Source organism: Orcinus orca, chromosome 11 (assembly GCF_937001465.1).
Source record: "Orcinus orca chromosome 11, mOrcOrc1.1, whole genome shotgun sequence".
NCBI lineage: Eukaryota > Metazoa > Chordata > Mammalia > Artiodactyla > Delphinidae > Orcinus > Orcinus orca.
The window spans coordinates 41,095,429-41,155,878 of NC_064569.1; the positions used below are offsets into that span (position 1 = coordinate 41,095,429).

The 60,450-nt window shown below is 43.1% G+C and overlaps 2 protein-coding genes across 14 annotated transcripts; one reads left to right on the forward strand and one right to left on the reverse strand.

Moving 5' to 3' along the window:
- Positions 1–771: 771 nt before the first annotated feature.
- On the reverse strand, positions 772–52,303 carry SLC11A2 (solute carrier family 11 member 2). Of its 5 annotated transcripts, none has more exons than XM_049694119.1 (18): positions 51,959–52,303; positions 21,086–21,157; positions 19,468–19,619; positions 18,785–18,910; positions 18,231–18,350; positions 16,648–16,754; positions 16,054–16,124; positions 15,879–15,946; positions 14,338–14,493; positions 13,319–13,477; positions 12,400–12,486; positions 11,391–11,510; positions 11,087–11,236; positions 10,450–10,523; positions 9,457–9,610; positions 7,578–7,631; positions 4,056–4,088; positions 772–1,452 (listed from the first exon to the last, which is right to left on the reverse strand). In XM_049694119.1, the coding sequence occupies exons 2-18, from the start codon at positions 21,117–21,119 to the stop codon at positions 1,372–1,374; spliced, it is 1,746 nt and encodes a 581-aa protein (XP_049550076.1). In that variant the 5' UTR covers positions 21,120–21,157; positions 51,959–52,303; the 3' UTR covers positions 772–1,371. The 5 variants fall into 5 exon arrangements, with proteins under 5 accessions (XP_049550076.1, XP_049550074.1, XP_049550075.1 ...); XM_049694117.1 differs by lacking the exon at positions 51,959–52,303 and adding an exon at positions 32,266–32,402; XM_049694118.1 differs by lacking the exon at positions 51,959–52,303 and adding an exon at positions 31,648–32,008.
- A 211-nt stretch (positions 52,304–52,514) lies between these two features.
- Positions 52,515–59,678, forward strand: LETMD1 (LETM1 domain containing 1). 9 transcript variants are annotated; one of them, XR_004485565.2, is made up of 9 exons: positions 52,515–52,674; positions 53,221–53,372; positions 55,235–55,350; positions 55,948–56,030; positions 57,381–57,567; positions 57,691–57,792; positions 57,892–58,044; positions 58,481–58,585; positions 59,472–59,610. XR_004485565.2 is itself a non-coding variant. In XM_004274322.4 (9 exons), the coding sequence occupies exons 1-9, from the start codon at positions 52,553–52,555 to the stop codon at positions 59,540–59,542; spliced, it is 1,131 nt and encodes a 376-aa protein (XP_004274370.1). In that variant the 5' UTR covers positions 52,515–52,552; the 3' UTR covers positions 59,543–59,678. The 9 variants fall into 9 exon arrangements, 7 of the variants coding, with proteins under 7 accessions (XP_004274370.1, XP_033292179.1, XP_033292186.1 ...); XM_004274322.4 differs by having other exon boundaries at positions 55,235–55,398; positions 58,489–58,585; positions 59,472–59,678; XM_004274323.4 differs by having other exon boundaries at positions 52,516–52,674; positions 58,489–58,585; positions 59,472–59,678.
- Positions 59,679–60,450: the final 772 nt, after the last annotated feature.

The window sequence follows — 60,450 nt, forward strand, 5'->3', positions numbered from 1 at the left end:
TAGCTGATTCACTTTGTTATACAGTAAAAACTAACACACCATTGTAAAGCAATTATACTCCAATAAAGATGTAAAAAAAATGGATAGCTGCCACTCAGTTTAAGCCAACTGCACTTCCATGAAGGAACGTGGGCCCAATGTTGAAAATCTTCTGACTTTTCAATCAGATCGTTATGTAGAAACTTTCAAGTTTTAAATACTAAATGTTTTATTATAAAAATTTTATGGAAAAAAAAATCCTGGTTAGGAACAGGGGGATCAAAAAATATCTATAAGCCACATGTAGGCAGGCAGCTTGTGACATGTGGACAAATCTTCCAAGTCCCAGTCTAGTTCTCATCTCATACTATTATACTTGGTATATATAACTTAAAACGCTTAGCATTCCCTAGGAGAGTCAGCGTTAGAAATATTAGCCACTCCGGGAAATAGACTTTGGACCTAGAAATGGTGTTTGGAGTGTTAATGGGAAAAGTGGGAAGAAAAGACATGGTGGGACTATACACACATCAGAAAGAAAACTAATACCTCCATTATCTTCTGTTGGGACTTACAAAGTTAAATGTTAGAATTCTTTTTATACCTACAACTTAAATGCTAGAATGGGCTGAGTTACAATGCAGCAGGGAAAACTGATCATTGGTTTCAGTGTGATTTCTGGCTCCTGTTCGTAGGCGTTAAGCTCTTTGGAAAATACCATCATATCTCTGGAAAAAACTCAAGAAAAGCAACAAAGAAAATAACAATCACAAAGCACACCGACAACCAGGATTAAACATGCCAAATAGAAGAAGTGTTTTCTTTGGAAATGATGTGCTAGAATCAGTAGTCACCAAGGTTCGGTCAATAAAAATCAAAGTGAAATTTAACTGGCTATAGTCAAGTATCACTTTAAAAGTAAGTCAGCTTGACCAGTTCACTCTGAAAAAGAACAATGCTCCTTTTCCTTTGTCACTTGCGATCCAGACAAAATAAATACCTGATTTATCTGAGCAACATTTGTTAAAAAAATACAAAAGATCTATCATTTTTATATAACCTTAAAACTCTACCCAAACTGATATGTTCAGGTTTACCTAAACATACACACATATATATATTTTAAATTCCAGAAGTCGAGACACAAGCCCATAGGGGTGTGTGACCATCACGGGCTAAAAATTTAACTCTGGCAGTTGCAGGACTCTCCGGGTCTCTGACCTACACTTAAAGCTGTCAGCTTTTAACACCCGTCCCATGAGGAAATCTTTGCCTTCTGCTCAAAATGGTTGAACAAAACTCACCACTGAACTAACAGAGATACGTTAACAGGACACTTGGCACAAAAGGACTAAGAGAAAGTGGGTCTTATAGAGTCTCTCAGGCTGTCAGTCATCTAGACACAAGTGAGTCAGCATCCACGGTGTTCAGAAGGTAGAGTTCAGGCTGAACTGTCAATCCCAGACGTAGGTACTGAGGACAAAAAGATGGAAAAGGGTTAGACTGATTTGCAAGTATTTAAATATTGAATTTGGCATTTAAGTACCTATAATCAGCATGTCAATGTAGGTCTTTTTTCAGTTCTATATAGACTTTCATTTCAGAAAAGAAATGGCTTACAGATACATGAATGGTTTATTGTATATAAAATAATTGCTAGGAGCCGAAATAGTTAAAGATTGAGATGGTACCGAATGCCCTCAGGAAAATTTGCACTTTGACTATCCTTGCGACACACTCTGCCTCAGGATGATTGTTTCTGATCAGGATATTAAGAGCAAACGCACTGCGAGCTTTTGTACTTTAATACCAAGTGTGTTAGAAATAAAATTCAGGGAATTTTCTGGCTGCCCAATGGTTAGGACTCCAGGCTTTTACTGCTGAGAGCGCAGGTTCAACCCCTGGTCGGGGAACTAAGATCCCACAAGCTGCCCAGCACGGCCAAAAAAAAAAGAAATAAAATTGCAAATAATCTAAATCCTGACCCTATTATCTGGGCCCTATTATCCTTTGGCACATGAGCAAAGCAAAGCCTTTCATTAAAAAAACAAAATGGCATGTACCAAGAGAAGAGATGAGCTACGGGTCCCAAACGTTTATCAGGCTGAATTAGAATCACTTCAGCTGCTTTTAAAACACATTGTCAGACCCACCCCTGGAGACCTGAATCCAGATGGTTTGTGTTGGCATCTGTGAAGTTGTATCTTACTTTTTCTCTCCTCCGAATTCACCATGGGACAATCACTGAGTCTCCTTTTAGCGCTACTGTTATTACTTGGGGTGTTAGGAATGTTGTTGCCCCTTGTCAACAACAAACTCTTTTTGGGCTATCAGTTGCCTCACCTGCATAGAGGCTGATCCTTTTGTTATAAGAATTAAATGAAATCATGAGTGCCCAGGATGCCGAATGCACACTATAAATTCATAGAAAGAAAATGTTTCTATTATATAGTGGAAAAGGAACTGGAGTTGGGGTCAAGCTCCAACTCTGCCCCTTCCTATGACCTTGAGCAAGTCATGTATCTTTCTGGAGCCTTATCCTACTTATTTGTAAAATGGGAATAAACGCTACATTTGAAAATGTCAAGTACGTTAATAAGCTATCTCATGTTAGTCTTCAGTAATTGCTGTGCCACACAGCATGCGGGATCTTAGTTCCCCAACCAGGGATAGAACCTGCGCCCCCTGCAATGGAAGTGCGGAGTCTTAACCACTGGACCACCAGGGAAGTTCCAGTCTTCAATAATTTTTTAACACATTACAAATTGCCCTGTATACCTCACAAGCTTGTGATGACTGTGTGAAGATGAAACCAAATGGAGCCCAAGATAAAACTATTCTCAACTAGTGGGCTAGGAAATTACTGAGTCACACTGGCCTTAGGGCAGAACAACGGGACTTCAGACTTCAGCTTGCTTACTCACTTTAAGGTTTATGACTCAAGCTTTAGTAACCAAGAGCGATTGTCAGATACACTGACAATTCACTGCAGTCTTTTCTCAAGTGAGCTAAGGTGGTGGGCTTCTTCATTATGTAGAAAGCAAGGGTTGCATTTTTAGTCCCATGACCTCCAGGTTGTATCACTTAGATGACTTAGCAGAGAGCACTCCTTCACTGGAGAAGTTTGTCATATTGCTTGGAGGCACGAAGAAATGGGGTAAATTGCACAGGAATTGGCTAAACCTTTCAAGGGCAGAGAGGTATGCAAATGAATAAACTATTAGTCCTTAGTTATGGCTGGGGTAGGATCATAGAGGGCCCTGCCCATTTTCCACATCTACCTGAAAAAGCATTCAGGTACTTTTTAAAATTTAGCACAGGCCAAACAAAATTAGCCTACCAGCTGGCAGCTCTTGATCTAAACCATATTCTAGCACTCATCAGAGTATCAAGCAAAGTATCTTTGATATGTTGCTGTTCTTGGAGCTGCTAAACACCAAAGCTTGGGGTCTTAACTGCGCATGAAGTGTATACTATATATTATATAGCATGACTGGTAATGATGATGTGGGCTCTGGAATTAAGCTACTCAAGTTCAAATGCCAATTGCCCACTTTTTAGTGATGTATTATTTTACTTTTTGGTCTTTCAGTTGCCTTATCTATATAGAGGCTGATCCTCTTGTTATAAGAATTACATGAGATAGTATGAGTGCAAAGACCCCGGCTAGCACATAGCAGTGTGTTAGTCATTTTTAACATTCAAAAGCCAAGGTGCCAAGAGAAGGTGACACATTTGGATGCACTGGTCCTATCCAAGGAAGGAACAGAAAGCACTCCAGAGGGCAGAGCTAAAGGAAATAACTCAGATCAGGATCTTCAAATTGTTATGCATCCGATTTTAGTTCTGAAATTAAATCCAAAGTAAAGAGTTCCCTGGTGGCCTAGTGGTTAGGATTCAGGGCTTTCACTGCCATGGGCCCGAGTGGAGCCACGCAGTGAGACCCCGTAAGCCACGCAGCAAGGCAAAAAAAAAAAAGTAAGATTTAAACAGAAACAAAGTTAGAAGGGAGAGCTAAATGAGGAAGGACAACATGGAGAACAAAATTGCCAGATAACTTCTATGGTGTTACTTACAGTATTCAGCTCCTGTAAGACAGACAGGGAAAGCTTGCAACAGAGAAAGGGAAAATGAAGTTCTAGTGACACCCTTGAGACAAATTAAGTGCTGACTTAGATTTTCCTGCCATGTGTTTGGTGACAAGGCTAGTAGTTTACTGTGTCTGGGCTCTGTCTTTGTTTCTATTAAACGGTGCCAATATTTCCATTTATATCAGGTCTGCCAAAATGCTTTCATTTTTAACCTAAACAATTTTGGTTTCTCTTTTCAAATACTCATACTTTTCAAATACTCATACTGTTTTTTTGGTAGCATATACAGAATATAAAAGACCTCAATGGTGAAACAAGACTACAGATAGAAAAATGTTCAGCTTAGAGCAGAAAAAGGCCAGATGACAATGTTTTTTCAACTTTAAATATGGTAATGATGTAACCTTTAGCAATGGCAAAACTATCTGACTAAATGGGTAATAGAAATTAGTGTTTGGTGTCTGCAATTCATCAAGTCTTCTGGGAACTAAACCTATGTTGAGCCTTGAACGACATAAATTTGAACTGCGTGAGTCCACTCATACATGGATTTTTTCCCCAGTGGTAAATACTACAGTACTACATGACCCCAGGCAGGTTGAATCTGAGAACGCGGAACCGCAGATTCGGAGGAACACTGGACATGAAGGGCCAACTATAAACATGAAAGCCCAACTATAAATTTTACACAGATTTTTTATTCCATGGAGGGTCAGTGCCCCAACCCCGGGTTGTCCAGAGATCAACTGTATTTCTCTCTCTCTTCTAAAGAGAAAAATCACTAACAGTGTGAGTTTAGTATGTCATTCCAGGTGGTAGTTGATGTTTCAGTATTTCAAAGTGGTTGACGCCCCATTAATAAAGTATTTTCAAAGTTAAAAAAATACCCAGGAAACCAAATTGGAAAAAGGAAAAAAAACTTTTTAATTACAAACCAAGTTTACATATTGTTGAATGATCACTAAAAACTTGCTGCAATCACTCCTAAAACCACTAGCAGGACCTCACAGGAGCCAAACTGCAGCTCTTTCCCATCCCTGTTAATTCCCAGTATGCTGTAGCAGCACAATTATTTCATGCCACATTTATGTAGAACAAGGACCAGTTTACATAAAATACAATTGTATACCCTTAAACATTCCACACAAACATACTGCACATGCTGGCACTGGAAGACTTCAGTCCTAAACATTGTTTATTGTACCCAAAGTACTGGCTGACTGGAAAGTACACTTTCTATCTGAAAGGATCAAATGGAATACAGTATGGGAGTGTTTTTAACACTGAATACTACTACACACACACAGATATAAACTGTCATTTAACTGGGAAGAAATTTTCCATCATTGCAAGTCATATATATAACTTTTCAAAGAAAACTAGCAGCTTTTACCTGGGCTTCTAAATATTTGTGAATCTGAGACTGACTGGACTCACCCAGACTGGGGGCAAAGGTAAATGTTACTGTAGTGTCTTTACAAAGAATTTTGTCAATGTGGCCCTCACCTACAGCAGCCAGATGAGAGCTTAAGATGTCAGTCCCCGATATCTTCAGTATGGTCTTATGTCAGTTTGGGGAATGATGGTAGGGGAGAGGGAGGGATATGAGGAGGGACAGTTAGGGAAATTTGTCTCTCATGATCCTGCGCTCTATCACTGGAGGGGCTGAGATAAAGGTAAGGTCAGTGAAACATAGTAGTTTACCCTTAATGCCATATAAAAGACAGTCCATTCAGTCTATGCTTTTAACTGTGTACAAAGTATCGGCAATAATGCCTTTAGGGGCTCAGGTGAACAGAGAACATCAATCAACAAGGACTCCAGAAGAAAAATACCAAAAATGAGAAGTCCTTCAATGCCATTCCCATTACTGTTCTCTCCAAGTCAGTGGCTATAAAAGACTTGATTATTTATCTCCATCAGACAAATGTGATTTTGTTTGAGATAATCACATAGTCTCAGGCTCCACATGTGAAAATGTCAGAAGTGGCTGAAGAGCAGCAGCTGCATGCTGAAGGGACCCATCTCCTCTGATTCCAGAGCTCCACCATCTGGTCTCAAAGTTTTTCCCTCAGAGGGAATGGCTGAAGAGAGGTAGCCCAGCACAACCCTGCTGAGAGAACTTTGTAACCATAGTGATACCTAAGGACTTGCTGAGAGCGAGCGAGCTTTGCAACCGTTAGATCCAGAGCTCCCGAGATTGCCTTGCAAGTCGTCTTGGGCATGCTTCAGAAAAAGGTGACGATTCTGGTAGAAGGTGGCTTTTAGGAATAAAACAGATGGCTCTTCTTCTTTCAAGTTTTTCTCCTCACCCCAAAGTCTCATGAGAACATCAGTGCATAAGCGCTACCATCTCTTTCTATCACTACCCTCCTGAAGGAGGAAGGTGAAGGTTTCATGACTCTAAGTGCTCAAGAAGAAATACCGTCAGGAAAGCTTGGTACTAACATGAAAGTTATTAAAATTAGGACTCCCAAGAAAATTTCGATAAGCTTTCAGTCTCTGAGGAAAATCATCAAAGTGATTTTCAAATGAGATGAGTAACCACCACCTACAGGTGAGTTTTGCTATCTGTCCATTTACCATCTTCTTTATGCTTTCTCACCCCTCTTAACATCCAGAGAAATTTAAAGTGAAAACAAGTTAAGAGAATCCTGAACCTGATAGAGGTAGATATCTCGTAATTTTATATTTCAAATGGATCAAACCACTCTAGTTGAGATTTTATTTTTTTATAATTAAAATAATTCAAAGGGTATGCATAAGGAAAGTATTTCTCAGCCTTTTAAAATCCATTATCTTTTGATAAACAAAACTTGCATACCCATTCTGTAATTTGTATCATGAAAAATTTACTGCATTTTCCAAATATGTTTTTTTAACATATAGTCAGTCTTGTTAAGAATCATGCATAGGGCTTCCCTGGTGGCGCAGAGGTTGAGAGTCCGCCTGCCGATGCGGGGGACACAGGTTCATGCCCCGGTCCGGAAAGATACCACATGCCGCGGAGCGGCTAGGCCCGTGAGCCACGGCTGCTGAGCCTGCGCGTCCGGAGCCTGTGCTCCGCAATGGGAGAGGCTACAATAGTGATAGGCCCGCGTACCGCAAAAAAAAAAAAAAAAAAAAAAAAAAAATCATGCATAGATGATAATCTCTCAAAACGATACAACAAGCTGGCCCTTGGGCAGTTAAAGAGTTTAGTGTTGTTTGAGAGCAGCAGATGTCAGCTTTTCAAGGACCCTACCTAATCCAGTTCCCAGGTTAGGAGGTCAGGAAGAAAAATAATGGCTTCTTTCAAACACATATGCAAAAGCCTTTCCCAACAAACAGTTGAGTCCTAAATGCAGTCTGTGCAACAGCACATACTTTTGGCTATGTTCACACAGTAAACCATAGCAACGCACTGGCTCTGATGGCTACCTGCGGAAGACAGACAGACTGACCCAGTGTTTACTTAGTACAGCCACCGGTGGCTCCTTCGGTCAGCAGGACTTTAGAGGTGCTTACCGTGTGCCCACAGTCCAGGAAGGACATGCCCAGTGCAATCAAACATTGCCAACCCTGAAAGAGAAAATACAGTCATCATTCACCGACCTCTCCGAAGAGCCCTCTTACCCATGACTGCCCACATTGCACTGCTCAGATACACACCTCTTTTGCCATACTATTTTCAATACTGGGTTCCCTCTGTTCCTACTGCTTTGTGTTTGGTTTGTTTCTTTTAGCTGACTGGGAGAGTTCCCTGAAGACCACTTTTCTTCAGTCCTACCCCATTCCTCACGATAGGGGGAATGACTGATTGGCTAATACAACTGCTATAGTCTCCTGAGCTGCTCTATAAGTATACGTTTTTGAGCTAAACAGTAGTAATTCACTCTAGAATCAGCCCTAAGCCTTAAAAATGGGTCTTCAGGGACTTCCCTGGTGGTACAGTGGTTGAGAATCCGCCTGCAAATACAGGGGACATGGGTTTGATCCCTGGTCCGGGAAGGTCCCACATGTCGTGGAGCAACTAAGCCCGTGCACCACAACTACTGAGTCTGCGCTCTAGAGCCCAGGAGCCACAAATACTGAGCCCTCATACCACAGCTACTGAAGCCTGCACACCTAGAGCCCGTGCTCCACAACAAGAGAAGCCACCACAATGAGAAGCCCGCGCACCACGACGGAGAGTAGCCACCGCTCGCCACAACTAGAGAAAGCCCGCGCATAGCAACGAAGACCCAATGCAGCCATAAACAAACAAACAAATAAATAAATTTATTTTTAAAAATGGGTCTTCAACAATCTCAATAGTCTCAGGCTGACTGAGAACTCGGCACCTTCATAACCAATTTGCACGAAGGAAGGATTCCCTTAAGTTCTATAGCAAATTTTTAAAACAGTTTCTGTCAAGGACATACTCAGTTACTTGGGTTTCCTTGGAATAAGTCCCTATATTATGGTCAGCATAATCTTAGAGTGCCCATGGTTTACTGGGGAGGAAAAAAGAAGGGATATATCCAACCAGGGCATAATTTTTCAATATTCACTAAAATGATTTTCTCAATCAAGTACATAACCTGTAGCAGACATTGGCATGGGGACTAGGTAAGTGTTATAAAGATGAGCAGTGGGTTTCCACCCTCCATCCCTGCCATTCTCTGTAGCAGACATGGTATGAAGTCTGCTGTCCCTAATCCTTAACTCCTGTGTTTTTCAGAGAAACCTGTGTAGAATAGGGAGGTGGATTTGTTGTTGCTATAGCTGCTTTTCATTAATATAAGTAATGTTACAGAAGATGTGGAAAATAGAGAAAAGAATATTTCCATAATCCCACCAGCCTAAGACAACAACTATTACGATTTTTACATAATTTACTCTGGACTTTTGAAATTTTTTTTGATTACCTAGGTATACACAATTTTGCATTCCTTTTCTATGTAGCTATATTTTATAACCATCACTTTAAAATAACTCTAGAATAACTCAATGAGAGAATATCACTATTTAATTATGTCCTTATTGGATAGCTATTAAGTAGTAGAGCTGGGCAGGGCTGTGAACCCACATGTGCTGCTCTCCAAAGATTTGAAATCACACTCCACAGCTCCCTTCTCCAATTCCATCTCGTACCACTCTCTACTTTCTATACTGCTGATCTTCTTTTAGTTCTTCAAACATACTACACTCTCTTGTTAGGAATTATTAAGAATGGAAACCAGACAGAAGTGACAGAAATAGAAAAATGATAGCTCTTAGGAACCAAGGTAGATTTTATGGTTAAAAATATTGTTTAATCACAGCTGGTTTAACGACTCTTTCAGGTCCTTTCATTTCTGAGTGCTAGCCACACCTCGACCACCCTGATACCTATATGCCCCTGCCCCCTCCCAAATGGACTTACCAAGTAAAACACAAAGCTCAGATAAGCTATGCTGACCACAGCAGCCACCACATACAATGTCACATGCCCTAGGTCCTGGACATAAACCACGACAAAGTACATGTTGATGGAACAGACGATAAGGACCAAGATACCGCCTGCGATCCTCCAGCCTCTGTAAAAAGAAACAGCACAATTATTGGTGGAATAGCCCAACCTGTCCACAAACATAAAAAGACACTGTGTCTTTTGGGGTACACAGGACAGGAGTTAAGAGGCATTTCAAAATGAACTGAAAAGTGGTTCTTAGGTTAAATGAGCCTAATCTGTTACATAATGATAGTTACATAATGATAGGGAGAAAGAGGGGAAAAAAACACTATCAGGGCTTCCCTGGTGGTGCAATGGTTGAGAGTCCACCTGCCGATGCAGGAGACACGGGTTCGTGCCCCGGTCCAGGAGGATCCCACGTGCCGCAGAGCGGCTAGGCCCGTGAGCCATGGCCACTGAGCCTGCGCATCCGGAGCCTGTGCTCCGCAACGGGAGAGGCCACAACAGTGAGAGGCCCGCGTACCAAAAAAAAAAAAAAAAAACACTATCAAATAATCCCTATTATTAAAGTCCCTGAAAATGCAAAAAGTCATGAGTCCCTAGAGATGTAACAAGTCATTTCAAATAAACCATGTCCTTTAAAGATGTATATAAAAGGTATTAGCTTATGCCCTTCTCATCAAGATCATTTAACACGGAATTAAGGGGCTTTAAACTTAAGTGGCTGAAGCTAAAGAGTTAAAGCCCTAAAAGCCGAAAAATTTCCCCCAGAAATGAAAACTGTGCTTGCCCTCCTTTGTTACATTCACAGTCTCCATTTTCTAAGTCAAAGACCGAGGGGGCAGCTTTAGCAATCACCTCTCAAAGCATATAGTTCCCCTATGACTTATTTTCTGACTGGCCTGTTTGATGAAGATACCCTTCCCCCATATATATTTGGGGAACTAAAAGAAGTACACTCACAGTCCATTGGCAAATTCACTCATTACCGGCCGCAAGCTCGTAAACGTGAGGATGGGTATGAGAGCAAAGGGAAGCTGGAAAAGAAAAAACTAAGATCAGATAGGGCCACTGGGGGTCCTTGTATCACCCCAGAGAGTAGCACTGTTAGCAAAAGGGAAACACAGACCCTGTCTCATCTACTCCATGAGAAATTATTCCTATCATTCCAACATGCTGGAGCATTATGTGGAAATCTGTAGAGGTGTCATTAACCTAGCATCAATTATGATCATAGTGTCTTGTACACAGTGTCAGATACAAAATTTGTATCTGCCTTGTCTTCTTAATCTCCACAAAATCTAGCAGTGTCCTATACGTTATTTAATGTTTGCTTGGATTAACGAACAATAGTTTTGTGTTCTATGTGTGATTATAGCTTATAATTCCCATTCAAAAAAAAAACCAAGCTGAAAAACCCAGCCCTTTCTAAAAGCCTTTTAGATGCCAGGGATTTCATATGCATTTGCTATAGACCAAGACTGTGCCTCTTTCTTCCTCTGAATTTTCCCCAGCACGCAGCACTAGGCTTGGTAACTAAGGGCAATATAAAATGCTGCCTGACTCAATGGGATGTGAGTTTCCCCAGCTCCCTCCTCACTTGTAAGCTCTGAAGAACATTCAGGAAGTCATTCATCCCTGTCAGATGCTCTACATCTTGGAAGACGGCAACAAGCAGAGTGGGGATGATGGCAATGGAGCGGGTCAGAATCACTCGGGCAAAGCGTGACCACTTTAGGTTCAGGAATCCCTAGAAGGAAACACAGAAGCAGGATGAATGTATGGAATAGGACACAGGAAAAGGTCTGGGGAGGTTCAGGAAGACCTTAGATACATGGGATTAAGAAGTAACAAAAGGGCAATGTCCTCCTCCTCTAGTCTATCCCAGTCCAAACAGCAGGTACCTCCATGACAAACTGGCCAGAGTAGGTTCCTGTCATGGTGGAGCTCTGTCCTGCAGCCAGGATCCCCACTGCCCAGATGTAGAGTGCAGCAGGCCCGAAGTAACACCCCAGCACAACACCCTGGGGGAGGCAAGGGAGAAAGATATGTTTGTGTCAAAGACCACCTGAGACAACACTCCAAACAGCACTCCTCTGCGACATTTCTCCCTCTTCCTGGCTACGCACCTACCTATACCAAGTGCTGTGCTGGGCACTGTAACAGAAGCTAGACTTAGGTCCTGACCTCATTCTAGAGGCTTTCAACCTAAATTCTGCTGGAGGGACCTTTATTTCTCCTCAGCCTAGTCCCTTCTCTTCTCTAGGCTCCTAAAGCCTTTATCCTCAACCTATATCTTAACTATTAAAAAAAAAAAAGTCCACAACACTTCCCAAATTAAATTCCTTAACACCCTATTCTGCAAGATGGTAACAGGAATGAAGAGAGAGCTCAAATAAATTTTGCAAATGCTACATACTATATATTCTACTCTTGGAGGTTCACAATGTAACCAGCATAAAAGGGACAGAGAGGCCCCAGTAAAGACCACCACTTTACTTGGAACACTTTCTTTTCTTCTTTTGGCTGCCCCATGCGGCTTACGGGATCTTAGTTCCCTGAACAGGGATTGAAGCCAGGCCCTCGGCAGTGAGAGCACGGAGTCCTGACCACTGGACCACCAGGACCACCAGGGAATTCCCAGGAACACTTTCTTTAGTCACCCCAATTAACGTCCTATAGAACAATATACTATGAACACAAGTTTGGGAATTGCTGATACAATTCATCTTTTCAGCTGATCTTCTATTCCCTTCCACGTAACCCAAAAGGCTTGTCCAGCATCTGGACCTCTGAAAAAAACACACTCCGGAGAAGATATGCTGAGCTCTGAAGTGAACCCACAGAAAAGACCAGATACTATGCTAAGAATATTGATTCAGGAGCGAAGATCAGAAATCTGAATAGGTTTACCCCTTTGTAGATGTCCACAGCCAGTGTTGAGTTATCGTCAGGAAAAAGGTGAGTATGGGGGCTGCTGATACTTCTACAGGCTTCAACCTGGAACCAAAGCAGTTGAGGAACAACTTTTACTTCTGAGGCCAGCACCCAGACAAGAAGCCCTCTCCTACAGATTATACACAGGTCACCCAAGAGATGGATGCTGGAGGCAAGACACTGGACACAGGTTGTGATAAGGGCAGAGACGGGCTGCAGTGTCACTTGAGGTCTTCCTCCGTAATCTTTCTACACCCCCATGCCTTCAAAAACATTTACTGAGTTAGAGTGTGCATGGTAATACACAAATGCGGGGTCATTTTAAATGATGACAGGAGGCGAGGGCCCTTAAGGGGGCTTCAGATATGATAGGACACCCAGAATAGGGAGTCCTTAGTCAAAGCAGAGCCAGGAGTCAGAGGTCCTATAGATAAGAAAGTAGTGATCAAAACTAGATAGGCAATCAGGAATCAAGATGACAGAGAATTCAAAAGGACAAGATAGTCTATGTAGCCACAGTTTCTGTTTTCTGTTTGTTGGCTCCGCCCAACCTGTCACCACCAAATGGCAGAACTGGCAAGTGGCTAGTAGTTGGGTAGCAGGAAACAAAAGGGGATAACAAAGAGTCAAATAGGCGTGAAGCCACTAATAATAGCATGAGGCAATCTTTGTCTGAGGCAAGCTCCCTTCCCTGTCAAAAGCTTGGGAAGATGGGTCTAGGCTTGGTCACAGCCCCCAGACTGTAACCCACGACTAGTGCAGTGGTTTAGGGAGCAGCATTGAGGCTTGAGATCTATTTCCCCTGAGCTCTAAGTCACTGTCACCTTTTCCTACCCCAATCCAGCCTCCTCTTTACCCTCACATTCACTACCACCCAGGACCCTGGCTTACTCACCACCTGCTCGTTGGTTTTCTCAAAAAATGCTTCAGCAAAGACTGAGACGACAAAGACGTTGATGATAAAGGAAACAAAAAGAGCAATGCAGGATTCAATGAAAAAGTACTTATTGGCTTCCCGAACTTCCTCCTTATTGGCTCGGTCTACCTGTCTGGACTAGAGAGATAACAGCAACGGTCATTTTTTTGACTAGTTGGAACAAGTTTCCTTGTAATATTTCATGAGTTTGGAGTCAGCTGAAAGACCTAGAGGGCAAACAACTAACCACATGAAATGTGAGACTCCGCCTACATCCTGGTTCACTGAGTAAGAACTCCATGACCCTTTGATGATACCACACATCCCCAAACGGAAAAGTGACCGAGTGACTGCTGAGCTCTCAGTTACTGTGGCTGCAAGAGCCACTGACCTGGGCTTCCCTGGTGGCACAGTGGTTGAGAGTCTGCCTGCCAATGCAGGGGACACAGGTTCGTGCCCCAGTCCGGGAAGATCCCACATGCCGCGGAGCGGCTGGGCCCGTGAGCCATGGCCGCTGAGCCTGCGCTCCGCAACGGGAGAGGCCACAACAGTGAGAGGCCCGCGTACCGCAAAAAAAAAACAAAAAAACACTGACCTACAAAAACAACCTGATTTCAGACCTAAGGGGCAGATAACCTTAATTACAAAGGTCTCTGAAATCGCCCAGCAAACTATTGTGTTGGACTGACTGGTAAAAGCCAGGTTGGGCTCTTTCCTCCTGACCTCCACGAGGCCACTCAGGCTTTTGAGATTTAAACACAAGAGACACGGTGCACCTTCAGACCTTTTAAGAAGGACTTTAGTCCCTTCTTTATGGGGTCAGTTATCTCTGGTCACCTTGGTGATTAAAACAGAGTCCAAGTGTGTGGAGTCCAACTGTGGAAAAACATCTTGCTCCTTCGGGGCTCTAACAGTTGTAAACTAAGTGTGTGTCCCTTGCAACCAAAGGAAAAGATCCCATGAACTACACAGGCCACTGAGATATGGGTTTTGCTTACCTTGACTAAAGCAGAATGCAGGTACATGTTGTGTGGCATGATAACAGCACCCACGATGCCCACAGCCTGCTCGATCTGTGGGGTACGACAGCCTGAACAGGATGGCAGGAACATGCCTTTGAGGACCTGGATCTGGCTGGGTTTCACTGTAACATACTACATACCAACCGAACAGCTATTAGCCTTTACTGGAATATGAGACCAGGGCAGTAACACAGTGCTAGGGAACACTCTGCAACCTTTACTCCTTAAACCCCTTCATCAACAGCTACATAGGAAATGAGGAATACAGAACCATCCAAAAAAACCAAGCAGTACAAGGTCAGAGAATTTAGGACTGGGGTATCCAGATATTTCCCATCATATTTTAGATAAACAAAATAGATGTGTAGAGAATGTAATTAATACTCTAAAGAAATAAAATGGCTACTAAGGGCCTTATTGATATTAGCTTCACAGTAACTCCTGTGAGACACACCCAAGAATAGAGAGTCAATTCTTGATTACCCACGCTAATCATGCTGCTGTGTTCACCTATGTATGTAAAAATCACTTATGTTTGCCACTAGCGTCTGCTGAGACTCATTCAGAGACACTTCTCATACACACTTTTTCCTGGTTTGGCATTTCTCTTGGAAGCCTTAGACCAAGCTGTATCATCTACTCAGAGTAGATGCATTTTTAAAAGTTTGCTAAGCCAGGAACTTCCCTGGTGGCACAGTGGTTAAGAATCCACCTGCCAATGCAGGGGACACGGGTTCGAGCACTGGTCCAGGAAGATCCTACCTGCCGTGGAGCAACTAAGCCTATGCGCCACAACTACTGAGCCCGCATGCCACGACTACTGAAGCCCATGTGCCTAGAGCCCGTGCTCTGCAACAAGAGAAGCCACCACAGTAAGAAGCCCGCGCACCGCAATGAAGAGTAGCCCCTGCTCGCCGCAACTAGAGAAAGCCCATGTGCAGCAATGAAGATCCAACGCAGCCATAAATAAATTAATTTAAAAAAAAAAAGTTTAGCTAGGTCAATAAGCAGAAATCAGTTTATAACAATTGGATATAGAAAGGTGCTATTACTGTAGGTGCATATAACAGTAGGGTTAGGGTTAACCCAATGGAGTATCTGGGTTGGGGGACAAACCGGGAAACATGCACTGTATCCCCCATAGTTCATTAACTGCTGCATTACAGAGAAAGTCCAAGCTGCAGTTATTATCAACCAGGATGAACAAAAACAGAATCCCTCTAAGGTAACAGCCAAGAATAACCCTGCAATCCCTTCCTTAACCCTCTCCAAGGCTGTTCTGTTGTTGGGATGGCCAACTTGGAACCAGGGAGTCTAGTCTGGAAAGTCCTGGAAATTCTAATCATTTTTGACCTAGGAGTCCCTGCAGGCCTTCCTGGACACTAGTCTTTGCTACCTCTTATTCCTTCCAAATTTGCTCAGGACTGAATTTGGCTTTTTGTTAACAAATACTGTCTTTTATAATAAAAGGAAAAAAAATTGTTTTAAAAAGCTAATGAACAGCCTGTAACACTTGCCTCGTATCCAAATGTGAGGGCCATAATAGTGATGAGAAAACCAAAAAATGCTTCTAGCTTCCGTAAGCCTAAGGGAGAAAATGCAGCAGTGAGCTCACGGAAGGCAGACTCCCCCATCAGCCATGTGATGGAAAGCAGCTCCTTTGACTGACCCCTCCCTTCCCACTCTGCTTACCATATTTGTCCAAAAAGAGAAATACAAAGGTATCTGCAATGGTGATAAGAACTCCACCCCATAGCGGGACCCTAGGTCAGAGATAAGAAATGGAGATTAAAGGAAAGAAAAGAAACATTGAGAAACACTCTCTTCCCAACAGCTCTCCAGCTATACAACACTTGGAGAAGCAAGGACTTAGGGAAAAGGGAACAGTGGCAGGAGGCCAGGCACAGCACCAAGTAAAGTAACTCATTCATTCAACTTTGTCTACTATTTCAGACAACCAGGATACAAAGCTGAAAAGTATGGGTCTTATCTCTCAAGCTCACTTGTCTAGTGGGATAAACTGACATACAAATTAATTGTAATACCCACTGCCACACCCTGGATAATAAAGGGTGTGTTGGGTCTCATGACCCAACATAAGAACATGGAAGATACAGAACCTACATTTGCCAAGAGAGAAGAAGGTGGTTCCAGAAAGGTTCCACAGAAAAAGTATTGATACTTGAGTTGAATCTTGAAAATTGAAAATGAGTTGGGTTTTTGTTTTTACACTTGCTTGGAAGTCTAGCAAAACATTGATTACTTTCTAGAGAAAAACCCCCTCACCTTCCTGCAGAGAGGAGATTGATGGCAATGGCGGAGCCAATAACTTCTTGCATATCTGAGCCAACGATAGCCAACTCCACCATCAGCCACAGGATAATTCGTGGAACCTAAACACCAAACAGCAGAAAGATATGGTTCTAATTAATCATTTCTAAGAACTTTCCCCCATAGTTTGGAATTCACATTTTGGCACTGATCCATAAAGAGTCCTTTAAAAGCTTTCGGTCTAGAGATAAAGTACCAGAACTCAGCTCCACTTGGCCCCTTGCTGGAGAAGACCAGACTGCTTCTATGTGGCAGAGCCTGTGAGTCAAGGTCAGGGCAGCGGCTGACTCCAATTTTTTTCTCATTCCTTTCCACTTGACAGAAGAATGGAATTTCCATCCATTATTTCCACTTAATTTTTTGCCTGAAAACAATCCTAAAAGTCTTAGGGGAAAATGAGGATGCTAAGATGGTCAAAATATTGTTCAGGAGAGAACAGAAATGCTGCAGAAGAAAATATCTATCCTGACCATAGCTGAAGAGACAAAACAAGCATGAAAAGGTTAGAGTCATCCTTAATGTAGTAATGCACAAGCAAGTAAAAAAGACAAATATGCAAAGGGACTCGGGGCAAAGTGGTTGGAATTGGGTGTCCTATAACAAAATCTGGGAATTAATCTGGTCAAATAATCCAGCAGAAAGCAATTAAGTAGTGCTGGCTCACTGAGGCCAGGGAAAAAAAAAAAAAACACCTCCAGGTACCTACTACCCAAAAAATATGTCACAAAAAACAACTGCTAAGATACATGAAGAAAGAGAAGCTAAAAGAAATTATAAATTATCAAGGGGTTTTTTTGTTTTGTTTTGTTTTTTTGAGAAGCATATAAGAAAAAGAAAAAGAAAGAAAAAAAAAAAACCAGGTAAGGATACTTTCTCACAGCCAGGAAAGGAGATTAAACATTTAGGACAAACAGGTAGATGAGTACTTATCTAAAGATCAGGCCAGTTTAAAGCTGTCTTCCAGACATTGGGTCCATCCATTCCTGCCTTAGGTAGCAGCAAGAAAGGTTCAAAATATCCAGAAGGAAACTACAGAGGACAGTGTAAACTCCAGGGTCAAGGTAACTGAAAAATCATTATTAACAAATCCAAAGATCCTGTGTAATATAATTTGCAGCAAAAGGAAAAAACTCACTTTCTTCAAATTTATGGCAAAGACAAACAAAAAAGAAAATATGCATAATGCAAAGCGATGGAGTACTATGGATGTATGAATGAAAGTGCTTAGACAGAATACCCCTGCCCCTTTGTGAACTGGGCACTGCTAGGTACCAAAAGGCAGAGTGCAAGGTAAATGTTTACTCAAACAGAATTTTTCTAAGGAAACTTTCTGGGAAATGTGAATCTCATGTTAGATTTTGAAGGAGCACAGAAACATGGGTCAGCCGCGAGAGGGGCTATAGAATTTCCCTTGGGATTCCCAGTCCTCAGGGCCACGGATCCCTACATCCTCCACTATTTCAGTATACAAGGGGGCCAGCACAGGTTGCCAGACACAGAGTCACCTATGATATGAGTAACAGACAAACACTGCTCACCCTGGGATACTGACGGTGACACATTTCAGCAAGATGCAGCCCAGTGACCACTCCCAGTCTAGCTGCAAGGCGCTGGAGCAGGAGCCCCACGATGGTGGCCATCAGAAGAACCCAGAGCAACTAGAGAAGAACAAAATCCCACCATTACACTCATTAGATAACTGGGATTTTTTTGTTTGGTTGTTTGGCAATGTGAATGGGAAACACTACGTTCAGGAAAGAGCCCCGGTCAGGAATCAAATGACCTGAGTTCTGCATCATGTTCTGCACAGAACCTGCTAGGTCACCTTGCACCTTTCTGAGCCTTAGTTTCTCCCATCTGCAGTTTCTCCTGTGTTCAAGGAAACTATGTGGGTAAAATAAAATAAAAAACCATCTATGTGGATAAAATAAAATTTAAAAACAGATGGAAAAGTACTTTTCGCTGAAGTGTCACAGCCAATCAAGTATCAGCATGTAGCCGCTGAGGTTCATATCCAACAGAAAGAGTAGAGGAAAAGGATGTGGTGTGCTATGTGTGTTTAAACGGGAAAGGGGTAGGACTCGATGTTCACCTTAAATCCAGCCACTGCTCCAGACTGCAAATCAGATTCAATGTTTCCTGGATCCAGGTAGGCAATGCTCATAAGAAATCCCGGTCCCGTGAAAGCCCAGAGTTTACGAAAGCTAAAACAAGAGTACTGTACAAGAGAGGAAAACAGGTCAAAATGATTATCACCTCCAAACTGCTGATCTATTTTATCTATTATTTTGTCACATATAAAGCAGCAATATTAGCTTCATAAGAACATTTAGGAAGTTGGATACTGGGTGTGCCCAAGTTTCACGTCCATCTTATCCACTTCTCATCAATAAGCTGGCCACCTCTCTGTCCAAGTAAGAGGCCTTCTCTTACCTGCTCTTTCCAACAGCCTTTCATTCTAAAACCCAAGCAATAATATCAGTACCTCTGTGCACAACCACTACCCAAATAGGACAAAAGGCACTGTAAAAAAGGGAACATGGAATTCATACTTTCTTGGTGAAAAAATGCTCACTAGTCCAACTTGGCAATGGGTTTTTCAAGGCCCTCAGTTTCCTTATCAGTTTCTGTTTACCCTGATTACAAAAATTCAGTCTTCAGAGACTGCGTGCCAGAATTAGACCTGAAGCTGTTGGTCTGGAGTTGTCCAGCAGACTTGCCACTCATAGGTTGTCCCTAGATAATAATGTTTTCCTCCAAGGACCTGTCACTAACCTCCTCCTGAGGAATGGCGATCTTCTCATCAAAGTACGTGGTGAAAGCGTCCTCTGAGTGCCCCCCGGGGGACTGTGGAAGAGAGGAGTTACTGTAGGCAGGGTTGATGGCCCCAAGACTGGCAGAATCCCCGTGGTCTCCAGAAGCATCTTCTGAATTAACAGGTTTGAGAAGAAATGGATTAAAGTGAACAAAATACACTAACAGCTCATCCTTCGAAATGCTGGTATTAAATCTTTTTAATACCTAAATGCACAAGATGAACCTGACTCTCTCAATTTCTAGTACTTTATTTTTATTTATATTTTTAATAAATTAATTTTTGAATAGGCAATATGTTCACATGGCTGAAAATTTGAGAAGTACAAAAACGCTTATGATAAAAAAGCTCCCTCTCACCCCTGTGCCCGTCACTCAGCTCTACATCAGTTTTCAGCATGAATCCCACAATGATTTCCCCCTACTTTCACACTTCTATCCCCATTTGCCAATTTTTAGAACCATTTCATTTTCTTCTAAAAACAGTGATGTCTAGGGCTCAATGTATTGAATAACATCCCCAGACTAGTCCCACTGGTAACCTAAAATCCTAACTTTTAGAAGGAAATAGGTCAGTCTAGTGGGACCCTCCCCTCTCTCCTCCTCCCTGCCCCCCATTATTTGGTTAGGACTTACTCAAAGAATCATCCTTGGCCATTATACCTCCATCAGGCTTCTCCAAAAATGTGTAAATTGCAAACTCCTGCCACATTTCAGGCTAAAATCTGAAGCTGCAGGGAAACCACCAAACAGGAACCCTCCTGACTAAGGCCTGCAGCGAAGAGCTTGGGAGGGAGGTATCACCCTCCTGATAGGAGGGCTCATCTCAGATTAATCGTCAGTGTTTCCTTAAATCCTACACTTTGCAGTTAATTTTAAAAGCAGGGAGGGGGAGGGTCTGGGAGAAAAGGGCTAATACAAAGCCCAGTTTGCTGTAGCCTTCAAATGGCTATTTTTAACCACAAAGCTCTAATCTCAAGGTTTCCAAGAAACCTTTGCAACATCCAATCAGAAAAACAAAAGCTTTCTTTCTATAGGGAACTGATCCACTTCACCTTAAGTGGCCCTGATCTGAGGAGGAAATGTACAGAAAAGGAATGGAAATTCTAAAGGAGAAATTTAGAATCAGGAAGAATTAGTCAAAGCACTTAAGAAGTCTCATTAAATACACTATTAGGTGCTGGCTCAGTATTTTACTGTTCCATGCATATCTGAAGCGCCATGAGCAGACAAAGCACTCTAGAGGTTTTATGCCAGGTCTGCAAATAATACTGCCTTTACAAGCATTACTGCTATAGAAACCAAACTTGTAGCTAATCTTGGCTCATCTCAAAACTGGAAGTAAGATATGAGGCAAGTCTCTGTGGTTATAAATCCATTTTCATTTACAGCCTAAGTTACCAGGTGGTGACCTCTGAATGGAGCAGGTCTCCATGATGATATTGTTGGCTGGGGGAGAGGAGGTGGGGACAATTTTTGTTGGAACGGAAGACAAGAAGGACAATATGGTAAATTTCTGTTACTGGCTTAAGCCTAATTCCAAATAAAAATTAGACAATAACACAAAGCTGTAAATTACCATCTGGCATCTTCTGCTCAGGACCCAACACCATGGTGGATACCTGAGTGTCTGAGTTCTTAGAATAAGATTCTGGAAAGGAGAAAAGAGAGGGAGAGGAATTAGCAAGAACAAACTAAAACCAACAAGTTCAGAACCAGCATTCTGTTACTCTGTATGACTGAACCCTTACAATGTTAAAAGAATAATTGTTCTATTGAATTAGATAACCTTGAAAATAATTACAGTTTTCAGAATATGATTAAGAGATATTTAATAAAAAATGTAAAAGTTTTAATCATGTTTTTGCTGGCAAGACTTCAAAACCAAACTGAAGCAAAAGGTATTTCAGGGAAGTGGGCAAATAGTTTTTAATAAGCATCTACAGAGAGGCTGCTAGGCAATTACCCAGTCTCTGCCTCCAGATTAACCCAAATATTTAAAAGACTGACCCCCCCCCCCCGCATTTTGATGAGTTTTTAAGGACAGAGATCTATAACTCTCTTTGATCTAACTAACAATTTAAGCTCTTGTTTCAATTTTCTGGAACAGGGGAAGGGGAAGCACCTCACCAGCACACTGGTAGTACAAGTAGAGGGTCACTATTTCCCAGCCTCACATTTCCCTGAAGAGAGACTTCAGCTGTAAGGTTTCAGGTCTCATTCCCCAACACTTCAACAACTGGGAGAAGAAACTAATGAGAGCTGAGGCACCAGGAGGACAAGGCAGCATGCCTGCACTTCTCTCCCTCAGCAATAAGCAGCCTGAGGCGGGGCTGGCGTAAGGGGGTATCCCAGATGTCCAGCATCCTATTGGGTTAAGTTTAACTGGGGGGCAGGGGGATATTAGTAAGCCCATTGGGCCACAGATCTATGGCATATTCTCCAGTCAACCCCACCAATAAGGCTGATTTTGTAAAATTTTGATCTACTGATTAAGGAATCTATTTCTCAGTTGATTCCAAATTTAGAAAGGGAAAGGTAAGCAGTATTAATTGTTAACTGCCCCCCCTTAGATTCCAATAACAACTATCCTACTGAAAAAGTGATGAAGCCTCCCCTTAGCTAACTTTTACTAATTAATCTTTTCCCACTATTGTACCTTTATTGCCCCTATTTGAACAGTGCTCTACTTTCTTTGATAGTCTATCGACATATTCTATACATATTTTGCAAAATTACAGAATTAAGACCTGAAGGGGGTTTTAGGTTTCATCTATCTTCTGGAATGTAAAACATATCACCACTTGCTAATTTGGAAAACATAATCTTTCATGTCTATAGTCACCAATATCAAGTATCTTGTTATAATGAACAATAGTAACGTCCTTCCTATCAGAGTTTGAGCCACCAGATGGTTTCGCCAACAGATCCCAAAACTACTGACTAAATCCAACCCCTCTTTCAGCCAGTTACAATAGCACCTCACCTAAATGGGATTTACATATCCGACCACTCAGTAGCGGTGCCACTTGGATTCCAATCACAGCACAGCTCCTAGGCCCCACTCAGAGCCTTTTTACTTTTATTTTACATATCATTCTAAGAAGCCAGGATAACACACAATAAACTGGAAACCACAAATCAGATCTGGGACTATGGCTCTTACAGGGAAAGTCTTGGGCTATTTGATATGAGGCAACTTCCTTATACTTCAATCAGCTCTGAGAACATTATTATGAAGAATATTACTGGGAGGACTTCCCTGGTGGTCCAATGGTTAAGACTACACGCTCCCAACGCAGCGGGCCTGTGTTCGATCCCTGGTCAGGGAACTAGATCTCGCATGCCGCAACTAAAAGATCCCACATGCTGCAATGAAGATCCCGCGTGCTGCAACTAAGACCCAGCATAGCCAAATAAATAAATAAATATTTTAAAATATATATATATTATTGGGAATTCCCTGGTGGTCCAATGGTTAGGACTCCGTGCTTTCACTGCCAAGGGTGCAAGTTCGATCCCTGGTCAGGGAACTAAGATCCCACAAGCCACACAGAGCACCATCCTCCCCCGGTCCCCGCCAAAAAAAAGAATATTATTATTGGGAGTTCTCTGGTGGCCTAGTGGTTAGGATTCTAGGCTTTCACTGCTGTGGCCCGGGTTCAACCCCTGGTTGGGGAACTGAGATCCTGTAAGCTGCACATTGCAGCCAATAAATAAATTAATTAATTAAAATAGGAAGAAGTGCAAAAAAGCATTAACAGTGGTTATTTTTTAAAAGAATACTAACATTATATTATTATTAAGAATAACTCAAGTTTCTAATTGCAGCCCTACTCACGAAGAACCGATTCAATTAGATTACTTTTGTACTGATGACTGATATCCTGCTTCAGAAGGCACAGAAGTGTTTAACACATGTGAGTAAGATTCCTATCCAAAACAGGCCTTTAAAACTTATATTTAAAAAGCAAGGGGCTTCCCTGGTGGCACAGTGGTTGAGAGTCCGCCTGCCAATGCAGGGGACACGGTTCGTGCCCCGGTCCGGGAAGATCCCACGTGCCGCAGAGCAACTAAGCCCATGTGCCACAACTCATGAGCCCGCACTCTAGAGCCCGCGAGCCACAGCTACTGAGCCCGCATGCCACAACTACTGAAGCCCACGTGCCTAGAGCCCGTGCTCCACAACAAGAGGTGCCACCGCAATGAGAAGCCTGCGCGCTGCAACAAAGTGTAGCCCCCGCTCGCCACAACTGGAGAACGCCCGCGTGCAGCAATGAAGACCCAACGCAGCCATAAATAAATAAATAAATAATTTCTTTTTTTTAAAAAAACAAATTGAGATAGTAGTGTGTTTTTCCCCAAGTCTGAAATGTGAAAAGGTGTTAAATAATTTTAAACAGAAATATCTCAAGATAAAATTTTTAATAATTACTATTAGTATTTTAAGTGATTACTCCCATAATTACTTATAGAGCCGATAAAATACAAGAAGTCTGGTTTTCTCTGTGAAGTCTCAGAAATATATTATTCCAAGAGAGGAAATGATTCTAGATTCCAACATTTTTTTTTTTTTTTTGGCAGCACCTCTCGGTTTGCGGGATCTTAGTTCCCTGACCAGTGATCAAACCAGGGCCCCGGCACTGAAAGCACCGAGTCCTAACCACTAGGCCGCCAGGGAATTCCCTAGATTCCAACTTTCTCATCAAAACATTGAGTCAACAAACTATAAACTCCACTGTTTATAGTGTCTAGAGAATATAACTAGGGCAGGGAATAGAGGGTCAGTATGCTTGGTGTGCTGCACAGTATTTAAGTCTCCATGAAAATTTAACACCCATAAGGAAGCAGTAAGTTAAGAGCAAGACAGTTTTGCTCTCTAGGACCATACCACCAGGTCATTTCAGTCATTTAATTATGCTAAGAAAAAGATCGGGCTGACCCGGTGGAGCAGTGGTTAAGAATCCACCTGCCAGTGCAGGGGACACGGGTTCGAGCCCTGGTCCGGGAAGATCCCACATGCTACGGAGCAGCTAAGCCCGTGCGCCACAACTACTGAGCCTGAGCTCTTGAGCCCTCAAGCCACAGCTACTGAGCTTGAGTGCCACAACTACTGAAGCCCGCGCGCCTAGAGCCCATGCTCCGCAACAGAAGCCACCACAATGAGAAGCCCGCACACAGCAACGAAGAGTAGCCCCTGCTTGCCGCAACTAGAGAAAGCCCGCACGCAGCAACAAAGACCCAATAAATCAGCCAAAAATAAATAAATAAAAAGAAAATTAAAAAGAAAGAAAAAGATCAAGTGGAGATACAAGCAACAAGAATCAATCCAGCAGTACTCTGATAACTATGATTAACACTGCTTTGATATTCTAGCTCACCCCCAATCACTAAGTGTCACCTTTTCTTAAAGCCAGTAAGTTTCCTCCTCTCGAACAGCAATCGACAGCAGGAAAAAAATGGCACTCATGGTTCAATGTAATAACTATTTTATCTGATTCCTTCTCAAAAGTTGTAAGACTATTTAAAAGATAAGAATGCTAATTACATTTTCTGTCTAAATGTCAAAAGCCTACATATCCTTTGACGCAGCAATTCCATTTCTAAGAATGCATACTAAAGAAACAGTCCCACAGGAAGTATGTGCAAGAATATTTCCCACAGCACTGTTTGTAGTGTAAAAAGACTGAAACAACCTAGTACATTTATAGGATGGAATGCCATAAATAAGGCAGATCTATATGGATTAATAGGAAACAATCTCCAAGATATACTGTGAAGTTAAAAACCCAGTTTATAGAACAGCATGCTATCATTTATGTAGCAAAAAAGAGAGAAAGAGAGAGAGAGAGAGAGAATACACACATACATGTACAGACGATATCCAAAGGACATGCCAAAAGCTGGTATTGCCGTCCCTAAGAGGAAGCAGTGGGGGAGCACAAAAGAGGTCAGGAGAAAAGGAAGACCTCTCACTGAATATACACTGTATACGGTTTTGCACTTAAAAAAATTTTTTTTACCATGTACCTGTATTGTTTATTTTTTTAAAACATAAAGGTCACATAGGTTTACTCAGTTTCTCAACGAACACCTCAGGGACGTTCAGTTTCTCAATGAACACTTCAGGGACTTACCAGTTCTCTCTGATAAAGCTTCACAATGCACAATCAGAGATCTGAAGCCGTCTGGTTAGCGGGCATATATGGCCTCAAGCTTAACTTACTACTACTTTGACTCAGTGTGCAAACAACCAAGCTCTGAAATTGTGATTTGGAAGTTTCACCTGAATGCAAAGAATTAGAAAAATTCTCCTCAGGAAAGTGTTTCCTGACTCCCTAATTTGGGTTAAACGGCCCTCTTTCATGTTCCCCCAAAGCACCTGCTGCTTACTACTATCATATCACCCTATCCTGAAAGCATTTATTCCCTAATACTATTCTTGCAACTCGTCTGTAAGTCTGAAATTATATCAAAATAAACAATTATACCGCCCCAAACACATACTAGCTATAATAAATGCCGAACATTTAATTAATAATAATTCCATGTGTTCTCTTATCATTTACAAGAACTCTAGAAGAACAATTTGGATAGCCCAAATCAGTTTTTAAAATTGCCACCAAGAGGACTTCCCCGGTGGCGCAGTGGTTAAGAGTCCGCCTGCCGATGCAGGGGACACGGGTTCGTGCCCCGGTCCGGGAAGATCCCACATGCCGCGGCGCGGCTGGGCCCGTGAGCCATGGCCACTGAGCCTGCGCGTCCGGAGCCTGTGCTCCGCAACGGGAGAGGCCACAGCAGTGAGAGGCCCGCGTGCCGGCAAAAAAAAAAAAAAAAAAAAAATTGCCACCAAGAAAGTATGAAATACTGAGTATTAAAGCACATATATAACTTCAACTTAAACGTCTTCCCCCTATGGTTAAAAAGAAGTTTGAATTTAAATTAATTTTTTTCTTATAAAATTCTTCTACAGAGAGCAAAGGCACCACAAACCATTTCACTGATTTTAGAACTACGTTCATTGTTGCAAAGGTCTCCCTAAAATTAATTTTAAGTTTCGGAGAGGAATGTCTTTGAACAGTCCTCTAATTCCTCTCCCCTTTTTTCCTCCCCCCACCTTGTATAAATAAAATCAGAGACAACATTAAGTAGGAAAAGAAGTTTCATAGAGGCAACTAGAGAAGTGTGCATGGAATCAATTGATTAATGTGAACAGGAAGGGCTTCCCTGGTGGCGCAGTGGTTGAGAGTCCGCCTGCCGATGCAGGGGACACGGGTTCGTGCCCCGGTCCGGGAAGATCCCACATGCCACGGAGCGGCTGGGCCCGTGAGCCATGGCCGCTGAGCCTGCGCGTCCGGAGCCTGTGCTCCTTAACGGGAGAGGCCGCAACAGTGAGAGGCCCGTGTACCGCAAAAAAAAAAAAAAAATGTGAACAGGAATGTTTAAAGTTGCTGCCAAAGCCATCTCTTCTCCCTGTTGATGTTTCCTCAGCCAACGTTCAGTGCCATGCTGGTGACAAAGTGGAAACTGCCAGATGTACAGGCTTTAAAAAGTGATCCCCAAGTTGTTTATTAGAGAATAAAAAGGAGCTGTGATAAAAAAACAATTCCATTTGTTTTGAAGAAAATGTAAAGATTTCCAGATCCTTCTAAAATTCCCTTTTCTCTAAAGGTCTACTTTTAAGGCTAAAGCACTTGATATTCCTACTAAATCATGACTGTTCATCTAACATCTATGCTGTGCAAGATGTTCTTCATGAAGGTGAGCTCCTACCCCTGATGACTGGGAGTCAACAAAACTGAAATATTCAGTGGTTCAAACAGATCTAACTGCTGTCTGAACCCTACGTATTTTAATAAGGAATATTACTAGCCATTTTTTAAAATGAGAAATTATTACTTCCTCTGTTTTTCCATTCCAGGTCAATAAAGAAGCACCAATTTCCGAGTCTTTCCATCAGGATATACATCTAATTAATTCCAAAACTCAATTTGCCCCCACTGGGGATGATGGGAGAGAAACAGCTTAGAAAAGCCATGTGAATTTCTAAATTATAATTGAGGATGTGAAGTTTGGAATTATTTTTTCAATTTGAATAAAAAATAATCCTATTTTTCTCTCATTAAAATGAATTTGATATAAAATGACAAAATGAAAAAAAGGTTGGAGACAGATTACATCTACTTCCTGACAAGAACAAAGCGAAAAGCCCCTCTGGTGTTAGTATAAGAAAAAGGCCTGGAAACTCTAATACCCTTTAGTTTAAGAAAAAGGCCTGGAAACTCTAATCCCCTCTACCTAAGTGAGTAATATTTCGGTAAGCTGAAAGTCACACAAGCACACCCAGTTCATAAAGTACAAACAGTGTTGCTATTGTACAATGTGCTTAACACACATCAGATCCTCTCTCTCGCTCTCTCTCTCTGGCACAATGGCCACTGAGACAGACTGTTCATGTTACTGACTTTGTATTCCATAGTAATAATCTCAAAATTGGAGACACCTCCCTTAGTCTACCAGAGAACTACAATTTTCAGCTCAGCATCAAGTTTGCTACTTCCACCTGAGTTAGACTTTTGAAAATCTGTTTGACGGTTGAAAGGAAAACCTGACATGGAGAACATCTAATGATAAAGAAAGAAGAGAAAGAGAAAATCTTAAGCAGCAAGAAGAGGAGAGAGGGGGTAAGATAAGGGGAGGAAGAGTACAGTTGATAATAAAACCGGCTGCCTGGGTGTCAAAGACGATAACAGTGGGGAGAAACGTGGCCAGGCTGTCAAGAAGTACTGAACTTTTAGACAAAAATATCACCCATCAACCAGAGACTTCAGAATTACAAGGGCCCAATTAATACCCGTTAAATAGAGCTCTTCACTTTCTCTGCTCAGAGCTCTGAGGCTTAGCCAGCTTCAAATCTCCTTGACTGCTCACACACCAGGGTCACTAATATCTTACTTCCAGAAACTATAACTTGGTCTTTGTTCCTCCCGACTCTCACAGTGTGAGGCTTCCCCCGATTTCCTCCCAACCTGAAGTTTACAGCACTGCATTTCCCTTTCGCGGCCCAACCTGGCCTCCTGGCGTGACACATCTACCCCGGAACACAACTCCGAGCTCTGTGAAAATTTCAAAGACCTCTTTACAATGAAGTAAGAAAGTCTATTAAATCAGTCTATACCCACTTCTTGCCTCAGAAAAAAAGTGCTTTGCCCTTATACTTGCTTAAGTAGCTGTTCTCTGGCAAATGTGAAGAAAGATTATTATTAGATTACATTCAACTTATTTATTCCAATGACAGATACTGGCCCCCCAATGCAGACTGACCCTAACAATTTTAAGTACATATCTTCCTCAATGTTTCTTTGCTTAAAGCAAAGAAAAACTGTCTGTAAAGACAGACAATACATATAAGATTCTCCAGCCTCATACATGCCTCCTTCTGCTCTTTGGAACCTGCTACAAGTTCAATAGTTAACGTGTAGCCTCCTTTCATTACCTAGGAATTTTAATAGACGCTTGATTGTTAGTGATAAATGGGACCAAAACAAACAAAAATAACCCACACAAGATGACCTATTAGCAATAAGCACAAAGACAAGCCTGAGAACCCTAATTTCCTAATTTAAGTCTTTACTGGGAACTGGTCCTTACACTAAAAAATGTAAGTTACTCTGACCTTAAATTAAAAGTGGAAGACTTCCCTGGTGGCACAGTGGTTAAAAAATCTGCCTGCCAATGCAGGAGACCCAGGTTCAAGCCATGGTCTGGGAAGATCCCACATGCCTCGGAGCACCTAAGCCCATGCGCCACCACTACTGAGCCTGAGCTCTAGAGCCCGCAAGACACAACTACTGAGCCCACGTGTCACTACTACTGAAGCCCGCGCACCTAGAGCCCATGCTCCACAACGAGAAGCCACCGCAATGACAAGCCTGCGCACCACACGAAGCCTAGCCCCCGCTCACCACAACTAGAGAAAGCCTGCGCATAGCAACAAAGACCCAACGCAGCCATAAATAAATTAATTTTTAAAAAAGTGGAAGAGGAATTAGACAATAAATATATTTTTATCATCCCTGGCCAACTGTTTTATATTCCATTCTGATGTTATTATAGTTCATAATACATTGTTGTTTTATTATATCCATGATATTCCTGATGATACCCGGAGGCCTTGTCTTTGTGTCTCCAGGGGCCAATAAATGTTAATTGTTCAATACATGTCTGTTAAATTATCAAAAGAATAAATGGCATCGGATGGGTGCGACAACAAGGATCTAGGACTTCTAACTCCTTACATTTGGTACAGTCAAATACTCCCTGCCTCTTCTTTTCCAAAATATTTTATTAAAACCAGAGGGACTCACATGATAAAGATGACAACAATATTAAGGCAAAAGGTCTTCCCTTTCTGCCTCAAACACTCAACTCTTTAAAGGTGTCACTCCCTGTCCTTATTAAAGCACAGAGGTTTCACAAAGACACTGTCCTCCACTCTCACCAAGCCAACATCCAACTTTCAACCTTATACAAGTACTAAACTATCTTACTCCAAAGCTAAATAACTAAACTCACACTATGTGTACTTCAGTCAAACTAGGCCAGCAAGACTGTGCAGTAAGCGATGTTCTTTTTAGTAAACTCAAAGTTTCTCATTTTGTGATTAGTTCCCAGTAATGCTACCTGTATAAACAGCAGCTTTCTTGGAAGGGAAGAACTGGAAGACAAAAAAGTCTTCCATTAGAACCTTCCGGACAGTACCAAGAGAATCTGAGAGGGACTTTTAAGCTCACAGAAAGGGCATAAGTATGGCAGCAGACATACACAGTAAGGAAACAGGGAATAAAGATGTCTTTGATTCCACAGCACCCACCCAAGCTCTTAGCACTATAGGTCAAGTAGAAAAGATGCTGCTTTGTATCAATAGATACGACTCTCTAACCTCTAACCTTCACTTCACTGAGTCAAAACTGAACCAAAGCTGCTTAGGAGCTCTGTGGAGTATTCCAAGGGATCACCGCTGATTTCCTAACAGTAGAGGAAGATTAGATTAGAATTAGAATTAGAATGGGGAAGATTAGAAGCTTCCCCATTCACTACCAGAAGTGCTGCCAGGCTGCCCAGAAATTCCCCGCCCAAGTCCCAGCCATCCGGGAAACATGAGAAACCAAGAATGCTGTAATCATGGCCTTTTTGGTATTGGGTCCAAAAAAAACTGTGTCTAGGCCAAGACTGTAAATGAAATATCATCCAATGAAAAACTAAACAGTCAAAGAAGTTTTCATTTACCCAACACAGCTATCATGGACAGACCCAGTACTGTATAGAGGAAGTTTCCAACCTTATTTAATGATAAACACCCAGCAGAAAACCTCTAGTCACACGTTAACTCTACTATAGCCTCAGATCATGAATGACGTGGATGGAAAACAGGCCTAAGGGTTCATTGGCAATAGGCTCACAGGATTTTGAAGAAGGATAAGTAATAAGGTCAGAATTCTTTTAGTGTGGAATCTTTTAGGGGGAAGAAGGTACTTGTAGGTAATAATAAAACTCTTAAATGCCAGGAATTGTTCTAAGCACTTTAAGAATATTAACACATTTAATACTCACCACCAACTCTTTAAGATTGATATTATCAACCCCCATTTTAAGTATGTGGAAACAAAAGAACAAAGAAGCACCTTGCTCAAAGGTTTACAGAGCCAAGAAGTGCTGCAAACTAGTCGGGGTTCAGATTCCACTGGAGTCAAGGTAGAAACACAGTGTCCCCTGGTTTCACCAATATTCACTAGAATTATGACCTCTGGAAACCCGTCTCCTCTTGCCTCCCCTTCCATATAATTTTTGCTTTTGCTTTTCACTTTAAAGAGATGTCACATTCCCTTAACTTCATAACGCTCCTTTGAAAGCAGTGCACGATATGAGAGTATCTTCACTTGACACACAGGAAATTCCAAGCCCAGGTTCCCCAACTTCTCCCCCAATGATGCTCTTTGAAATAATCTGATATATGAAGGGAATTTGGGGAAACCAAGTGAAAATGAACCCAAAGGCGTAACATCAAAAAAATTAGCATAGCTTTAAAAGCAGGGACATATGAAACCAAACAAATGGAGAGCTGCCACCCCACTCACATACCGTGCACAATAATGCCCCCTACAAAGGTGCCTGGAGCCTGGAGGCTGCACAAACAGCCCTAAAACCAATCTACACACAAGTACTCAGCGGCCTGCCCAGGCCCCTCACACGAAGGCGCTCCCTGGATGTCGGCTGAAGTAAAATGAATTCTTTTGTTGAAGTGGGGCGAAGGGAAGCCCAGGGAGCAGACGGGCGCCAGGTCTCCGCAGATAAGAAGGCGGCCGCGGGGACCTTGCCCCGTGGCCGTCGGCCTCTTCCGCGGCGTGAAACGGGGTCAGCGCACCGTCGATCACGGGTCCCGGCCCCGCGGCTGGTCCGGCCGGGGGTTCGGCCATTTCTCTTAGGCCGCGAAGGGAAAGGGGTGAGGCCGCTGCAACCTCTGGCGTTTTCTTCCCGCCCCCCCGCTCCCTCCTCTCGGTCTTCCTTCGAATAATGCGGCTCCATCTGGACCCCGCGCCCAGGCCCTCAAAGCCCGTGCCGCCCCTCGCAGCCCCGCTCGGCGCCCCGCACGCCCCATTCTGGCCCCGGCGCCAGCTCCCAGGGCAGCCCTCCATCCGGGGAACCCGGGGAAAGCCGGGCGTCCGCGTGACCTCTGACCTGCCCTGCACCCCACCTTACCGGCTCAGCAACCACCTGACAGTCTGTCCCCGCGCCAGATGCTCCATACCCCTGGAACCAGTGCCACGCCAACCTACCCCCTACACGCCCCGCGATTGGCCGACAGGACCGCAGCTGCACCTTCCTATTGGCTGGATTCTCCGTATTCCCCTCGGCTGCCGGCGAGCAAGGCGGGCCGACGGCAAATTCCGGGGCTCCGCCCTCCCCAGGTCAGGCTGGAGGCGGGGCCACGGCGGCCCCGGCGGGAGCTGTCTCCTGCAGAGCTAGTGCTCGCGCTGGTCCAACCCACAGTGTGGGTTGGAGTCTTCCACCCCGCTGGCAACCTGCAGACACGTAAGTTTCCTGCTGTAATTCGCCGCGGCCTCACGTTAGGTCCTGGAAATCAAGATCATTTCTTCTGAGACGCGGCTCTGTGAGAGATACAGCTCCATCCTACAAAGTATAGCCACCTGGCAGGACCATTTCCTCTCGGCCCCAGAGCCACATCATAGTATCTGCTGCCCCACCAACAGCACCCCACACCTGGGAGGAACCGCGAAACATCAGCTAGTGCAGCCATTTCGGCTGCATCAGTTGCCCTATTCCCAAGCTTCGGTAATGAATTGTTTTCCGCTCTCCTACGCAGCTGCCTCACTTCTTCCCCCAAACTTTATTCTCCATCTACCCAAAAGTAGTCCCACTCCATCCGCAGTTTCAATCTCACATACCAGAGTCTTTCTCTGAAGATGATGACCAGACTTGTGGTGCTTTAGAGTGGAGAAAATAGTCTGACTAACCACCCTAATTTTCTACAATGTCGTTTAGAGCTAACAGAAACATTCTTAGACACCCCTCTCCCCGCGCCCCATATCGCCCCCATAACTGCTTTCATTAAAGGTAACCAAGCTTATCTAACCAAGTCATAGGCCTAGAGAGGAAAAGCATAAACCCCTCCAACATCTTTCTTCCTGTAAAAACTGCTAGGAGAAATTTTTATTAGTTGGTAAAAGAGTCCAAGAGAAGAGGAAAGGAGAGTAAACTGCAAAAAGGAAAATCCAAATAAAGTACAAAGTAAAAACAAATTCAAGGACCCAAAAAAACTGGGCTGAGCTTCATCAGTTATCTGGTACAGGCTAGTTTCCATACAGAATTTCTCCTAGAGAGAAAAGAAAATGCACAAATTAGTTCTGAGAATCTCTCTACAGCACATATGGGGAGTTTCAGAAAGGCTTGATGAAGTCCCTCCAGACCAGAACCTTTCCTTTGGGAACTTCTACTGCAACTAGAAAATAACATGGCTGGAGCCATCCTTCTCTCGTTCCAGGTCTGCTCAGGTGGGCAACTTCCCTGGGCTGTTGCATACTTACTTGCTGGCTACTTACTTAGCTCTATGTGTGGAGCTGCCTCCTTCTTAAGCTGTTTCTTCATTGTGCAGGCTGGGTTTAACTTTTCCCAGTGCCGGCTCCTGTCTCCTGCCTCTATATATGCAGACAAATGTGCCTCCCTTGGTTAGATAAGGGCACTTTAGGCTGCTCTGGGCAGCACATTGTTAAAGACACCGCATGGAATTTCAAGAAGCAAACCACACCCTTCAAAGCATAAATTTCATCTTTGACCTCTCATGAAAAGGGAAGCATATATACCTGCCACTCCTGGGTATTGATGAACAATGAATTGCATTTGAAAACTTTTATTCTAAGATTTCATCTCTGTCTCATTTCACAGGAGCTAGAGGCAGGCCTGTGTGTGCCAGTGGTTGAAAGGGGTGGAGAAAAAGGAATTGCTTTCCTTCAGGACGCCACTCCCCTTGGAGGGAAGCTGGTTTGGGCACTTGAACCAGGGCTGCATGTGCACTAGGACTCTGCTCCCCTGAGATGTAAGCTGAAACCAATTAACCCCAAGCCTGACAGTCCAGATATTTTCCACATAGGTATGTGCAGCACCAATGCAATTATAGGCAGTCTCAGAGTATGGGTGAAAATGCCAACCAGTCCATCCCTTGGGATCGGAAGGACCCGCTGGCATCAGCCTGGTCAATCAGTGATCCACAGGTGGACAACAAAGCCACACAAACCCAGGACTCTGTTCCTGATGTCAAAGGGAAAAAGAAAAAACACCTGAGACTGACAAAAAAAAAAAAAATCCAGAGCAAGCCAGGATTTCTCAATCCAGGAAGAGAGGAGCTGGAAAAAAAAAGGGGGGGGGCGTGGAATTTGCCTCAGACAAATATAGTTTAGTACGCCAGCTGGAGGCAAAGCTGGAAAGGAGAGGCATTGGAGTGGGGTGAGGAGAATGGGTAGGATACTGGAAGGAGGACCTTGCTGGCTTCAGGAAGTTTTCTGGTAGTTTTAAGGAAAATCTGCTTAAAAAACATATGCAATAAATGTGATAGAAAAAATTACGTTAGAATGGAAAAGAAAGAAAAGCAGCAATCAATTCATATCCATCTTCTAGCAAGAGGCTCTAGTGCCTACACAGAACAGCCATAGAGTCAGTAGAAGGAACTATGGATCTTCTGTCCTCGACCCAAGATGAAGATCTCTTCATTCAAGTACTAAAAGTCGTCTCATTACAACTTGACCTATCTCTTTGTCCTTGTTCTACAGCAGACAAGTTCCCTAAGGCAAAACTGCCTTAGAGGGCTTCCCTGGTGGCTCAGTGGTTGAGTGTCTGCCTGCCGATGCAGGGGACACGGGTTCGTGCCCTGGTCCGGGAGGATCCCACATGCCGCGGAGCGGCGGGGCCCATGAGCCATGGCCACTGAGCCTGCGCGTCCGGAGCCTGTGCTCCGCAACGGGAGAGGCCACAACAGTGAGAGGCCCACGTATCGCAAAAAATAAAAACAAAAAAAACCGCCTTAGATTGGGGCTCAATTTGTTCCCCTTCATGGGAAAGTAGAAGAAAAAAAGAAGAAATATGAAATCACCCATGAACTAACCTGTTGCAGGAAAAGGCCCTATTTTGGTTTAGGACTTCCAAAATAGGAATGCATTTTACAATGAGACTCTACCATAGCCCCCTCTATTGCCTCAGGAATTGCTCCCAACGTACACACTCCACTCTTTCCTACTAGATCCCCACTGTTCACTTATAGTAACTGACAACATTAATGGAATTCTTATTATGTATCAAACCCCATATTTAACACGTTATAAACAGGAATTAATCCTCGCAATAAATTTGTGAGGCAAGAACTGTAATCTTTATTTTGCATATTAAGAACCTGAGTCTAAGGGAGGTTAAGTAACTTGCCTAAAGACACACAGCAAGTTAGTGACAGAGCCAGGCTTTGAACACAAATTGGTTAGATGCAAGAGCCAGCACTCCAACTACCATACCATAATGCCTCCATCTTACACACCTAAAACAATTCCCTTCCATTCAAATCTCTAGCTCGGAAATGATCTCTTTTATAAAATCCTATTAATGTAAATTCACTGAGCATTCCACATTACCACGATAGCCAACTGATTTCTAAATAGATGTGAATATGTATCTGCATCATGTGTGCTCTTTATTTAAATAGGAGACTTTTCCTCCCATAGTCACCTCCCATCCATTCTCCAAGTATTCTTTTTCATGCTTTTGTTTTCCCTGAAACAACTGTCTGAAATTCACTCCTTCCAACCCTCCCTTTCTGTCGGAGGACGCAGGCAACAAAAAGTGCCCATCAAACTGAGAAAGCACCTCGAGACAGAAAAGCAAGGCAGGCAGCTCCATATAATCAATGGATCAGTTTATTATATGGTAACTTACTCACAGGGTGGGATTGGGCAAATAACGATCCAGAGGCATTCGCAACTGCGCTCCACACCACCAAAGGGCCATTGGGACAATTTTACAGTTAACCTAGGGTGTGGGGGTAGGTGCTCGAAACAGGATGTGCATTCCTAAGCCAAGATTTATGAATGGGTAACAAGTCTCGAGGGAATACATCAGCGAAGGTTGTCGTCATTGTTTGGGGACCAACAGAGCATCGGGGCCACCTGGTCCTAATGATTATAAAAAAATATCTATTAACTACAAACCACTTGGTAACAGGGAAGTGATTCACGGCACAGTACAGTCCTGGGTTGGGTCAGGGGAAGGAGAAGAGGAACTGTAAGGGTCAAGATGGCGTCAGTTACGCTAACAGCCATATACCTTCCTTACCTGGAAAACTCATTATTGTTGTAGTTACTGCTATTGTTATAGCTTCCACTAAAATATCCCCGTGTTGGAGCATTCCCTGACTCCTCCAGGCAGCATTAGCTCTACATTCTGTCTGCTACCCAAACACTCCTTACTCTACTCTAGCCCCAACTCATTCTGAATATATTTATTGAAAATAACTACACACCAGGCAGAGGATGGGTGGTACAGATACAACACAAATAAGATAAGCACAGCCCCTTAGTGGGTTAATATTTGTGTGCTTTCTTCTCCCACTAAAATGTGAACTTCTCAATAGGGGCGATTATCTTATCTTTGTACACCAGGTGCTAACAAAAGCCAGATACATAGGAGGTGTTCCATAAATATATTATCCCATTTTTTAATATGTTATGGCTGTCAGGCAATGAAGACAAATAACTAGGCTATATCTGTTTATATTTATGTTTCTATTTCCAAAATTGAGTCTTCCTCTATCCTGAAAATATTCTTCCCTGTGATAATGCTGGAATGCACAGGAAGGATCCCCTTTGAGAAAGAAGGACTTATTACCCCTGTTTGGAGTGGGGATGCTGCTGGCCTCAGGCCTCACGTCAGGCCCCTTTCTCAGGCAGCCCACATCAAATGACTGATCTATGTGGGAATGTAAAGATTCATCCCTCTCATCCCAACCGGGACAGCTCTGAAGGTTGGCTAAGCCTTTATCCTGTATCACAGCTCAACTTCTCCTGTGCAGACTGCTGCCTTCCCTTCCCTTAGTGTCTATCCCAAGATCACTTCCTAATAAACATACTGCCTCCATCTTGGAGTTGGCTTCCCATCCTACTACTTTCTGTATCCGGAAATTAGTGTGTCTGAAAAAGTGATCTGCACTCCTCTACTTCCTTAACACTCATTTTTCCACCATTTTGTGATCCACCCTAGAAATTACTTTCTCGTTAGCTAATTGAGATCATCATTGCCAAGTAGAGTCAGAACCCACGAACTCTTCAACTTTCTCCATATTTGAAAGGTGCTACCATTCCACTTACAACTCTTTCTTCGGCTTCCATCACACTCTGCTCTTTGGGTCGTTTGAATTGCTCTTTCCCTACTACCTTCAACTGGGACTTTTCTTCCTCCTACTCCTTACATGTAGGCATTCCTTAGGTTCACTCCTTTGTCGTCTTCTAATTCGAAACAATCTGTCTGCAGTTTCAACGTAATAATACTGGGGACCCACTCAGCATTAGAGACATTCATGGGACAGGTTAGAGTAAAAAGAACAGCCTCTTAAGGGTAAAATAGACCTGGATTCCAGGTCAAGCCAACTGAGAAACCATGGGTAAATTATTAAATCTTTTTGTTCCATTTCTTTATCTGAACTGGGTACAATACCAGCCTCATAAGGATGCTCGCCATATTTTTTATTCCCCAAATGCACCAATGTTCTCTTTTCCCTTCCTGTCTTTTCACATATTGTGCCTATGCTGCAACATTCTTGCTCTGTCCATCCTTCATCTAGCTAACTCCTACTCACCATTGATGTCTCACTTTAGATGTTCCTTCCTCCAGAAAGGCCTCTGTGATCCCAATATCTGAGTGAGGTATGTCTTCTGTGACACCCTATAGTGTATTCTTCCCTTTCCCGTAGCACTATCCCATGGAATTGCTTTGCCTGTTTGTCTCTAATCCTCTTTGAGGGCCAGGACTTTGTCCTGTTCACTCCTGTATCCTCAGGGAGGACTCCAAGGCTGGCAGCATCCCTTCACAGCCCCAGCACCATTTCACCTTCCAGAGGATGAGTCTTGAGGGCTATTCTCTGTAGCCTCTTTCCCCGAGCTACAGCTGCCACTTTGTCTCTCTTCCCGGATATCCAGCTGGAAAGTCAACATTGCTGTATCCCAAACTATCCTCCTCTCTACTCAGACCATCTTGTTCTTACAATCTGCCTATATTTGCAGTTTCTGGGGCTTGAAAATGGAAAGTTCTCATGGATTCCTCATCCTCCCTCTCATCAAACGATGCCATGACTATAGCGTATCTGCACAAGGTCAGTTGTCCCTGTCTATTTCAGCTGTCACCTTCCTGCTTAGGCTTCCACTCCTCTGACCTCAACAACCTCAAGGTCCTCCTGATCAATCTGATCTTTTCTCTTCCCCACTTAGAAACTTCCAAAGGCTCCCTATTGCCTACAGAGAAGAGGAGAAGGAAGGGGAAGAGAGCACACATTAACTGAGTGTTAATGCCCACATTATCAAATTTAAATACAGAATAGATTTTTCGTCTGACATTCAAGGTTCCCCACACCATGGTTCCAGCCTTCTTTCCACCTCACCATCTCTCCACCATGTAAACCCTTCATTACAGTTGAATTTCATATTCTCTCCATCCTGAACACAACCTGGGCTTGCCTGACCCTGTGCCTTGGCTCCTACTGTTACCTCCACCCACACTTCGAGTATTGAAATCCTGTCCATTTTTCAAGACCTAACTCAAATGTGACCCACCCCTTAAAGCCTTTCCTGATTCTCTCAAGCCTTTCCTGAACACAACCTGGGCTTGCCTGACCCTGTGCCTTGGCTCCTACTGTTACCTGCACCCACACTTCGAGTATTGAAATCCTGTCCATTTTTCAAGACCTAACTCAAATGCGACCCACCCTGATTCTCATGGGATGTGACCTCTTCTGCTCCTGAATCTTTGTGCTTTTTTTGGCTCATATTTTTTCTTTTACTAATTATTTGTTTATTCTCTAATTTCTGCCACTAAGTTGTGAGCCTCATAAAGACAGTTGTACATTAATTTTATATCATTTACTGCACCTATCACATCATTAGTACTTAACAAGCATTTGAAATATTGAACTTTGGCTTGGATTTGACTTTATATATATATGTGATCTATAACAGTGCTTTTCAAACTGGGTCTCAATACATGATTGGATTATGAAATCAATTTAGTGCATCACAATCAGAATTTTTAAAAAATGGAATAGGAAGTATCAGAGACTGTCACAAGTACTAAGGTAGGTATTATTTTGTGAAACTTTATTTTAATAATGTGTGTGTGTGTATACTGGGTTGATGTAAAATTTCTTACTGTAGTAGTCTAAAAAAGGTGGAAAAACACCACTGTAATACATATGCATTATTTCAGCCAGCTGATTACAAGCTCCTTGATGAGAGAACAGACCTGGCAAACTCTACCCTTGCAATCTGTGAGAGCCAACCCTCCACACTGAACCCCGCTCATTCCAGGGAGCTGCCCTAGGGATTAAGACTCAAGGCAAGGAGCAATGTCCTGTCTTTAAGAGAGTTTCTCTTCTATTAAGAGAAAGAAAAAAAAATCAGGAAGAAACTCCACAGATACTTAAGAAAGCAGCTGAAGAGCCACAGACTAGGCTTTGAACTTAGAGCCAAATAACTACTTAGAGTTCTTGCTCTGCTATTTATTAGCTGTGTGTTGTTGGATAAATTGCTTGATTTCTCTGAGCTTCAGTTTAGCCTACTAAAAGAATATACCGTTCCTCACATACTCATACTAAAATTAAGTGATACAACCACCTAGAGGGGTGGGATAGGGAGGGTGGGAGGGAGACGCAAGAGGGAGGGGATATGGGGCTATATGTATACGTATAGCTGACTCACTTTGTTATACAGCAGAAACTAACACACCATTGTAAAGCAATTATACTCCAATAAACATGTTAAAATAAATAAATAAAAAATTTAAAATATATGTGATACATATATACAAGATTATTTTGTAAGCTATATAAATGTTCAAAAGTTTTAAGTAAAAACCTGCATGTGTCATTTAGTAAACAAGTGAAAATTGATGTAGTACAGCTAAATGTGCATTAGACATGATTTTCTTTCCTTTTTTTTTTTGGCTGCATTGGGTCTTCATTGCTGCGCACAGGCCTTCTCTAGTTGCAGCAAGTGGGGGCTACTCTTTGGTGTGGTGTGCGGGCTTCTCATTGTGGTAGCTTCTCTTGTTGCGGAGCACGGGCTCTAGGCATGCGGGCTTCAGTAGTTGTGGCTCGTGGGCTCTAGAGCGCAGGCTCAGTAGTTGTGACACTCGAGCTTAATTGCTCCACAGCATGTGGGATCTTCCCAGACCAGGGATCGAACCCGTGTCCCCTGCATTGGCAGGACGATTCTTAACCACTGCGCCACCAGGTAAGTCCCATAATTTTTTTTTTTTTGGCCACTCCTCACAGCTTGCGGGATATTAGTTCCCTGACTAGGGATCAAACCCGGGCCTGGTAGTGAGTGCCGAGTCCTAACCACTGGATCGCAGGGAATTCCTTTGTTTCGTTTTTTGATTACTAGTGATAGAAACCCAATTCAGAATGATTGTGTTCAAAGCAAACTGAATCACTCACCTAACCCAATGGTATAGCTAGCTTTGGGCAGGGCTTCAACTGGGGACTCAGATAATATCAACCAAGCTGCTGTCCACTTGTCTCTTTCTTTCTACCTCCCTCTCACTCTGGGCTCTACTTCAGTTCCAGGGCGGTTTTATTCTCAGACAGGTTCCGCCTGCATGGTGGGATGATGGCCACCATCTGCTCTGGGCTTGATGGAATCCTCCCCACCAGCAGGAAGAGTATCTTTTCCCCTATTGTTGCAGCAAAAATCTCAGGGCTCTGTCTGACACCTAGTTTGGGTTACGAGCCGAGTCTCAAACCAAAAATAGTGGCCAGGGGTGCCTGGGACACGAGCTGACCCTTGGAGTTAGAGGGTGAGTCACCTGGACTGAAAAAGAGATTGGTGAGAAGTCTTCTCAAGAGGTGGGGTCAGAGATTCAGAATGACCAAGTTTCCAAAGCTGAATAGGGTTAGTTTAGGAAGACATCTCGGTCTCTTCTATTTAATGTCACCATACAACATTAGAAAAAGGACACACAAACACATATGTTTGTTCCATTTCATTTGATTGCATTCATTTCATACAGCGTTGAGGATCTACTATGTGCCAGGTACTGTTTGGACATGGGAAAATAGCAGTGATCAAGACATACAAAGTTCCTGCTCAAGGAACTTACTTTCTGGGGACAGGGGGGCAAATAATGAACAAGTCAGTAAGCATATGTCAGGCAGTGATAAATTCTATTTAAAAAATAAATTTAAAGAGCAAGGTAAGGAGCAGCAAGAGCCAGCCGTGGGAGGTAAGGACTATTTCAGAGGGGCTGGTTAGGGGAGACCTCACCTTGAAGGATAAATCTGACCGAAGTGAGAGAGCAAGTCACATGAATAGCTATCTGGAGGAGAACTTCCAGGCAGAGGGAAAAGCAAGTATAAAGACCCTGAGACAGGGCCAATGAGTTCCCCCTGAGCAATACGTGTGCATTTAGCAACATACACATTTGCATGTGTGTGTGAACATATTAATCCTTTATTTTCCTACATTAGAACATTTCATAGTGATATTATGAGAGTGATATTAAACTCCAAAATCCATGGAGTCTTTCTAATATTGACTCAGCTAGGTAAGACATTTAGGAATCTTGCTGAATATGCAGATGTGCCTGGACTGAGAGTACCTTGAAGCAGGGGCTTCCTTTTTCCCACAGAATCTGAACCCAGGAGAAGCTTAGTGAATGGTGCAGGTGGAATAACGAGCCATGTGCCACAAGAAACATCAAGGCTGATGGCAGAGATCGTGGGTGACCCTGCCAAAGCTGGGTGGGGAGACCCTCTCTCCAGGAGTGTCCTCACCTCTGTCCTTTTGGTCTAAGTGCTGTGGACGTGCCCGGCAGCGCAAAGTGGCTCCTGAGGGTGGTTCCTACTGATGCTGGGTAAAGGTCCCCTCATTCAAAGACTAACACGAAGTAAAAATTCCTCTGATCTTCAGCCTCAGCAAGGGTTATGTTGCCTAGAAGAGGAAAAGCTTGGGGTGGGGCATGTGTGTGGCAGGTGGAAGGGAGTGGAAGAAGTCAGAAGGCAAGAGACCTGCCCTCCCTAACTGGTTGGTAACAGTTTCCCTGAACTTGGAACCCCTATAACCTATCCCTACTAGGCACTGCTCTTCACCCAGCGATGCTCTTTTCCTTGAATTGCAGTGACTTCTGACATGTTTGACGTTAATTCTTTACTGTCCACAGTAGCTAGATTGGTCTACCTCTTCTTTATTGTCATAAAGATATGTCCTTTGTTATCTGCTTATATTAATCTCAGAGTATGAATTCTTAGACCATGTTCATGAGCAATACATTCTAAATTTAGTTCAGTGTCTACCTTAATTGCTCATTGCAAGCTGGCACTGATAAAGGCTTTTTGATGATGAATAAGACTGCAATGATTACACTAGAAATCAAAGACTACTTCTCGTACTTGGGGATTCTGCTCCTCTGGAAATGCTAGCCTCCTCTCTTACAAATCTTCTCTCATAAATTGGTTTCAAGCTGAGCTTGCCTGAAACCTTCCAGTGTGATGATCAGGAGACCTGGGTTCTCCATTAAATTCACCAACAAATTCTATGTGACTCTATGTGCCTCCGTTTCTCAATCTGCTAGTGCAAGACAAAAAAAAAAGGCTCACAGGGCTTGAAGGTAGGGGAGAGAGGTAAAATAAGAAAGTAGATGTGGAAGGACTTTAAAAGTAGGACATAAGGGGACTTCCCTGGTGGTCCAGTGGTTGAGACTCTGTGCTCCCAACGTGGGGCACCTGGCTTCGATCCCTGGTTGGGGAGCTGGATCCCACATGCTACAACTAAGAGCCCACATGCCGCAACTTAAAAGATCCCGCATGCCGCAATGAAGATCCTGTGTGCCGCAACTAAGACCCAGCGCAAGCAAATAAATAAATAAAAATATTTTTTTAAAAAAAGTAGGACATAAGGATCCTGCCTCAAGTCCACACCTCCTTTCTTTCAGGGCCAGCCCTCTCAGAAACTCTTCTTTCTCCCCACAGGCATAATTCTTCTTCAGGAGCCTTAGGTTCTTTGTGTAAAGTAGGAAGAACCGCTTGTGTATCATCTTTTGCAGAGATTCCTCCCAGTGACTCCTTTTACCGCATCTCTGCCACTTGCTTCTTCTTTACAGGCCTTCAAAGAGCTAGTTTTCTAAGCCTGGAGCTTCATTTATATTCCCATTCTGTTATTTCTAGGAGAAAAACTCAGAAGGAGGAGGTAAGATGCCTAGAGTGCCTAAGATTTCTCACTAGAGAGAAATGTGATGAAGAATCAAATGGTGAGCCCCAGAAGTTTCAGAAGACAGAAAAGGAACAGGCAAAAATAAACTCCAGGTGAATGAAAGACCTGAAGTTGTAAAACAAAACAAAACAAAACAAAACCTTCAAAATTATCTGAAAAAAAAATAGAATATCCTCATGATCTAATTTCTTAAATTAAGAAAAAGCAGAAGTATGAAAAATGGACAATTTTGATAAAATTTACTATAACAAATATTAAAATCTCCTACATAAAAGACATCTCAAACAAGGTTAAAATACAAGTGACAGACAGGGAGATGGGGAGAAGGTATCTGCAACATACATGTGTATCAGAAAAAGATGGGTATCTGTAAAGGACTCCTACAAACCAACAACAATAATAATAATAAAGAAGAAGAAGAAGAGAAGCAACTCTATAAAAAAATGGACAAAAGGCAGGAATAGTCAATTTCCAGAAGAAGAAATCCAAATAACCGATAATACATAGAAAAACCTACTCTACCTCTCTAGTAATCAGGGAAATGCAAAATAAACTGACAATGAGATTCACTTCACATCTACTGGATTAGTAATAACCTGAAAGTCTGACCATTTTAAGCATTGGTGAGGATGTGGAGAAACTAGGACTCTCATAACCTGTAACTGACACAATCACTTTGGAGAGCAACTTGACAATACATATTTACTGAGGTTGAAAATGCACATATCTTTTGACCCAGAAACTCTACTGCCTTACAGCAGTGTTTTTCAATCCATTAGTAGGTCATGAAATAAATTTATTGGGTCACATCCATCATTTTACAAAAATGAAATAGAATAGGAAATAGAGTGCATTTAGCAAAAATAGGTATTATTTTGTTAAACTTTTATTTCATAAATGAACTGGGTCTTGATATAAAATGCATTTCTTATTGTGAGTTACACTTAAAAAGAAATAAAAACACTGTCTAAGAGAAACTCTCATTAATAAGGACAAGAAGGCATGTTTGAGGATGTTCCCTGTGATGTAGAGTTTGTAATAATGAAACACTGAAAACAAAGTACATGTCTATTAGCAGCAAATAGATAAACAAATTGGAGTGTATTCATGTGATGGAACACCACACAGAAGCTACAATTAATGAACTTGTTCTATATGGATGAATTCTGAAAAGAAGTTTGAGGGGAAACAAAACAGAAAAATGTCACACTAAACCAATTATATGAATTTTTAAAACATATAAAAATACTATATCCTATATATATATATATATATACCACAAGTAGTATATGGTACACATATTTTTTTAAAGTATTAAAAGTGGACTGGTATAAAAGGGATGCCTAAAGGAAGGAAGGGAAATGGAACTTGGGAGGAGAAAATAGGTATGATGTTATTTATTCATTTTGGGTGGTGGACACATAGATGAATGTAATAATATTCTTTGTTCTTTTCCTTTAAAAAAATTTTTTAACACATAAAAAATAAATGGAATTATAAAGTTTTTAATCTTGCTCTGAGATGCAATAAAATAAAAATTGCATTAACCATTGGTTATTAAAACCCTTTGGGGAATTCCCTGGTGGTCCAGTGGTTAGGACTCTGTGCTTCCACTGCAGGGGGCATGGGTTAGATCCCTGGGTCTGGGAACTAAGAGCCTGCATGCCGCGAGGTGTGGCCAAAACAAACAAAACAAACAACTCTTTCATCCCGCGATTTTTTTTCAGTGCCTTAAGAAGAATAATCTGCCCCACATCAGCCTGTCAAACTCAATAAATTAGTATCTAGAGGTGGCAAATCACTATGTTTATTATCTGTACTAGCAAAAGAGATTTATCTTTCCCTGAAGCTTCAGTCTTTGCTCTTCACACATGCTGTTCCCTCTTCTCAGAAAGCCCTTCCTCTATTGTCTGCCAGTCAATCTCCCAATCTGCCAGTCATCTCCTCCATCATCTAGTTCAGACCTGACTTTTCATGGTGAAGCCAGAGGCTGAGACCTATCTGGCTGTGGGTACAAGGCCACACACCTCCCCAGGCCTCTCCCAGATACTCTCGCAGTTTCCCTCCCCCCACAGGAAAGTCTGAGGTCGACACTGAATTGGATATCCTTGCGCAGCAGGGGTTAAGCAGTTTGGGACATGGAGATTAACATCTAAAATGAAAGGGATGGGCCAGAGGCTAACCCTATTCACTGCATATGGTTTTCAACATATGAGCTCTATAAATATACATGCAGACAAAATTAAGTAGATGACCTTCTTTTCTCTCCCTTCCCTTCATCAACTCCTGGGGATGAGCTTCTCCTCCTCTTCCTCAAAAAAGAAAGTCTTCATGGATGACCCCACCACCACCAGAATTTAGCAATTTACTACTCCTTCCTTTAACTTTCACTGTACCTTGACATTTCTCTGTTATAGCATCTATCACATTAGAGCTCAATTATTTTTGAATGTCGATCATCTCTACTAATCCTCTGAGTTTTTTGAAGGAAAGGCCTGCCTCGTATTTGCCTTTATTTTCCTGGAACCTAGTAGAATGGCTGCAGAGCAGGCCCTCAGTGTTTGCTGAATTAATAGCAAATGCTGATGACAAGCTAAATGACGCACAGGTTTGGGGAGCTCAAATTGGTTCCCACTTATTGTACCACAAAACTGGAACCACTTAAAGATGGTCATCATTTGGGGGCAGTCTGATGGTTTCTCACTATCTCTTCTCCAGACCCTTGTAATAACCTTACTGGTATCCTTAACCTCCCATCTTTTCCCACTCTTATACAACCTGGAGGACACTTCTCCAGGCTAGTTTTTACAAAACATCCCTTTCATCTTGTCACTCCCTTGGGCAAAATGCATTATGATTCCCTAATACCTTTCAAATCAAATCCAAATCCCTAATCTTCACACATAAGTCTGCCCAAGCATCCTCCCTTGCTCTAGTATTCCAAACGTATCTCCCAATCATTTTATTTTAATATGTTCCTTATCAATTAATACTGTATCTTTTTTTAATTGGAGTATAATTGCTTTACAATGTTGTGTTAGTTTTTGCTGTAGAACAACATGAAAGAGCTGTATGTGTGTATATATATATATGTGTGTGTGTATATATATATATATATATCCCCTCCCTCTCGAGCCTCCCTCCCACCCCCTCTCCCAATCATTTTATAGTGTGAAATATACTGGAGCTGGAATCTATCTGTCTGACCTCTGATTTATTCCAATCAATAAGAACAATGCCTGGCCTGGGGGAGATGCTCAATAATTGTGGAATTAATGAATAAACAGACTATTTCTAAAATATAACCATTTGTTTCAGCCAAGCTAGTTTTCTTTTTGTTCTCTGCAAGCTCCTATCAGCCCATCTTTGTGTCTGCTAATACATAATAAACAACACCTAATAAAATGTACTGCACATTTTAATATATGTGCCCAAATATAAGGCAATCCTTGTTTCCCCAAAGAGAAGAACTAAAAAAATAGTTTTTGGTCAACCTGATATACATGAAATAGTCATATGTCTACTTTAAATAGTTACTAATTTAGTGAAAATTTAAGTCTAATACTATTTAGCAACATATATTTTAAATCATTTATAAAGTATTTAGATATAATGCTTTTTCACTCAAATTTCATAACAATTTAATTCAAATTATCAGTGCCTTCATCATCATTCAAGTCACTTTTATTGTCAACTTGCTCAATTTGCAGATCATGTCATCCTACGTATATCTGAATTGTTTGAGGACAGTTGTTTTTTCCTTTTTAATTCATGCTATGCTTGCATATTCCTGATATCCAAAATATAACCTCTTTCTGTTGCTTTTTTTCTGTTGCTTTTAATATTTATTTATTTATTTGGTTGCACCGGGTCTTAGTCGCGGCTCCACGGCTCCTTAGTTGCGGCAGGCGGGCTCCTTAGTTGTGGCATGCTCACTCTTAGTTGTGGCATGCATGTGGGATCTAGCTCCCTGACCAGCGGTTGAACCCCGGCCCCCTGCATTGGGAGCACGGAGTCTTATCCACTCCGCCACCAGGGAAGTCCCTCTGTTGCTTTTAAAACGCTTATTAGTAACAATATCTAACACTCAAAACTGTGAGGTCCTAAAAAAATAAATAAATAAAATAAAAAAAAAAAAAAAAAAAAAAAACTGTGAGGTCCTAACCCCAGAATAATTAATTAAATCTGTGTTAAATTTTTTTCCTTTTCTTTTTTTCTTTTTGCCACACGGCTCGGCTTGTAGCGTGCAGAGATCTTAGTTACCTGACCAGGGATTTAACCCAGACCACAGCAGTGAAAGTGCCAAGTCCTAACCAATGGACCACTAGGAAATTCCCTCTTTTGTTTTTTTAAGTGATTCCATCCAGTGACCTCTATACGCTTGCAGAACTAGCATTGACTGAAGTTATCTCAGGCTGCATCCTCCCAAGCAATACCTTGATTCAAAACAAAATATCATATATAAAAAAAATCAGACATTGTGGACTATAATAGGAGACTTTATAAGAACACAAAATATAAGGCAACTTCCTTTCTGAGGAATTATTTTGAGAGGAAAAACAGTACCTTATATTCAGGTATATAAGGTATTTATTAATTTAATAAATATTTAATGAGCACTGCTTGTGTGCTAGGCACTGTGCTAGGAACTGGAAATACAGTGAGCTTAGAATCTCACAGGGAAGACAGTCATTAAATGTATAATGCCACAGTTAATTAATTATGATCATTTAAGTACTATAAGGGATAAGTTTAGATAGCTACAAGATGAGTAACTGGGGAACCTAGGTCTGTGGGGTTAAAAGTCTCCTATACCATGCTGTTTATGTACAGTGCAGCAGTAATTCACGTGCCCAGTCAGTCTGGGTTTAAATCTTGACTCAAACCTTAAGTAGGTTATTTAACCTCATTTTCCCCATTTATAAAGTGGAACTAACAACAGTATCTACCTTATGAAGTTATAGTGATGATTAAATGAGTTAATACTTTTAACAATGATGGCACTCAGTACCTGCTCAATAAATGTTAGCTATTGTTGCCATTTCAGCTGAAACCTGAAAGACAAGCCAAGAGGAAGGGAAGAAGGAAGAAACTCTAAGCAGAGCGACATGTGCAAAAGCCCAGAGGCATAAGGTTGCCTGGCCTATTCTAGAACCGAAAGGCCAATGTTCCTTAGCATAGGAAGCTAAGGGGGACTCACTTTGTTACAAAGCAGAAACTAACACACCATTGTAAAGCAATTACACTCCAATAAATATATTAAATAAAAAAAAAAAGAAAGCTAAGGGGAAAGAGATACCATGAGATGTGAGGCGAGGCTGGGAAGGTAGGCTGAGATCAATTATGCAAGGCCTTGTAGGCCAGGATAAGGAGTCTGAACTTTATCCTCCAAGTCAGAGGAAAGTTGAAAGGTTTTACAAAAGGGAGTAACAAGCTTAGATTTGCAACTTCAAAGGCGGTCTCTGGCTACAGCATAGAGAACTGGTTGGAGGGAGGCCAAAATAGATGAAAGGAAAACCAGTAAAGAGCCTACTCTGGTAATCTAGATTAGAGGCTTGTCGCTTAGACTAGGGAAGTGGCACAGAAGAGAGAAGGAAGCTGGATGATTGAAGAAACAGAAGACAGAACCAACAAGGCTTAGTGTATGTATGGTAGGGTGAGAGGGCATGGAGGGAGAGGCCCTGAACAGTATATAAATATTTGAGGAAGAAATGAATGAATTTCTGTGTTCCTGCCATATTGTTTTACCACATGAAACGTCTTCCTTCTACTCCATCCTTCCAGGCAAAATTCCTTCTCGTTTCCTCCACAAAACTGTCTGAATGATCTTAGCCCCTTCTTTCTGGGAGTGTTCTAGAATTTTGGAACTGAACTTCTTTTTGGCCTTAAGAAGCGGCATGTGGAACTTCCATGAGGAGGGATTGAACCCGTGCCCCCTGCATTGGAAGTGCGGAGTCTTAGCCACTGGACCACCAGGGAAGTCTTAGAACTGAACATTCTTGAGAAATACATTGAGGGCTGTTGAGAGAACTTAGAAATTGTCTGAAGATGGAGATGATGTTTTAGTCAACTTTCTATCCCACCCACTCCCATATACCTAATACTTATAGAAATCCACCCATTTATAGAACTTTTCCTCTGAATACATGAGTGGTTCAAGCATAAACAGCCTATGCTAACATAAAGCTCTGTGACCCATAAAGCATTATACAGATGTGGGAGCTTTCACAACCATTTTCTTCTCGGGTCTTCACAGAACTCTTATAAAATAGGTACTACTATAGAGGAAATAAGCTCATAGCTAAAGTGACATGTCCAGGGCTTCCCTGGTGGTGCAGTAGTTTAAAATCCGCCTGCCAAGGACAGGAATAAAGACACAGACATAGAGAATGGACTTGAGGACACAGGGAGGCAGAAGAGTAAGCTGGGACGAAGTGAGAGAGTGGCTCAGAACTCAGAAATATTTCCAATTCAGTGTCTATTCTCCAAATTGAGGCAGGACTATGTCCCATTTTAGCAGGAAGTGGCAAGAGCCATCGTCGCCCAGTTTCCTGAATTAAAACTGAACAGGACTTTGAGGGGCTCAAGAATACAAATCCTTTCTGTGTCCCCTGTTTCTTGTTTATAGGATACAGACTTCATTCAACCTCCTTGACCTTCCTGGAATTCCAAAGCGCAGATTCAAACAGTTGCTAATCAGGAAAGGGAGGGGATGCAAAAACAGGGGAGAAACAGTCAAATGGTGGTTCAGCCTTGGGCAGGCACCTGGTTCCTCCTCAAGGAGTGTGCATAACTGTTTCTTGTTTATAGGATACAGACTTCATTCAACCTCCTTGACCTTCCTGGAATTCCAAAGCGCAGATTCAAACAGTTGCTAATCAGGAAAGGGAGGGGATGCAAAAACAGGGGAGAAACAGTCAAATGGTGGTTCAGCCTTGGGCAGGCACCTGGTTCCTCCTCAAGGAGTGTGTATCTTTGAGTTCTTCTGCAGAACCGGGACCCCACCCAGGTGGAGGATGGTAACTTCAGGCTGAGTGCAAGATTCCTAGAGCACCATCCTGTTACCTCACCTCCAACCAATGAGAAGAACCCTGTAGCCCTCACCCCAAATTTTGCCTTCCTTTTCTGGGCCCAGCGATGACCATCCTGTTAGGCCTCCTGTTTGGCCCATGTGTTTCAACTGTTTACAAGGTTCATCTCCAACAGGGTCCAACAGTGTCAAGCTAAATTTGTTACTATGACGGTAAACGCTAATTTCGGGCACAGAATTTAGATCAATTTAGATCAGGTGGCGAGACACTTCTACTCTACTAGGCAGGACTACGCCCACCCTCAGCAGAAAGTAGTTACAGAAGAGAGAGACCTCCGCCCCAATTCCCAAGCAGTATCTTGACTATGAAGTCTCTCAGGGGGGAGTTGTTAGGGGAACCACTGACTGAAACCACCCTCCCTGGCTGGGCAAGATAGTAACCACGTGCATGAGCTATCTTACAACAGGAGGTCCTGGTAACGAACGTGGAACTAATGAGCTAGAATTCAGGAAAGATCAAAAGAAGAGAGGAGACGCCAGTCCATATGTCTTACCAACCTCCCAGAATCCTTCTCGCTGGAATCTCGCTGGATGAGCAATGCCTGCACCACCGGGAAGGACCCTGAGTCAGAGCAATTGGCCAGAGACAACCCAGAAACTAACCCCATCACCATAAAACCTGAGGCTGTGAGCCACCACGTGGCAGAGCAGTTCTCTTGAGTTCCCTGACCCTGCTGCTCTCCACCGGGGTGCTCCTTCCCAATAAAGTCTCTTGCTTTGTCAGCACGGTGTGTCTCCTCGGACAATTAATTTCCGAGTGTTAGACAAGAGCCCACTCTCCCCCTTCCTGCAATACCACTTCTGGGACACCTTCCCAGTTTCAGGTATTAATTAATGTAGTCAAACATATTTATTGGGCTTCCCTGGTGACGCAGTGGTTGAGACTCCTTCTGCCGATGCAGGGGACACGGGTTCGTGCCCCGGTCCGGGAAGATCCCACATGCCGCGGAGCGGCTGGGCCCGTGAGCCATGGCCGCTGAGCCTGCGCATCTGGAGCCTGTGCTCCGCAACGGGAGAGGCCACAACAGTGAGAGGCCCGCGTACCGCAAAAAAAAAAAAAAAAAAAAAGCTTATTGAGCAACTACTAGGTGCCAGGCATGACACCTAGCGGTGGGGATAAGGTACAGCAGTGAACAAGGCAAGAAGGTGCTTGCCCTCAGTGTGATTCAGGGAGCCGGTCAAAGGAAACAAATGTATAAATGATGCGGTAAGTGCTATAAAAAAAAATACACAGGGTGATGGGAGAAAATATATGTCCCTCTGGTCGGAGAGAACCTCTCAGAAAAGTGGCATTAAGGTTGAGACCCGAACTTGGTCTTCAGGAGGCACTTACCTTAAGACATTATTCCCACAGACCTACTTTGAAAAACGCCTACAAAAGGAAAGGGCGGACTTGGTCCACAGAGGGGCGGCTTCCAGGCATCCAACCTTAGCTGCAAACTTTGACCGGCACTAGAGGGCGCCGCGGGTCCTCCCAACCCCCAGGAGGCACCGTAGACACAGGCCCTGCCTAACTGACCTCTGGCAGCTGCCGCGCCAAGGCCCCGAAGTCCGCACACGGACAGAGAGCAAGGGCGGCGGCGCTAGGAAGCCCGAAGGCCCTAGAGCATCGCGAGGGGTCATGAGGCCCTCAAAGAGAGGACATTCTCAGGATCACAACCCAACCAAGAGCAGATACTCTCTCGCTTCCTCCAGGACAGCCGGTTTCCGGCGCCTCTAAACCAGGAAGTGCCGGCGGCGTCCAATCCTGGCCCTCCTTCCGAACTTAGCCTTAACGTACGCTCCTCGCCCGGGCAGCGCGAGGCGAACGGCCTATGGTTACCAATCAGCTCTCAGGAAAGGCGCATGCGTCGTCAAAAGAACGCAACGTACGGGAACTTTGACCTGAAGACGACTTACTCTCGTCTGCCCCTCCCTCACTGCGAAGATGGCGGTCTCCAGAATGTGCTGGGCGCGGGCTGCTTTGTGGGGTTCGGCGGGGCCCCCTGGACCTTATGTCGCACGGAGGCTGCAGTTTGTTCGCTCTGGCATGACCTGGGGGGCCCCTCGGTGAGGGATTTGGAGAGAGAAAAGCATTTTTGACGTTCAGGCTCTTCCAGTGTCTCAGTTTTGTTTGCATGCTGTGTCTTAATTCTCAGGGCTCCACGCCCCGGCCCCTGGATTTTTATTGTGCCGCGCAGAATTCGCACCGGGATCCCTGCTAGAGAGCTGGCTTCGTGACCCTCAATTCTCAGTGCCCCATGTTGTCTGAATTCCCCACGTGTCCTGAGCCTCCCTTTTTCGGCTCAGATTTTACTACTGCTTATCCGGATCTCACCTCTCTGGCTTTAGCCTGCTGCTCAGATTGCCCCTCAGGCCTTCCGCTCTCTCCAGACTCACCACTTCCCCGACATCCATTCTTGCCTGGCCTCTCGTCTGCCTTATCTGTTTTTCTCAGTCTGACTGCTTATCTCTCCATGATCTCAAGATCTTTGGATTTCAGAAGTTTCAGGTCTTAGCATACATTCTCTGAAGCAGATGTTTTACATTATGGAACCCAGGCGTGAAGGGGCTTCCAGGCTGGTTCCCAGATAGTCTCTTTCATCTTCCTTGTAGGTCTTCAAAGCTTCACCTTTCTCCAAAGGCAGATGTGAAGAGCTTGATCTCTTATGTGGTGACCAAGACAAAAGTGCTTAATGGGAAATACCATCGTTTCTTGGGTCGTCATTTCCCCCGCTTCTATGTCCTGTATACAATCTTCATGAAAGGTAAAGACAAAACTAAAATAAAAATCCATTGAATCAGCTCTTGGGCAGTGTCAGAGAGTTAGAATAAGTAAGATCGCTTGCAGGCTCTGCGATGGGGGTGTAAGCTGGTATGTCTTCTGTTTCATAAATGCTTGAGCATTAAACTATTTCTTGTAAGTTAGCCCTTCTTGATGTTTCTAGAAAGGTATGTTGAGAAACAACTTCTGACAACACCCAGGAGAATTATAGGTATTTTTGCACTTTTCCTAACCACACATCTGACTATAGTAGAAATTATTTGTCGTGCACAAGGGCAGAGATCTATAGCTGCACAGACCTGCCCTGTGATTTACCAGTTGACTTGGCTTGTAAGAAAATGTAGTCTAATGTTTGTCACAGATCTCTCCTGGGTAGCACGTTGTGGAAATAGCACTACACGTACTTGGTTTGTGAATGTTTCGGTTCAGATCAGAGCTCTGCTAGTTACTAGGAGATGGTAGAGTGTCACGTGTCCACTCTGGAGCCAGACTGCCTGGGTTCAAATCCCAACTAGTCACTAGCTGTGTGATTGGACTTGTTACTTAACCTCTCTGTTCTTTGGTTTTCTCATCTGTAAAATGAGGGTAGTAATAGAACCTGCCTATTGTCTGCATGGCTATGAAGATGAAATAAATCCATACATGTAAAGTCCTTAGGACCAGATTCATAGTGACTGCTCAGTAAGTGTAGCTAGCTATAACTATTATACTCTAATTTTTTTTTTTTTTTTTTTTTTTTTTGCGGTACGCGGGCCTCTCACTGATATGGCCCCTCCCGTTGCGGAGCACAGGCTCCGGACGCGCAGGCTCAGCGGCCGTGGCTCACGGGTCCAGCCGCTCCGCGGCATGTGGGATCTTCCTGGACTGGGGCACGAACCCGTGTCCCCTGCATCGGCAGGCGGACTCTCAACCACTGCGCCACCAGGGAAGCCCACTCTACTTTTTTTATCATAACACCAATTATAGTAAACTCCCACATTGTCAGCTCTGAATATTATAATTATTACTAGCTTCATGTACTTGCAAAAGCTGTAAAGTGGAGATAAGAATGACTGCTTTGTCTGCTCCCCAATTTATAACTAAAATCAAATGAAAAAAAGAGTCTGAAAGCATTTTGGTTGTTTGTGTTTAAGCCTTTTATTACAGAAAACTTCAAACATAACACAGAAGTAGAGTAATACAATGAACTTCCATATTCTCAACCTCACTTCAACAATTATTGACTCACGGCCACCAGTCTTATATCAATTATACATTGGCTTTCTCCTGTATTATTTTGAAGCCAACCTAGACATTATACCATTTCATTCATAAATAGGAAAACATTTTTATGAACTAAAGTTCTAGGTCAGTGTAAGGATTATCTTGGAATGAAGTGAAAATGCAATCTTAGAAATATGTTGAATTCCAGTAATTATAAAAGTGTTCTAGAAAGGAGAAAAGTTAATATCTGGTTGAGATATACAAAGGGTTAATTGAGCAAGACTTCCTGAGGTTAAAGAGCTTTGAATTTTTATTTTAAAAAGGGAGTGAGTAATGAACCAGAAGAGGGAGACCATTCCCTGGTAGATCACAGAACGCCAGCTTGGCAGGAGGAGAGGTGATATGCTGGGGGCAGGGGGGTGGAAGGGGGCAGGGGGGTGGAAGGGGGCAGAGGGGAGAAGGATAAGAAACGAAATATAGGTCAGCTTCACAAGAGTTTCAAGTGACCTAGTTTAAAGCTTTGATTTAGAGTAGCATTGGGGAGGGAGGGGCAAGTGTGTGTTGTGGGTGAACATGGAACAAAAGGCTGTGGTAATCAGATTGGGATAACATCACACTCTGTCCTCTACTTTAATGAGGTAGGATTGCAGATGTTATGGGCTGATGCCAAAAAGGCTAGAAGAATAAAGACAAATATGTGGAAGCACAATATAAAGTTTCATCAACTTTCATACCGGGAGATGGAGCATTTGAGACAGGTATGCGCCAAGGGCAGATGTCCAGAAGTTCACGGTGATATAATTAAAGTTAACCCAGAGCTCAAGTCTTTTCGTTCCTATTTTCTTCACCACTGACTAAGCTGTTGCCCCTTGCCATGAGATCAGATCATTTGTCAGAATCAGTTCATTCAGAGTTGTGAGCCTCCATAGCAGAGCTCCGTAGAGTTTCTGGAACACTTTCTGAATAAAAGTGAACAGTAAAGTCCAGTTCATTTCTGAACATATAAAAATCTGCAAGGAAGGATCCAAAGGCAGCAGGGAAGTAGTATTTGGTGATAACTTGATGGTAGTTTTGAAGCTGAGAGTAAGAATCTAGGACCATTCTGCAGATCAGGAAGAATTTACTTAGGGATTTGGTATACTGTCAGGCCCTGTACTAGGCATTGTTTGGGATACAAAAGTAAACAGATCAGGGCTCCTGTCCTTAAGGAACTTACCAACTAGAGGTAGATAGAAATAACCTTGATCCTTACCTGGGCTCTAATAGAAGTTTACTGCACAGTGGGGTGGAGGGATTGTCCATTGTCCTAAAAACTTACTTGGGTTAAAACTGCATCTGTGTTTATTTCTGCTTAGTTCCGTCGAGACGTCGCCAAGTGTCTTTTCCTAGGTATTCTTTCCATTCCACCCTTGGCCAACTACCTGGTCTTCTTGCTAATGTGAGTACAGAGTTCTGTCTCTCCGGCATACTGAAGATATGTAGATTTTTTTTAAATTACAAATTAAGAACTTTCCATTTCAGAAGTTAGGCAGAGGTTATCAAACTTCTGCTCCAATTTTCTCATTAGCCCAAGGTTCATAAAAGCCACCCGGGTTACCGCGACGGCTGTAGGAGCAGGTGGCCTGGCTTCTCCCTGTCTCTTAGCTGCTCCTGTGTGATGTGAAATAAGCTAATGATCTTTCCCGTCATCCCTAGAGGCAGCAACCCACTCTCTCAGAGGCACAGCAACTTGGGACAAAGTTTTTTCTTCAGGAGCAAAGTGCATTTCATATTCTGATAATACCAATCTTTATTACTTTACCTTATATCTGAAGATGACAGTTTTAAACTATGACCTTGCATGTTTTTCTAGTTATCTATTGTATAACAAACAACCTCAAAGCTTAATAGCTTAAAACAACCACGACTTTCATGATTTTATGGGGCAGGAATTTGGGCAGGACTCAGGTGGCGGAAAGATTTTTCTCCCGTGTCTCTCAGTGATAGTTAAAACTGGTGAATGGACTAGTCTGGACAGTCTAAGGTCACTCTTAGGTCTGGTGCCTTAGCCAGGATGGCTTTGGAAGACTGGAACTGTCAACTAGGGTGCCTGCATATGGCCTCTGTAATGTGGTGGCTTCAGGGCAGCGGGACTCCTTACATGGCAGCTTAGGGCTCCAAGAATGAGTGTTCCAGCAAATAAGAATCTGCATGGGGCTTCCCTGGCGCCACCAGGGAAGCCCTGCATGGCCTTTTATAACCTAGCCTTGGAAGTCACAAAGACTTCTGCTCTATTCTGTTGGTTGATGGCACTCACCCAGATTTTAAAAACCAGAGGCACAGACCTCACTTCTCAATAAGAGGAGTGCCAGGGAATTTGTAACCATGTTTTAAAACCACCGCCCGTATAGAGAAATGAATTAGAGGAATTCCATTTTGTATACATATAGGGACTGTGAACAGTTTGAGGTTGTCAACATCACATACAAAGTCCAGCTCTGTCTGCAGCTTTGTCCAAAATATGTTCATCACATGCTTTGATTCAAAAGGAGCCATTTATCTGATTGCTGCATACAAGGCTGTTCCCTTACTGCTTCCTTTTACATAACCTCAGTAATGTTGCTTGAAATTGGGCTTCAGTGTATCTTTAAACCTTGGTCTGACACTCATTTACAGGAAAGAACAGTAAGGTAGGGAAATAGTGTTTCCATCTCTTCCTCCAAGCATTCATGTCTGCTAAATGCTTTCTTAGCTCACTTTGAAAGATGCCCGTTTCAGCAAGTGACTTTGTGATTCCTTTTCTTTTCAGGTACCTGTTTCCTAGGCAACTGCTGATCCAACATTTCTGGACCCCAAAGCAACAAATTGATTTCTTAGATATCTATCATGCTCTCCGGAAGCAGTCCCACCCAGAAATTCTTTGTTATTTAGAAAAGGTTATCCCTCTCATTTCTGATTCAGGACTCCGGTGGCATATGACAGAATTGTGCACCAAGGTATTCCTCCAATTAACCCTTCCTGCAAACCAGGAATCTTGTGAGATCCAGCGTGCACTAAAACTGGGTAAGAAGGCTAGTCTGGACCTTCCTAACATCTGCCCATCTCTTACCTCTCCCAAGATGCAACGTGGTACCCACCCAGCAATACATGATATCCTGGCTCTGAGAGAGTGTTTCTCTAACCGTCCTCTGGGCATGAACCAGCTCCATGCTTTGCAGATGGTGAGCACTCAGGCTTTCTCTATTCCATGGCGTCACCTCGCTTCAGGTCTTACTTGCAGTAACACCGAGTTGACTTTCTCCCCCTATATTGTGTCACAGAAAGCCTTGAGTCGAGCAATGCTTCTCACACCTTATCTGCCTCCTGTCTTGTTGAGATACCGTTTAAAGACTCATACCACTGTGATTCACCAACTGGACAAGGCTTTGGCAAAGCTGGGGATTGGTCAGCTGACTGCGCAGGAGGTGAAGTCGGTAAGTGCTTGATTGCAATATCAACCTGCAGTCCTTGGTGGGCTTTTGAGCTCACGGGGCTGGGAGCTTCCAGGGAGCTCCTTGTCTTGCTTGTTACAGCAGAGCCCAGGCTCTTTATTCTCTCACCTCATTGCTATGTCTTTTTTTCTGAGTGAACTTAACTAGTGGGAAGGAGTTGCCCACAATAATTTTGGTTTATGTATGTTTTCTTCTGGCCCTTCAAAAAGCAAGGACACTACACTTTACATCTATTGTTTTAGATTGTATAGGGCTTTTTGCTTCTCATCCTGTCCATCAGAGTTCATATTGCCATGGTGAAAGGTTTCTTGTGGGGATGAGGTTTTAACTTATTTAAAGGGGATTTGGGATTCTCTGTGGGTTTATACTTCCTTGGCATACTTGCTCTGTGATCATTAAGGATTGTTTCTCTTCTGAGCGATCTAGGCTTGTTATCTTCGTGGCCTGAATTCCACCCATATTGCTGAAGAGAGGTGTCGAACTTGGCTGGGAGAATGGCTGCAGCTTTCCTGCAGCCTGAAAGGTGAGACAAATGCCTGTGGTTATGCCACTAAGATCCAAGTCATTTTTGTATTTTATTCTGAGGTTTTATTTGGGAGTTAATTATTTAGTAGTGTGAGACCCTTATCTAATATATATGTCTAATTGAAAGGGCGCAGACTCACTTGCCTACAGGGGCTAGGCAGGTAATGAAGTAGACTGTGCAAGACAAGAGGGAGGACTACGGATTATGGGAACCCGAGTGTGAAGCAGGGTTGCCCAACCTTGGCACTACTGATGCTTTGCTGTGGAGGCTGTCATGTGCATTATAAGACGATACAGCAGGCATCCCTGGCCTCTATCCACTAGATGACAGTAGCACCCCCTCACCCAGTTCTGACAACCAGCAATGTCTCCAGACCTTGCCATGTAACTCTGGGAGAAGCACCAGCCCCAAGGCGTTCAAATTCAGAATGAAAACACTCAGTTGCCTAAACAGAAAGTATCTGCGGGTGGGTATTAGACCTATGGGTCTCCTGTTTGGAACCTTTGGCTAGGCCTCGATATCTTCTAAGCCTCTGAACATCAGGGTAGGCCTACTAATCTCCTTGGGGCTGAGAAATGTCCCTGGAGGACCAGCTTCTACCGGAAAATTCCGAAGGGTGACAGTGGGGTTTAGTACCATTACCATCTCTGAATTTTCTACTGCCATCACATGAGAATCAAGTAGATACAGATATTCGGTGGAAGGAAAGAAAGTGTGCATGCAGGGACTGGAATGAAGCAGGGGAACTTTGAGAACAGTGGCCTCTTAATGTCACACCTCCCTGTACTTGGCTTTCTGCCTCTGGTGTCAAGCCCCACATAACAAGGTAGCTGGAAGGCAGGCTCTTCCCTGGCCAAACCATTAACGTTGATGTTGTTTTCAGAAGCTGAGCTGTCCCTCTTGCTACACAATGTGGTCCTGCTTTCCATCAACTACATTGGGACAAGGCGCTGAGCCGACAAGGAGCGGGTGGCATTGTCCTGCATGCAGTCACATAGTCCAGCAGCGTGGGACCAAACAGCACTTGTCAGCAAAGAGTGTGTGCCCTGTTAGGCGTGTGCAAGGCAGAGGAGCAGGTGCCCGTGTGGCAGCTGGAACTGAAAGAAACCCTCCTGCTGGGGCGGCCCACGAGAGGTGTCATCCCAACTTCCTCAGAATTTGCTGGAGCTGGCTGCAGGCTTTGTACTGGGCTTTTACTATGGTGTTTTAAGTTCGGGTCCCAGGAAGTGAGCTTTTGCCCCAGGTGGGAATCCTCATTTGGCTTAGGACTTACCCACTGCCACATTCGTTACAGCTTTTTTTTTGTTTTTGCCGTACTCTCACTGCTGTGGCCTCTCCCGTTGCGGAGCACAGGCTCTGGACGCGTAGGCTCAGCGGCCATGGCTCACGGGCCCAGCTGCTCCGCGGCATGTGGGATCTTCCCGGACCGGGGCACGAACCTGTGTCCCTTGCGTGAGCAGGTGGACTCTCAACCACTGCGCCACCAGGGAAGCCCCGTTACAGCTGTTTTTGTTCAAGACACTACTTAAACTGGAGCCTTTATATCCATGCATGTACTTTGATGCCTCCGTCAGCACTTTGATATGACCAAAAATAGGGATTTTTATTTTTTGTTTCCCTCACAGGGCTAACCACTTCCCTTTTTTTCAAATCCTTTGAGCACCTTAACTTTTTTTTTTTTTTAAGTAAATAACTTATGGGAACATTCTAATGGAAAGATAAAAGAAAATACAAGCTCTTCTTGAATCAAGTGTTTACAGCCTTCCCCTCCCTCTCTTAACTTCTGGACTGGGCTACAGCCCCTGTGGATCTTAAACGCTTTGCTACTTCCACTGTGTTGCAGCGATCCAACTGTAGCTGAC

Bases quoted from the DNA above. Each gene is read 5' to 3' on its own strand.
- SLC11A2 (XM_049694119.1), bottom strand. From the start codon at position 21,119: ATGGTGTTGGGTCCTGAGCAGAAGATGCCAGATG. The intron at 16,755-18,230 runs GTGAGCAGTGTT...TTTGGTGTTTAG, and splicing joins GTCACCGTCAGTATCCCAGG to GTTCCACGAATTATCCTGTG. The intron at 13,478-14,337 runs GTAAGCAAAACC...TTATCTCTCTAG, and splicing joins TGCATTCTGCTTTAGTCAAG to TCCAGACAGGTAGACCGAGC.
- LETMD1 (XM_033436288.2), top strand. From the start codon at position 52,553: ATGGCGGTCTCCAGAATGTGCTGGGCGCGGGCTGCTTTGTGGGGTTCG. The intron at 55,351-55,947 runs GTATGCGCCAAG...ATTTCTGCTTAG, and splicing joins AGATGGAGCATTTGAGACAG to TTCCGTCGAGACGTCGCCAA. The intron at 57,793-57,891 runs GTGAGCACTCAG...ATTGTGTCACAG, and splicing joins AGCTCCATGCTTTGCAGATG to AAAGCCTTGAGTCGAGCAAT.